At 37.8% G+C, this 57,585-nt stretch overlaps 8 protein-coding genes and 1 long non-coding RNA gene across 9 annotated transcripts; 5 read left to right on the plus strand and 4 right to left on the minus strand.

The window, feature by feature from the left end:
- The first annotated feature begins 2,998 nt into the window (after positions 1 to 2,998).
- Positions 2,999 to 6,717, plus strand: LOC133742368 (aldehyde dehydrogenase family 2 member B4, mitochondrial). The gene is made up of 11 exons (XM_062170031.1): positions 2,999 to 3,285; positions 3,641 to 3,757; positions 3,839 to 3,981; positions 4,082 to 4,235; positions 4,339 to 4,568; positions 5,188 to 5,277; positions 5,365 to 5,538; positions 5,619 to 5,756; positions 5,845 to 5,982; positions 6,074 to 6,135; positions 6,215 to 6,717. The coding sequence occupies exons 1-11, from the start codon at positions 3,210 to 3,212 to the stop codon at positions 6,486 to 6,488; spliced, it is 1,596 nt and encodes a 531-aa protein (XP_062026015.1). The 5' UTR covers positions 2,999 to 3,209; the 3' UTR covers positions 6,489 to 6,717.
- Positions 6,718 to 12,486: 5,769 nt separating this feature from the next.
- Positions 12,487 to 14,835, plus strand: LOC133745861 (U-box domain-containing protein 19-like). The gene has a single exon (XM_062174025.1). It carries the CDS (start codon positions 12,559 to 12,561, stop codon positions 14,617 to 14,619), a length of 2,061 nt encoding a protein of 686 aa, XP_062030009.1. The 5' UTR covers positions 12,487 to 12,558; the 3' UTR covers positions 14,620 to 14,835.
- A 290-nt stretch (positions 14,836 to 15,125) lies between these two features.
- Positions 15,126 to 16,487, minus strand: LOC133745862 (uncharacterized). Its single transcript, XR_009863841.1, has 2 exons — positions 16,279 to 16,487; positions 15,126 to 15,522 (listed from the first exon to the last, which is right to left on the minus strand). It is a non-coding gene; the product is annotated as an uncharacterized LOC133745862 (long non-coding RNA).
- Positions 16,488 to 17,991: 1,504 nt separating this feature from the next.
- Positions 17,992 to 19,802, plus strand: LOC133743970 (protein DELETION OF SUV3 SUPPRESSOR 1(I)-like). Its single transcript, XM_062172058.1, has 3 exons — positions 17,992 to 18,143; positions 18,366 to 18,465; positions 19,401 to 19,802. Exons 2-3 carry the CDS (start codon positions 18,372 to 18,374, stop codon positions 19,532 to 19,534), a joined length of 228 nt encoding a protein of 75 aa, XP_062028042.1. The 5' UTR covers positions 17,992 to 18,143; positions 18,366 to 18,371; the 3' UTR covers positions 19,535 to 19,802.
- Positions 19,803 to 20,313: 511 nt separating this feature from the next.
- On the minus strand, positions 20,314 to 21,004 carry LOC133744929 (RING-H2 finger protein ATL74-like). The gene is made up of 2 exons (XM_062172953.1): positions 20,584 to 21,004; positions 20,314 to 20,486 (listed from the first exon to the last, which is right to left on the minus strand). The coding sequence occupies exons 1-2, from the start codon at positions 21,002 to 21,004 to the stop codon at positions 20,314 to 20,316; spliced, it is 594 nt and encodes a 197-aa protein (XP_062028937.1).
- A 2,953-nt stretch (positions 21,005 to 23,957) lies between these two features.
- Positions 23,958 to 25,831, plus strand: LOC133706540 (bidirectional sugar transporter SWEET5-like). The gene is made up of 6 exons (XM_062132081.1): positions 23,958 to 24,073; positions 24,420 to 24,456; positions 24,584 to 24,800; positions 24,910 to 25,071; positions 25,178 to 25,297; positions 25,418 to 25,831. The coding sequence occupies exons 1-6, from the start codon at positions 24,031 to 24,033 to the stop codon at positions 25,550 to 25,552; spliced, it is 714 nt and encodes a 237-aa protein (XP_061988065.1). The 5' UTR covers positions 23,958 to 24,030; the 3' UTR covers positions 25,553 to 25,831.
- Positions 25,832 to 26,930: 1,099 nt separating this feature from the next.
- Positions 26,931 to 31,136, minus strand: LOC133743616 (serine/threonine-protein kinase STY13-like). Its single transcript, XM_062171604.1, has 6 exons — positions 30,441 to 31,136; positions 29,278 to 29,399; positions 28,380 to 28,576; positions 28,080 to 28,254; positions 27,601 to 27,735; positions 26,931 to 27,470 (listed from the first exon to the last, which is right to left on the minus strand). The coding sequence occupies exons 1-6, from the start codon at positions 30,805 to 30,807 to the stop codon at positions 27,264 to 27,266; spliced, it is 1,203 nt and encodes a 400-aa protein (XP_062027588.1). The 5' UTR covers positions 30,808 to 31,136; the 3' UTR covers positions 26,931 to 27,263.
- A 5,365-nt stretch (positions 31,137 to 36,501) lies between these two features.
- LOC133744930 (bidirectional sugar transporter SWEET5-like) lies at positions 36,502 to 38,099 on the plus strand. Its single transcript, XM_062172954.1, has 6 exons — positions 36,502 to 36,541; positions 36,695 to 36,731; positions 36,857 to 37,109; positions 37,194 to 37,355; positions 37,488 to 37,610; positions 37,962 to 38,099. Exons 1-6 carry the CDS (start codon positions 36,502 to 36,504, stop codon positions 38,097 to 38,099), a joined length of 753 nt encoding a protein of 250 aa, XP_062028938.1.
- Positions 38,100 to 46,966: 8,867 nt separating this feature from the next.
- LOC133745259 (transcription factor bHLH162-like) lies at positions 46,967 to 48,418 on the minus strand. Its single transcript, XM_062173319.1, has 3 exons — positions 48,148 to 48,418; positions 47,399 to 47,761; positions 46,967 to 47,301 (listed from the first exon to the last, which is right to left on the minus strand). The coding sequence occupies exons 1-3, from the start codon at positions 48,286 to 48,288 to the stop codon at positions 47,233 to 47,235; spliced, it is 573 nt and encodes a 190-aa protein (XP_062029303.1). The 5' UTR covers positions 48,289 to 48,418; the 3' UTR covers positions 46,967 to 47,232.
- Between the last annotated feature and the right edge of the window lie 9,167 nt (positions 48,419 to 57,585).

Consider the following 57,585-nt stretch of genomic DNA (forward strand, 5'->3'; position numbering starts at 1 on the left):
ATCCGAATTTCGAAACGGTGATCCGATGGAACCACATCTTCTTTGTAATCTGCATCATGGGCCTCTTCCTCGACCAACTTTTCTTCTTCTTTCCCATCGTCGGCTGAAAAGGCTGCATGGAGGTCGACCTCGGCCTCGACATCTACATCACCTTCTACTGCACAATCGCCGACTTCTTCTACATTTTCCACATCGTCTTCAAGTTTCGTATTGCGCGCCCTTATTGCCCTTGGCTCTAGGGTTTTGGGCCATGGCCAACTCGTTAAGGACCCCTGGGCCATTGCCATGTGCTACCTCCGAAAGGACTTCTCCATTGACTTATTACCGCCTGTCTACCACTCCCTAAGGTTAATTTCATGATCCCAGCCCGTCCTATCTTTAAAGAGATTCATTTTTTTTTGGAATGTATGACAACGTACTTCTTCGCACATATGGATGATTAGCTCTTGGACACCATATGCGAACGCCTCAAGCCCTCAAGTCATCCTGTCGAGGCATTTGCACTCCAAGCTGGAGACCTCAAGTATGTTGCGAGTCAATTTAAGAGCCTTCACAGCAAAAAACTGCTGCACGCATTTAGGTATTACTCCCACCAGTGGAGGACTTCAGCGTGTTTTATACAAGTTGCGTGGAGACGGTACAAAAAGAGAAAGCTGGCATTGGATTTGATAACTGATAAGGAGTACTATTAAACACATGTTTTGGACCAAGACCTGACTCTTAACAATGAATCAACTAGTGGTGCAGATGACGACGACGACGATGACGAGGATGATGGTGGAGAGTACTTAGTAAGAGTTCATCGCTGCGAAGTATGGCAGAGTAGCTGCACATTCCACTCGGGCCTGCAATTTCGGCTTTGAATTTTGCTGCAACCACCAGAAGAGGGCTTCGGAAGGTGGCAACACGGCTTGACCGTGAAGCAACTAGAGGTGCCAAAATTCCTAAAAAAGTTGTTTTAAGGCGAATGAGCCAGATTTTTCAATGGATAATTGAATGTCGTGGATCTAAATCATTTGTAAGTATCACGGTAAATCCTATAGAGTGATTACCAATGAGTTTAGCTTAATTATGATGATTGTGACATGTAATTAATCGATTATTATGCTACATTTTCTCATGTCTGATGTGAATCTACGGTATTGTATCTTGATCGATATCAAACTTTTCTAATATGCAGCACTGTAACCCATGCAGCCTACCACTTCACAATAACTTTTACTGCTTCTACAATGCAATTACAACAAATTAACAAACTACTACTTTCGCAGTTGCAATAGTAAAGTTGTATTGGATACAACTATATGTAGGTTAGATTTCTGCCCGACCTTTTTGAAGTCTGAAACAATCCATCTATATCTTGTACTCTCTTCCAACGAGGTAGGGAGGTAGGGGCGAGGAGGCCGGGTCACTTGACCCCTGTAAGAGTTATACTGTTATAGGTCAAGAGAGTGACATGACACTTGTTTCATGGCTTCATTAATTGTGGCCGTTGCACAGCTCACCAACTAATGGAGACATAATTCACAATAAAACATGGAATATTGGAATATGTACTGAACTCTCAACATGTACATGTAAATTTTTTTTTTCACACGAACGAGACATTAACTATATAATCATAGATATCAAATAGCTACGGTTAGCTATCTCGGAAAGAGGCATTAACTTAAACTTGAAAAATGAAAGACAATCATGTTCTATGACCCTTTTGTCTTTAACTCCTTGTCCTTTTTTTTTTTTTTTTGCTGTCCACTATTTTCTTCATCCAATGATTTAATCATTTTATGCTGCTCTTTTTTACTTTTCTCTCATCCAATCGTGTTTTTTCTCTCCGACCCACCAAATAAAAAAATTTAAATTTGCTCACCACCTAAATATTGGTGGTGGTATCACCACTCAATAAACACATGCCACATGTATCGTAAATTAACTATGATTAGTAATAATAAATTTTTAATTAAAAATTAAAATTACTCTCTCTCCCCTCTTTCTCTCCGTTGCACCCCACAAAAAACTGAAGTATGCAATTGTAGCCACCTCATCTCACCGAAACCCAATTTGCTTGAATCCTGTTGGTGTCGAAAAATTCCGTAGAGGAGTTTGACTCACTAATGAATGCGGATTGGAGCGGGAGCTGATTCCGATGAGCTTGACTATGTTTCGTTGATACAACACCGTAAGCTGTCACACGGACGTCAGCTCCTCAATCTCCAAATTGCTTTCCCTTTCTTTGTTTGAAATGTTTCAATGCAATTTTGGTTTGGGTTTTCGTTGGAAGAGGCTGGGTAATCAGTATAGTATTAAGACTTTTGAAATAATTTGCATTACTCAAAATCAAATCCCAAAAGGCCAAAACTGAGATCTCTGCATCTCTGATATGTTTCTGGGTTTGAATGGAGAAGGAAGAAAGACATTATGGCTTCTTTTTATTTCTCTCTCTCTCCATTAACCACATTAATATTATTAATTTATTAACACTAATTCTAAAGACTTAACCATGATTAAATTATGCAACACGTGTCAACTGTGTATGGAGTAGTACTAAAGGTGGTGAGCAAATTTAAATCCCAAATAAAAAAAATTGACTCACGAACAAACAATGCGAGGAAGCAGGTGACAAATGGAACCTGTTTAGAAGTTAGAGCACACAATTAACCTGATCTCAGAGCTGGTAATAAACAAAACAAACAAAAGTTGGTGCTTCCAAGATGACGAAGAAACCGAGAACATGATATCAATCATATTATTGAATTATTGATCTGTATATATATTAACTAAATCTTGTACCGAAATTCTATGTGGAAAAAAATAATAAATTATTGGATTATTAACAGTAGAGTGCAAGTTTCTGACTTTCTGTCAATTTTCAAAATGCCATTTTCCAAGGTCTTAGTTGGCTGGCCATTTTCTTGGGAGTGGGGAGGGGGCACTTTTATTCAATTAGAATGAAAACCCGTCTAATAATTGTGATATCCCTTATCCCTTCTTTTACACTCATTGTTTATCAGCTGTGGAAAAGCATATAAATTTTGGTAGTATTGTAACGTCACGCAAGACTAGTGTCACTCGCTGGTTTAGAGAGAGAGAGAGAGAGAGAGAACTGTTTGAATTCCTGGGATAACTTCTGCGCAGAGACAGAGGACTTTGTAATATAACAGAGGAGGAACTGGATAAGGCTCTCTGAAGAGTTATTATTCTCTGTGGACATGGCAGCTCGGAGACTCTCCTCCTTACTCTCTCGCTCTCTCTCTGCTGGGTCTGCTTCTAAGCTTCTCTCTCAAGGTGACACCACCTTTGACTTTGTTTCCTTACTTTTTGCAGTCCTCTGTTTAGCTCTTGTGGGTTTTCTCTATTCTCTGTTATGCTGATGGTGTCATGCATTCTTTTCGCCTATGTGTCTGATTTTCATGTATGCTAGATTTCCATATTTCTTTTGATCTCATATTTTCTTTTTTTTGGTTTAAGTCATATTGGGAAGTGATTATCACTTTATCATATTCCAAGATTTAGTCTTTTCTTGATTTTGTAAGACCCCAGAAATGAAAAATTAGTGATGTGAAATACTTCTGATGCATCAAGTCTGTAATATTTTTTTCTTCAGTTTATGTAATGAAATTGTTTCTGATGTGATCTTCAGGGACAAGTGTCAGCAGGTTTAGCACTGCTGCAGCAAGTGAAGAGTTGATCACCCCACCTGTTCATATTGAATACACTAAGCATCTAATCAATGGCCAATTTGTTGATTCTGCATCAGGTAATGATCCTCGAAAGCAGAAAGAATTAACATTCAATCCATTTTTTAAAAAGATGTAATGTTGGAGATTTTGTTGATCAGGAAAAACATTTCCAACCTACGATCCTCGCACCGCAGAAGTGATTGCTCATGTGGCGGAGGGTGATGCAGAAGATATCAATCGTGCAGTGGCTGCTGCTCGAAAGGCTTTTGATGAGGGACCATGGCCAAAAATGTCCGCTTATGTAAGACCTATTCCACTAGATTGGCATAAATTTAGTAGTACATTGTGCTGCTTTGTTTTTGTTTACAAATGGATGTTGATTTACTCTTGCACTGGATCAGGAAAGGTCACGGATACTATTACGATTTGCTGATTTGGTTGAGAAACACAGTGAAGAGCTTGCAGCTCTTGAGACATGGAACAATGGCAAGCCTTTTGAGCAGGCTGCCCATGGCGAATTGCCGATGTTTGTTCGTTTGTTTCACTACTATGCTGGTGAGAGTTCTAAAACATTTTGATTCTTTTCTCTTTTTTTTTTTTTTCATTCTTTTATTGCATTGTTGGTTTTATTAATGATTTTCTTCCTTAATTCGTCCAGGATGGGCAGACAAAATCCATGGGCTAACTGTTCCAGCTGATGGACCTTATCATGTGCAAACGCTGCATGAACCAATCGGTGTTGCAGGACAGATTATTCCATGGAACTTTCCTCTGCTCATGTTTGCATGGAAAGTTGGGCCTGCACTGGCTTGTGGTAATACTATTGTCCTAAAAAGTGCAGAGCAGACGCCTCTCACTGCCCTCTATGTGGCAAAGCTATTCCAAGAGGTAGGCCTAGCTACTCGTTAATTTGTTGTGTAAGCTCAAGTCACTTTATTCAGTTTGAGACTTATCGAGTCATTCCAAGTTACCATCCCTGGTAAACTTTGTTATCTTAATGTATTATACTTCAACTACATGTGCTTTGAAGGAGAAACTGAATACAGTTCATACCATTGACAGGTTATAGATGTATTGTGTGTGCGTGCCTAGTTGGCCTTAAATTTGATTTAATGTTTATAGTTGGACAAAAATTTCAGATCAATGCCTTTCTTATTATGTTGATTGATGCCTTCCAAAATGGATCGAGTACTCTTAAATGTAATGGTATAGTGTTAAAGAGGTTATTTGAGAGTCTCTATATGTACTTCTGCTCGAGAGCAGGATTTCACCAACATATAGAAACATCAAATGTTAACACTGGGAAGAGCTAGGACCAAATATAATATGATTGTGTTAGACTGTTCAGACTTCGAGTGCATTTTCATATATGATGTCAAGTATTTCAAAGCACTACTCGTTGACCTCCCATGAGTCTGTTTTTCGGTTTTTTAACATGAAGTTTATTTGTGCTTCATTTTTTTTGTCTCCCTTCCTCTTGTAATCTATTCAATCTTCTCTATGGCAGGCTGGTCTTCCTCCTGGTGTTCTAAATATAGTTTCAGGTGATGGGCCGACTGCTGGTGCTGCTCTTGCCAGTCATATGGATGTGGACAAGGTATTCTTGAAGTATATATGTGAATTCAACCATAAATATCAATTTCAAGATGCCAATCTCTTAAAACCATTGCAATTTTCTTTACAGGTAGCTTTCACCGGATCAACCGACACTGGTAAAATTATTCTTGAACTGGCTGCAAAAAGCAATCTTAAGCCCGTAACATTAGAGCTCGGAGGGAAATCACCTTTCATAATATGCGAGGATGCTGACATTGATCAGGCCGTAGAGCTTGCACACTTTGCTCTCTTCTTTAATCAGGTTCTTTTCAGTTACCTTCCTCATAGCTGGATTTGTAAGATACGAACACATTCTAATAAATAAATGTGTGTTACACACAGGGGCAATGCTGCTGTGCTGGGTCTCGTACTTTTGTACATGAGCGTGTATATGACGAGTTTTTGGAAAAAGCGAAGGCTCGTGCTTTGAAACGTATCGTTGGTGATCCCTTCAAGAAGGGTGTCGAACAAGGTCCCCAGGTACTGTCTCTCACTGATGATATCTTGTGTGACAAAAAAAAGGCTAGTTTTTAAGTGATGCTTCCTCTTATCCTTGTGGCAAATGCAGATTGACTCGGAGCAGTTTCAGAAGGTTCTTAGATACATAAAATCTGGCATTGAAAGCACTGCTACCCTTGAATGTGGAGGTGAAAGATTTGGCTCCAAGGGCTACTTCATCCAGCCTACTGTATTCTCAAATGTCCAGGTACTTATTTGTTCATCTAAAATGTACGGCTTCAGATGAGATGTATGAGGAAGTATCATTTCGTGACACGATTATTATTGATTTTGATCAGGATGACATGTTGATAGCACAAGATGAGATCTTTGGCCCAGTGCAATCAATTTTGAAATTCAAGTGAGTTAAAAGTCTTCCATTAGTGTCATCTTATGTTGTGTTCCTGAGTCCTGACATGACTTACCGCATTCTGTACCAGGGAGCTTGATGAAGTTGTACGAAGAGCTAATACAACGCGCTATGGTCTTGCTGCTGGGGTTTTCACCAGGAACATCGACACTGCCAATACATTGACACGAGCGTTGAGGGCTGGGACAGTGTGGGTGAATTGCTTCGATGTGTTTGATGCTGCGATTCCTTTTGGTGGCTACAAGATGAGTGGGATAGGTAGAGAAAAGGGAATCTACAGTCTTCATAACTATTTGCAGGTCAAGGCTGTTGTTACTCCTTTGAAGAATCCGGCATGGTTGTAAACCTCTCCACTGCACCATGCTCCCTCCCATCTGTGATCTATCTGCTTTGGATAAATAAAGTACTCGGGCCTGTCTGTAAAAAGCGATGATAGAAGTTGATGAGTTTATGGTAAAAGGAATTGCTTCAGAGGTTTTTGTCATTTTAAACTTTTTCTAATACTGATGCACTGTCTTGTAATAATCTGGCATCTTTGAGCATGTAGAAGTGATTGAACCACTCTTAGTCTTATCGATGTGAAGATTAAACAGAAGACTTCAGACACGGTTAATCCTAATAAAGGTAACAACTTTGGTGCCAAAAAATATGCGAGTTTAGGAAATTTGCAACTTTTTTTTTTGTCTTAGCAGTTGTACAAAAACTCTGAGAAAATTTAAAATGTGTTTTAGGGAATACTTTCATTGATGATCTCTGTATATAGAGGATTAGAAGGGGCAATAGTTGCACCCTTCTTTTAATGCTTTGAAAAAGAAACAATGAAAAATTAAAATTGCCGTTAGGGTTTGCGCCGCCTCCACCGTTAGTCAGTGTCCAACGCTAACTGTGAAGCAATGCTTTCCGGTAGCATTCTAGTATGGAATTGCAGAGGAATTGTCTGCAACGAAACACAAAGAGCTCTTGTGGATTTGGTGCCACTTAAAAAACCAAACCTAATTTTCTTATCCGAAACCCTAGCACAACCGAAGCACATAGCTGCTCTCACCAATAAGCTTGGTTTTGCTGGACATATTTGTTTTGCTCATGAGGAAGGCTCGCAGGGAGTTGCTTTATTATGGAATAGGGAGATCCATGCCGACTTGCGATCAAAATCCGCTCATCACATTGACGTGGAGATTAAGAAACCTGGGAACCCTGCTACTTACCGTTTCACAGGTATTTATGGTTTTGCTGCAAGGGGTGATCGAAATCGTACGTGGCAGCTGATTCGTACCCTTGCTGTAGAATCTTGTGCCCTACCATGGCTCATGGAGGGGAATTTCAATGAGATCTTTAGTCAAGCAGATAAATCAGGAGGAGTACCCAGAGCTCTTGCACCGATGCCTGCCTTCAAGCAAACGATGAATGATTGTGGTTTGCATGATATGGGATTTATTGGAGGTAGATACACTTGGTCCAATAAGTTCACAAAGGAACGCCTTGATAGGAGCACAGAGTGTGACGTTTTTAATATGTATTTTCCCTCATTTGGCTAAGTTATTCTCTTAAAATTACTAATTCTAACATAGTTTCTGTTTTTTGGTACTTCAAGGACAGAAATGGAGAAAAAAGGCAAAAAAGAGCATAAATAAGCGTAAATGAAGGATAAGTCATTTTAGAAACTTTCCTCTTTCATTTTAGGAAATATTTTCTATTTTGTTTTAGGGAACTTTCTTCCTTTGAACTTTCCTATTTCTGATTTTCCTCTTTTAAAGAGAGAATTTAGGAGTCCATCCCATTGAGGACTCTTGAGTGATGAAATCAAGGAAACTTGAAGGAGAAGATGAAGCACAAAAATAAGGAGGAACTCAAGGAGTTTTATTCACATAAACTAGCTAATATTGTTGAGTGATGTAACATTGTTGCTCATAGACTAGCTAATATTGGCTTTGAGTCGAGTCATCGTGAAACCTGGAGTAGTCAGGTTCCAGAGTGCATTACTGATGTACTCCAACATGATTGTACTTTCCTACATGCTTAATAAACTATCACTTGCTTGGTTAAAAAAAATATAGAGGATTAGAAGCACAAAATATGAATCATACAATGATTATTAGGATATTTACGAAGATATCTGTAAGACAACTTGAACAAGTAACTAGAGGTTGGGTCAGATACACAAACTAGGTGTCCTTAAACAAAATGAGTTTTTTTTTTTATGTGCATATTCACAATACATGCAGAAAACCATACTGAAATTCGAAAAGGGTCTTTCTAAATGTACCCAGCAAATATCTATGTACACCCAGCAAATTTTTTACACCCAGCAAATTTATAAAATCTCTAACTACACCCAGCAAGTTTTCCTATAATACCCTTTTTTTAATTAAACCCAGCAAAACCCATAGACCCAGATGAAGAATACTACTCCCTTGTTCTTCTGAGATGAAGAAAAGGAGTTCTAGGTCTTTGGTCCTAAACAGACGGTACAAGCCATAAAACCAGTATATGATTACTTGGTTAGTGATACTGAGTAGTTGCTCCATTGATTTCCTAGCCCAACAAGAAAATACTGTAGTCGTGGTTATCATTACCTAGCTAATGAGATCAAAAAGCTACATCTTCCCCAAACTTCCAAATTCCAGAAGCCCAGATGTATGTATTAATTTATGCATGCACATGTTTGTGTCCATGTGTGCGCATGGGTTTGATAAATAGAAAGAACAAACCAAAATTGAAAGGGAATTGAAGAAAATATATACAATTGGGGTACGACCCTTCCATCAACTGGATCCCTCTCTAGTGCAATTAAATCAGAATCTGATCAACTCTCCGCATTCTCATCTTTTATCTCCACATCATTTGTCTCTGGTCTACCATTTTGGGGTGCATATGTCATGTTTTCATCATTTATCTCAAGCAGACTTAGAAAGTCTTGATAGCTCTCATCTGTTTGAATAGATTTAGTCCCCTTCACATTCTTATTCACCAGAGAACTCTTTTTCTTTTTCTTCATCTTAGAAGAATGAGGGAGTCTGCTAGGTATTTGATAAACGAAAAGGGTATGGGCATATGAGGTTTGCTGGGTTTAATTAAAGAAAAGGGTATTATAGAAAAATTTCTGGATGTAATTTGTTATTTTAGAAATTTGCTGGGTATAAAAAATTTACTGGGTATACTTAAATATTTATTGGGTACATTTAGAAAGACCCTTCGAAAATTTGCCAAAAAGGATAACAACTTTGGTGCCAAAAAATATGCGAGTTTCAGAAATTTGCAACTTTTTTTTTTTATAAGCAGTTGTACAAAAACTCCGAGAAAATTTAAAATGTGTTTTATATTCCCTATGAGGGAGAATGATATGTACTTTCATTGATAATAGGGGCCTCTTTATATAGAGAATTACAAACAAAGAATCTGTGTCTTACAAGGAAACTGAATATTTGTAAGACTAACCGTATTACAACTTGAATAAGTAACTAGAGTTGGGTTAGACATACAAACTAGGTGTCCTTAAACAAAATGTGATTTTTTTTTTTTTAAGTGCATACTCACAATATATGCAGAAAACCATACCGAAATTTATATTTGTTCATTTTTCTTCTGGCATTAAGGAACATGCATTTCATCCTAGAAATTTTGAAAACGCCCTAACCATTCTTATTTTAACAAGATTCCAAAGATTAACTTTCCGAGTAAACTGTTATGAGATGTCAAGTTTCATTTATGCAGATGCAAACTACCAAGTATGTCATACTCCATCACAATTCTTTACAAAGCAGTGAGTGGCAAGCTGGCATCAGTCCATTAACATAAACATAATCTTTCATAATATGAAAATAATCAAGATTCTTGAGTTAGCGAGTATAATCCCATGCAATCCCCCCATCACAATATGAACGCGTTTTGTTCATCTCCAAGATTATTGTGGAAATGTGGATCGATGTAGAGAAAACAGGCGCGTTGGATTTGTCATAAACTTGTTGGTTCACTCGTCAAATCCATTGCCTTCCCTCATTGATTTTGTAAAGTAATGAAGAGAAACAGAAGCAATTAATTAGAAGGCATTAGTGGCCACAAACACAAACCATAATGATTATAGTGAGACTTTCTTGTACGACATGACTCAGACGAGTATGATCCATCTATCAGATATATATAGATATATGCATCCGAAAATGACTCGTATACTCATGTACGTCTTCACACTCGAGGAACTGTATTAGAATATACCCATTTTGGGTTTTTGATATTAGATAATATTATCTATATATGGACTCGCAACAGTTGAACAAATAATAAAATAAAAAATGAGAATGATTTTGTCACTCTAATTTACCAATTACACTTCACTTTATTATTTTTTAAGTATATAGACTTGAGTAATTACTATTTGCACTTCACTATTGTAAATCAAGTAGTATAACGTGGAGTGTTAAAATCATCGCCCAAAAAAATTATAAATTCACTCATTTTTAGTCTGACAAAATAAGTAAATCACTCTTATTTGCCAATTATAACTTCGATAAATTTAAGGTAAAATTGCTTTAATTAATCAAACATTCAAGAATTTTGCAATGATATTCACTCATTTTGGTAGGAAGTAGTCCCCAATCGTCTCCTACTGCGTATTCTTATTCCCCTTAGAGCAACTCCGAGGGGATATGTTAAAATTCACTTAGAGAGCCCAAACGGTTAGTTTTGACATGCGATGCAACTCTAGTGCATGTGTTAAAAGCTGATATGGAGAAAACAATATGAACTTTATTTGTTATATTTGACAGTTTTCTCCAATCTGCTATTCAATCTTTTTAACGGATTCTCATTGCTCCTCCAATTAAATCGCAACACAAGGAGAAAGAAAGGGATAAAAAAAAATCAACAATATATTTCACTACTAAATTTGACAATTTCCTTGGAATGAAGGTCCAAATTTGTGAAAGGCAATTGGCCAAATAAGCCTTCAAATATTTGACAGACTTTATTTGACATCTCCAATAATTTTCACTGGAGATGCCCTTAGACCGGCTCTTACCCTAATTACGAAGCAACAATCGTTTCTAGATAACTTTAGATCATAATATTGAGCACGGTTGACGGGTTGAGTCATCTCTAGGGCTGGATCCCAAAGGCCTCGAGGGTGGACAAACCAAGTATTTTTAAACCTTTGGGTCATCGTCTCTCTTCTTGAGGCTTTGGCTCGTGATGCCACACTACCGCTCAAATGGCAACCCACTAACTTTTAAATGACCACCAAGCGACATTCTTTAGCTAACAATGTAGTTGGAACACTAAAGAGATCGAATGAGGAGTAAGATCCTAGTACGGATAGAGAATCCAAGTTCAATTGTCACTAAACTCTAGCCTTAATAAGAGGACTACTTCTTTGGACGCACTGAATGAGACTGCCACTAACAACTCTATTATGTTGAGGGGAGTTTTAAGTTTGAAATTCAACTTCATTTTTTCTTTTAATTTTCATGGGTTTGGAACTCAATCTAGCCGGGAGACTCAGCCCACGCCCGATATTTCATTTATTATATTAACAGTAGAGTTTTGCATTCGATGAACATAAAACTTGAACCCCAAACTACAGAAAAATAATAACAATAATCCTTGTAGAGAATATCCTGAATAATAGTAGGAGTCTCATCTAACCATACATCATCAACAATAAACAAACAAACAAGGTGAGCAAATCTATCTGCTGCACCATTTTTTTTAGAATAAATATGTCGAATTCTAATTGATTGAAAAATATTTAAATAATCTTTACAATCATCTAATACTCAACTTACTTTCGAGAAATTTTTCTCCAAGCTATTGAGAGCAGAGATCATAATGGCAGAATCGCTTTCAATGTCAGACCAACCTCAGTGAATACTGAGAAGTAAACCAGCTCGCTCTATATTAAGCACCGAGTGTGCATATCGATTTCATATATTATCTTAGATAACGAAAAGTTAGTTTTTTTCTAATTAAGTCCATTTATGTACCAAAAAACAATTAAAAGTCCTCTTCACAAATAAACACGGTTTTATGACTTTTATCTACCACAACACGTCGGTGATCCATTCATCCACGTGTCCCCAGTCGGCTCGTGGGGCCCACAAATATCAACGACAAACTGTCTGCAGACACGAAACGAAACGAAACTGTACTGTACTGAAATCGGAACAATCATTTGACCAGGATCCAAGAACTTGCACATGTCCAACCACATCTCTCCACGTGTCCACCAACCTGCACTCTACTGCAGTGAATCTATCCAGTTAAAGCGTCACTCCCAAGTCGTGGTATCACAAAACCTCGCCACGTGTCCACAAGATTTCCCTAGCAACTAGCTATAAATAACTCTTCCTTCTCTTACCTGGATTCAGAAGTACCCCAAAAAAACAGAGCAGCTCTGCTCTCCTTCAAACTCTATACCCTCAAATGATCAAACAATTCGATCGTAGTGACCGTCGGATTCTGAAATTCCCGGCGGTTAACCCTTGCCAAGGAGTCTCTCCGGCGACCCTTCTTGTCTCTTTGACAATTCTCTCCCGCAACATACTCAATTTCCAATCCACATGCTTCGCAACCCAAAAGCGAAACTGCAGAGAAACAATCCGCCAGATTAGTATTCTTCACATTTTCTTTGAGGAGATTTGTGCCGGCGAGCTGGTTCTTTCCGACTCGGTGGCTCTCAGCTTCTCTGAGCTCCACCTCACCTTGCAAAAAATCAGGTTTTTGTTGGAGGATTGCACTAGGGAAGGTGCAAGGCTGTGGATGCTCACAAAATGTGAGTTTCTCGCAACTCAGTTTCGGATTCTAATACGAGCAGTCTCCACCGCGCTTGATGTTCTTCCTTTGAGCTTGATCGGTGTAGAAGATGAAGTGAAGGAGATGGTTGAATTAGTTAGGAGGCAATCGAGGAAGGGCAAATTTGAGCTTCATCCAGATGATGTAAGTGCCAAGAAGTTGGTGCTTTCGATATTGGATCAGTTCGAGAAGAGAATCGAGCCCGATTCGGGTGATGTGAAGCGGGTTCTTGATTACCTTGGAATCAGAAGCTGGAGGGAGTGTAACATGGAGATTAAGTTCTTGGAGGAAGAAATTGCTTTCGAGTGTTCGGCTTGCCAAGGAAGAGAGGTTCCATTTCTGAGCAGCTTGGTTGGGTTTTTGAGCTACTGCAGGGGAGTGATTTTCGAAACGATGGATAATCGAAACCTCGATGAAAGTCAAGCCGATTTCAGGTCCAACATGGAGGTCTTCAGTTGCTTAAACACTGAGGAGTTTAGGTGCCCAATTTCGCTTGAGCTAATGCTTGATCCAGTGATTGTATCTACAGGGCAGACTTATGATCGTTCTTCAATTCAAAAATGGCTCAAAGGTGGAAACTTGCTCTGTCCCAATACAGGGGAGAAGCTCATAAACACTGACTTGGTGCCCAATTTGATTCTCCGAAAGCTGATCAGAAACTTCTGTGCCTACAACGGTGTTTCCCTTGGAAGGTTGGGAAAACAAAGCAGTGACATAACACGAACAATTGTGCCCAAGAGCCCGGTTGCTTCGGAATCCATGAAGTTTCTCTCAATGTTTCTCACCACTAGGCTTGCATTTGGTACTAGTGAACAGAGAAACAAGGCTGCGTATGAGATTCGTTTGCTTGCAAAATCGAACATTTTCAACAGGTCTTGTTTGATCAATGCAGGAGCAGTACCTCCTCTATTGAACCTATTGTGTTCCACAGGTTCATGTACACAAGAGAATGCAATGGCGGCCTTGTTGAAGCTCTCGAAATATGGAAGTGGCAAGAGATTGATAGTTGAATGCAGGGGACTAACTTCAATTCTTGCTGTGCTTAAACATGGACTGACATGGGAAGCGAGGCAAAGTGCAGCTGCAACAATTTTCTATCTCACTTCGGTGAAGGAGTATCGGAAATTGATCGGAGAAACACCTGAGGCTATCCGGGGTCTTGTGGATTTGATGAAGGAAGGAACACCTTGTGGGAAGAAAAATGCTGTGGTAGCGATTTTCGGGCTTCTTCTCTTGCCCAAAAACCACCATAGAGTGCTTGAAGCAGGCGCTGTTCCATTGCTAATTGATATACTAGCCTCATCAGAAAAAGTCGAGCTTCTAAGTGACACACTAGCAGTTGTCTCATTCTTAGCTGAGAACGTTGAAGGAGCATTTGCAATTCTAAACTCGAAATCCTTGCATCTGATCACCGGCATTCTTCAATCGTCAACATCCCAAACTGTGAAAGAGTACTGTGTTTCGACATTGCTGGCTTTGTGCATTAATGGTGGTGTGGAAGTTGTTGCTCTTTTAGCCAAGGACCAATCGTTAATGGCTTCACTATTTTCGCTTTTGACAGAGGGAACCTCCAATGCGGGCAAGAAATCGAGTGCCCTCATCAAAGTTCTGCATAGCTTCCATGAAACCAGCTCCTCCAGATGGATCATAAGCTCTTCAGTTCCATGTGACCTTGCCATTCATGATCGGTGACGCATTGTCTCAAAATCTTCCTTGAAATTCCATGTAAATAGGATTACATACATTGGATTATAGCTCAGTTTTTGCAGGAGCTATTTGCTATGTGAGTTAGATATGTTAGATACCATTATGGGGTTGTATCTGAAATTTTTTTCATGTAGTGGAAAATAAGACGGTGTGAAATATATGAATGAGTGTATTACTCATGGTTTTGTAGCATTATGTTGATTGTGAGATTTGTGTCCGATTTCCTTTTTTAATGGTTGTTCAATAGCTCCCTGTGATCTCTAATAGAAACAACGATTACTCATTAAGGACAAATATAAGGGGTTGGATTCTGCTAACAAGCCAAACTCCCTCCTTGTCATTTAGGTTGGAAGAGTTCATACGATTCTAGAACAATAATGAAGCTTCAATTTGTCACTTCAAAATAGAATTTCCCATGTGTACTATAGTTTTACTTTAGGTGATATCCACTTGATAGAAATTTAGCTTTACTTCCCATTGCCATTAGTCGATGATTTTTACCTTTCTTAAAAGAATTTACTATTACCATTCGTTACAAACAAAAAACGAGCTTATAGACTAACAAGAACACTTTACTCTTGAAAAAAAAAATTGACCTAACCCACAAAGGCACCAAGCACACATTTATGGTACACAACAATAACACATCTATAAAGAACATAGAGCCATATAAGAGTTTTTTGCAAGAAAACAGATCTAGGGAGAATATACAACCAGTACCGTACAACCTAAGCTTGAAATCTTTTGTAGAACCTTGACATCAAACAAAAACAAAAATAGTGACAGCATGTGATACGCCTAAAAGTAAGCGCGCAATTTAACCCTACAAAATGTAGTTGTCAGTATAGAATAAGTAGGGATCGTTCTAGCCGGGGATTGAGGGCACACCTGTAATTGCAAAAATAAATTAATAAAAGTAAAGAGTATTATTTACAAAAAGAATATATACAAATAACGAAATAAAAGGGGGGGGGGGGGTTTAAGAATTAAAAATTAAAAATTAAATAAATTAAATAAAGAAAATGTAAAAACATATAAGGGTGGAACGTAAGGAATAAAGATCAAAACCACAATCATATGAATGAAATCCAATTACAATTCCTATAGTTGATTATCTATGTCATGAGAAAGAAGTTGACCATGTGAAACGTTAGAAAGCAAACGATTTCTCATTTTTTACTTTCCTTGAGTATTTAATCTAAGTGAAAGCACCTAAATTAAACCTATTGAACATGTAATCATAGTCTAGAAAGCTAGCTAATCAATAACACATTCAACGCATGAAGAACAAAGAAAGGATGTCAACCAAAGTGCACAACCTAGTATGAAAAAGTTAATCTATTTGCAATCCTCCTTAATTGATTTCGACTTTTGTCCAAAGCCTTTACTACTTAAATCTAGCTCCAATTACATGCATATATCCTAAGTTGGCCACCAAAGAACACATACATATAAAAGTTTTCTGTAAAGCAAAATCAATTAAGCAATCTCACATAAGCAACATAGAAATCAACATATAAAAATCACAATTTTATTATCAAAACATATAAACGAGCTTTAAACTTTGCCCTTAACGTCATGTTAACTAGAATTCATAACTCTACGAATCAAACAAAGGAAAATAAAAGAAAGTATGAAATACACCGTGAAAGATGGATGACAAAGCCTTGAGATGAAGAACTTGAAGATCATTGAAAGCAAGCAATCTTCTAGAGACGACACAAGGGTGGATGACGGATAGGATCTTGATGTATTGCATGACTTATTCTCCTCCTTGGTTGAGACGCAGAGCTTCTGAAGACTAGAGAATGGAAAGAATTTTTCTGATGTTTATTTTCTGAGGGAGAGAGGTGTTGTTTTGAATTGTGTGAGAAGTGGTGTAGAGAATGCTCCTATTTATAGGAGGATGGCAACTTAGTCTCCTCCAAGTCTTCAAGATTGATCCACACAGCATTAACCAATCAGATAATGCCACGTCAGCTCTGCTATGTCATCCAACCAATGAGAAACCTCCAATTTAACACCTTGATTTAGGGAGATTATTTTTCAATTAATTGCATGATCATTTTCTGATTTATCTCCTCAATTTCAGCCAAGAATGAATGTGGACATCAAGAAATGTATCTGGACCTGTTTTCAACCTTTCTGCTTGTTGCAATCCCTTGAAATTCTCCTTCCTTATCTGTCGAAATCTCCCTTTGGCCATAATCATGCATTTAGGATTTAATTGAGATGTCATTATCCATATATATTCTTGAAATTCGGCCAAAATCAGTTTGTGTCTAATAATGACCCAAAATCTGATTTTTAAACATCTTTTCTTGCCAAAAATGACTCCCAATCCATATCACCTTTGTAGATGACATTTTGAGCTTGTTCTTGGGCTCTCCTAGTCCACCCAGGTATCATATTGTCATCAAGACTCCTCATTTTTTGCCATTTCTCTTCATTTTTCCGACCATGCTTCCTGGTTGACTCAGGAATCTTGCTTTGACAAAGTTTCCTATTTTGAACAGGATTTCCTGGTTGGACCAGGAAAACTTCATTTTTGCAACTCTCGTGTCTTTTCTCTATCATTTTCAACGTTCCCTTGCTTCTCATGTGCTTATTTCAGCTCTATTCCCTCCATGAGACCTAAAAATAGAAACATTTATTAAAATTCCTAAAAATAGAAACTTTCTAAAGATAGATATTTTCCTAAAAAAGAAGGATTTATTTAAGGAAATAACTAAGTAAATATGAGGAAATAACATTTAAAATGTCGCATTAAAATGCTCCTATCAGCATGGCAGCCAAGTGGTGTCTCTGTCACTACTGTCGTTGTCCCTTCAACAATTCACAACCACTAGATGAAGTGCCAAACAACACCAAGCAATCATCGATTTGGAGAACAGAATGTGCGTCACCGCAACTCAATCCCTAGTTGCGACAAATTACACCAATGTCCTTTTGTTGTAGAATAAAATGGTCGCATCGACGCCTCACCTTCAACGCCACCCTACCTCGCTTACCCAGAGAAGTCAACTTCATTTGCTACTAATCAATGATTTATCTACTGTTTGTCACCAGCTTCGATTAAGTTCTAGTCCTTTCTATAAACAAGCGAAATAAATTAAATTCGAACTTTAAACACATCATTCTGGTCGAAACGTGCTTAATGATCTATATGTTTGACAACCGAATCTTTTTTGAACTTAAGTTTGAGACCAAGCTTAATGATCTTGATCCCTACTAATCGTTAGTACGTACCCCTTAATTTTTTATTTTTCGGGTCCAAAAAGAAAAAGTTAAAAAAAAAAAAAAAAACACAGTGATACGTGTTCTCTATCACTGACCAAAAAGGTCATTCCCAACTAAACGGCAGGAACGGTGTCGTTTAGAATGATCGGAAAAGGCTGAAATCAACAATCCTATAAATACGACACCGCTTTGATCACAGCTTCAACTCGTGGAGCGTCTTTCCGTCTGAACCAAAAGTCTAGAGGATCACCATCGCCCCCTGAAATCCGGTAATCCCAGTTTTATGCTTCTCTATTCTCCGATAAGCAAAGCTAGGGTTTTTTTCTATTTGGGCTGAACTGCTCCAAGTTAAATTTTCACTCTTTCTTAATATGAATTTTGGTATGAAAAATTAAGCTAAGAACAACAAGAATCGGTGGTGACTTTCGATTATTATTATTTTTTTCTTTCTTTCTTGATTTTGAAATCTGAAACGGTTTTTGTTGCGACAGTTTGAGATGGCGGCGACGGAGCCCAAGGCAGTGACTGAGGTGGCCAAGATGGACCTGTTCGAAGACGATGACGAGTTCGAAGAGTTTGAAATCAATGAAGGTGTGTAATTGCACCTCTCAATGAGCTGGAATTTTAATTTCAATCTCAATTATTGTGCTTGTTAGGGTTTCGAGGAGTTGAATAAATTGTCAAATTGGGAATGTTGAATACTTGGAATTGAATGTTATCGATCTCTTGGTGATTCATTTGGCTTGTCTGCATCAGCACTGTGATATAAGTTTCTGGGTGTCTTAGTTATAGCCTCTAGTGTGCTCAGACTGTTGAAATTCGTTAATTAGACGATGCATTCAAATCGGCAACTCCCAGCTGACCCTTAGTTTTCGGATTCTCAACTCTTGCTATCCAAGCTGTGGCTTGTGGTTGTTGTACGTGCTACTTTTCTGCATATTTTACTTTGTTTAATCTCGATGCTGCTTTGCATAACTGGGTTAGATTCCTTTGATTGTTTTCTGGTTTTTAGCGATTTATGGGTGTTAGACTGTTGTCTCTGCTTGTTATCTTGATCAAATAGGAGTTGTGCCGGTTCTAACTTATTTGATTTGTGTAAGCACGATGCTGCTTGTAGAGAGTGCTCGTGTTGGTTTTTCTTGTTCATACTTAATAGCACATGATAGTCAGTATGTTATGTTGATGGAGTAGGAATTCTGCTGCATTCCTACTACTTATTTGCTTTGTGTAAGCGCGATGCTGCTCTGCATTGCTCGTTAGAGTAGTTGCTTCCTTTATACTTCATAGCAAATGATAGTCCGTAATGTTGATCGAGTAGGAATTCATTCTGCTGCATTCCTACTACTAACTTGTTTTGTGTAAGCGCAATGCTGCTCTTCATTGCTTGTTAGAGTGCTTACATTTTTTCTTCTTCTTCTCTTTTTCTTCTTATTAATACTGAATAGCAAATAAAAGTTTGCTATGTTGTTGGAGTAGGAATTCTGCTGCATTCTTACTTCTCTGATCTTTGTTTTGAATGATATTAGAATGGGAGGACAAAGAGGAAGGCAAGGAAGTGACACAACAGTGGGAGGATGACTGGGATGATGATGACGTTAATGATGACTTCTCTCTCCAGCTGAGGAGGGAATTGGAAAACAACACTGAGAAGAAAGATTAGTCTGCAGGCTCAGTCATTTGCTCATCCCTTTCTGTTCTCTCCACTATATGAGTTGGTTGAAGTTGAGATGGGTTTGCTTGTTTTTCTTTTTCAAACCATCAGATGCCTGTTAGAGACATACGATGTTGTTGACATTTCTAATGAAGTTCTGTATTAAAGATTCTGTAGTTTGAGTTCTTAAGTCTTTTCGACTTCCCCTAAACGTTGTTAACTAGTAGTTGATCATTTGGTTAATTTCGTATAGAGCAGTTTGCAAGTGCTTGCATTCTATGGCTTGGTCTTAATAGGGAGGAAGTGAGATAATTCCTTTCTATAATAATATTATCATGAATATGCTTGTTTGCCTCGGATCTTTTGTATATATAGAGGTCGTACTTGGCTTAGCAGCACTGTAACCCTTTTTGATCGAAAACACTGTAACCCTTGGTGCGCGAAATTCCCGAAGCCTGCCTGCTAGTTTCTACATAGGTGAGGCCGTTCTATGTTAGCAGTACTCAAAAGTCAAAACTATCAAAAAATTCCTTTGTCGTCATTATATGCACTATGCACTAAACTCGATCGATGGTTTGAAATAATTCTTTCAAATGAGGTAAATTGCTTCAAATTTAGCGTCTTGCAGGGTGAGTGGCAAAATAGAGAGGACTTTGAAACCCAATAACAAAAGTACAGAGCATACAAATTTTCCAAAAGCACAAAAGCAAGAACGCTTGCGAGTTTTTTTTTTTTTTAAATTTTTTTTTTTTAGAAATGGTGAAAAATGTAATGGATATTTAATACGATTAGTCAACAACACAAACATAATGAACCACCTCAACCACAAACACAACATGCCTATTGGCAAAGAACCAGCATCGAGTTCTTTTCGGCAAAACATAGAAAAGAGGCAAAGCGAGAAAGCCTTTGCCTCGAATGTTGTCTGAATTCAGGTGGTGAAAAGCTAATATCAAGATCACTGTTAACAAGAAGATCAATATCAACAAACAAAGCACAAAGCACAATAAAGGTGAACTTGGTTCTACCGTTCTACGTCATTTCGACACTAAACTCACCTGCAACACTAGCTTCCTCACCGACACTCACATCAATCTTTGGACGATTGACACAACTCCGGCATACTGGACAAACCGGCGTCTTCAACAACCACGAGTCTATGCATTGAGCATGGAAGCTGTGCCCGCAATTTGGCAACAACCTGCACTTTTCGCCCTCCTTGATATTTTCCAAACAAACTGCACATTCCACAGGGCTAGCAGTACTCCCTTTCTCTCCTGCCATGTAGTCAAAGCAAGGAAGCATATTCAACTCCTCAATGGACATCCTTTTCATCCCAAGGCTTCTTCTTTGAACCACCATACCAACACCTTGAATGTTACTGCCTCCATTGAATGTTCTCCCAACTATACAAATATGAATGACCACCAAAACAGCAATCCCCACAAACAGTAGAATCACAGAGATAACAATCTCCATGACCATCACACAGAATTCTCGTTTCGACTCCAGAAGATTGTTAGCAGCCTTCGAAACTTAATCATGTACTAATAAACAAAAAGGGGCAAGCTAAAAGCTTGTGAAGATGGCCTTCATGCATCAAAATCATCGATCTTATCCTCGTAGAGAATCTTCAGAATGCTTTAGTGAAACCTGAAGAAACTGACGGAACAGAAAGTCGGGGGAAAAAGTAGGGTTGTTCTTACATGTGTTCCTCCCTTGGGGTTTGAGTTTGTTTGGTTGAATATGGCAAATTTGTCACAAGTGGTGAGTGGACTGCTGCTTCTGTCTTCTTTGTGTTAATAAATTACACAGGAGCATCCTGACCTTACCAATAATGATCAATTTGTTTATAAATGAAAAGAAAACGACATATTGCACCTTACAGAACATTCAACCAGAAACATTTCATTCAAAGTTTAAGACTAGTCTATAACTTATAAGTTATAGGTTAGAAACAAAGAAAGTAGAAAGTTCGATTAGTCTCAAAGTCATAAACTTTCGGTTGATTTAGAACACTTATTAAACATTTGAGTGAACTACAAGGTTTCTTGAGTTAAGATTGGCTTGGAATATAGTATATCTAGTGATCAATGAAGTATTTTCAAATAATTATTCACAATTTCTGTTATGATATCATCATGCATAATTGAACTAGACTAATCTCTCACTGTAATGAGTCTAATCATAATTATTTAGGTCTTTTTCTTTAATTGGTCTGCATCATAATTAGGCTGTCAACACCAGAATCTATTCTCAGCATTAATTTCCATGATACAGCACATCAAATGATTTGTCATGGTGTGTGAGTGTAGATATTATGTATGTATAGTTGTTCATCTCGATATGACAGGTTGAGTCATACCAGTTATAGCCCAACTTCCTTCACAGAAATAATAGTATACAATGGTGGCAGTTGGAGACTCATAAATTAATCTCATATATTGTCAAAATTTTGATAATTATACATGATAAGTCAAAAGCACATGGATTGATGAATCAATAGCTTGCCAAATTTCGATGATTACACTTCAGGAATAGGATATATGACTTGAGATTTTAACATTGGTCGCTACACTATGATCTTTCACAAAAGTTAATCCCGACACGAAACTCATATTTGAAGCTATTTACAAAATTACTAGCCAGCTGTCGAATGTAGTCCGCGACGGAGCTACCTATCATTACTAGACGGCGACGAATTATCGACGGAAGTCAGGGTCTTCTCCGTGGTCATCGGAGTATATTGATTGGGTTCTTTTTCTTTTTTTTTGAAAGAAAATTGATTGGGTTCTGTTTTGGGCCTAATGATTTTTTTTTTTTTTTTTTTTTTTTTTCAAAAAACCCCACCCCATTCCTACCCTTGATGGGGCTCGAACTCCTGACCTCTTATATATGAGACCAAAGCCTTACCACCCCACCAAACACACACACCCATGTACTCTTTATGTGCTTGTTATGTACTATTTTTGAGATTATTGGGGAATAGAACAAAATTACATTAGACGCCCAATTGTCAGCTGTTTCTATTCCCTAGCTAACACCACGTGAAAGATGGTCTTTGTTCGATATGTGTATCGGGTCAAAACGATTGCAATGTTATAGTTCAAGGAAACTAACCTCGTTTGATCACCCGAAGTAATGAAATGAAAATGGAATAAAGCCAAAGAAAAAAAATGAGGGATAACTCTTGCCGTCAACTAAGGCATAGGAAAAGATCATTAAACTAATTTTAGTTTTTTTTGTTTGTTGGAGTTCAATGGATGAAGAATTAATCAGAGATGGATGTTCAGGGTGAGTTATACTATTATATGGTCTTAATCCTGTTTTGTGCAGTGGAAAGTGAATTGATAGAGGAAGCCAGGACCTTAGTTTTGCTTCTTTTTCACAATTATACATACATATTACCTCTCGAAAATGTATTTAGGCAGCGCATATTTTAGTTAGGATATCACGTTTTTGTGTCCTACATTTCAAGTTAATATAGAGAAAGAACCACAATGATTTTTCCCATCTACTTATATCTATTGTAACTATATCAATTGTGTAATGTAATTTTGTTCTATTCCCTGAAAAAAAAAAAAAAAAAAAAAAAAAAACTAATTTTAATTGTTTAGAAATTTAAGAGAAAAATATGCTCGCGGTTTCAACAGCCAAAATATCTCAAATTGATAAACACGATATTTTTTTTTTGAGTGAAAGAAATCATGTTCCAATAAATAACGACGTCACTGCGTCAAGCCAGAGGATTATGAAAACCACTCATAGTACAAGTCCAAGCGCAATACAGACCCCAAAAAGCAGCCAAAAAAGTTCTAACCAAAAGATTACAAACCTAAAGGAACTGCAAGGAAAAAAATAAACTTCCCTAACCCTACGTACCATCCAAGAATGAAACCACTATCTTGAGTACCTTGATGCCTAAGACCCATATGGTGTACATCACAATAACTCAACACAGCCACAGTAACACTCAAGAACAGATAGGTTTAGGGAACAAAACAAAAGACAAAAGAAAAATCACAGACCTACACAACTCTAACCAAAGCTTCATTAAGGTACGTGGATAAACACGATATTGTTTGACCATCACCTGGAGAAATTTATTGTGGTTTTCGAACATTGGTCTTTTAACATGGAAAGCAAATGAAAAGGAGGTGAGAACACGAGTAAAGAAAAGAAAATGCACCCACGTGTACGATAATCAACCGTTCGCTAGAATTCTCACAGCCAATCCAGCGGTGGGTAATCAGTCCACCAGCTGCTTCATGTTTGTCCACAACCGTGAATTCTTAGTAGGAAATTAAGCACGAGTCAATAGGAAAAGAAGAATTATATGTGGAATCCTTGAATTATGTGGACAAAAAGTTTTCATGTTTCTCGGTGATTTGTGTATATATATACATTTTCGAAAGGTCGTCTTGTTAAGTACATCACAACAACTTTCAACTTTCTCATCACCTTACGTACGTACTGTTTTTCATTTTGTCATCCAAAACGCAAAAATGGCGAACACCGCTATGATCAGAACCGTCGTCGGCATTATCGGTCAGTATGCTTCAATTTTCTTTTTACCTGCAGTTTGATTTCTACTTCTCCTTCTTTTCGAAGTTAAAACCGTAGAAGAAATGAATGGAGAGAAATTTATCAATTTTACAAACGCAATTAATCTCACACATTTTGCAGTAGAATCAGAATTGCAATGTATGCATGCATGGGATACTTATAAATGATAAACGTGAAAGAAGTATGAGTTCTTCAATATCTATAATCCATTTTCTCGATCATTTCTGGATAAATTCAGTCTAACGTTTCTCCTTAAGAAATAATAATAATAATAACAATTGCTGCAAATATTGTACCTTTGTTTTCATAATTGTTCTTCTCCTCGCAGGTAATATCATCTCGTTGGGTTTGTTTCTTTCTCCAATGTAAGCCAGCCACCCCCCTCTTGTTCTGTCGGTATATATGGTGCATTAGCAATGGTTAATCCGATGTACTAAATCTGTTATAATTATTCAAATTGCTTAATATTATGAAAATATTGCATGCATGCAGTCCAACTTTTGTGAAGATTGTCAAGCAAAAATCAGTAGCAGATTTCAAGCCAGATCCTTATCTAGCAACTCTGCTCAATTGTGCCGTCTGGGTTTTTTATGGAATGCCATTTGTTCATCCTGATAGCACCCTTGTCTGGACAATCAATGGTGCTGGTTTCATTATCGAATCCGCCTATATTGTCATCTTCATATTATACTCCCCTGGATCAAAACGTGTAAGTGAGAATATTTCACTTCTGGAGTAAATCCATTATGAAGTCTATGATTTGTACGAGTTATGAAATGGCTCGATACTTAACCTTGGTTTTTTTTTTTTTTTGTCAGAGAAGGATCTTCATCGTTCTTGTGGTTGAAGCTGCCTTCTTTGCTGTTGTGGTTTTAGTCAACATGCTCGCTTTTCATACCACAAAAACCCGAACTCTGATAGTTGGAATCATCTGTATCGTCTTCAATATCCTTATGTATGCTTCACCATTGACGGTCATGGTATGTACAAAGTTAACTTTCCTATTGTGCTAAATTAATTTGAATATGTTAAAGTAGTATGCATGTTTCAATGAGAACAATGATACATTTATTTCTTGGGTGGCAGAAAATGGTGATCAAGACAAAGAGTGTCAAATACATGCCATTTTATCTTTCATTAGCCAACTTCTGTAATGGAATTGTTTGGCTTATTTACGCGCTTCTCAAATTTGATATCAATATTCTGGTGAGTAATCTATTTTGCAAAACAAAGTTGAAGTTTATATGAGGAGCTTTGACACTCCGAACATTCTATAAAGCATGTCAATTTATATACATTGACCCTATATTTACCTGATTTTCTTAGCTTCCCAATGGGTTGGGAGCTCTATCTGGCTTGGTGCAACTCATTCTATACGCTACATTCTACAAGACCACCCGATGGGAAGATGACGACGACGATCAGAAGTCACGATCAGAAGTCCAGCTCTCGAATGTTTAGAGATATCAATCGATGGATTGACATGACAAAGATTGATCGAGCTAGTTAATTACTTAATTTCTTAAGTGGACCAATAATGCTTGATTAAAATTCTGTTCTTTTGGCCGATCAGCTTTCGTGTTCTTGTGTTGAGCCAACTATAGGAGAGCAGATTGACGGTTTTATGTTAATCATAAGAAAGAATTCATTTCTTGGTTAATAATGTCAGTTGTTGTTGTCGATTATTTTGCCTAATGAAAGAATGAATGGTTCTATTTTGAACCCTCAACTTTGCACCAACTCATGGCACATATTGGAATTCACGTTTCCTTTGTTTGATCATGAAAAAGTTATTTCACTCTATAATACGTATGCATGGTATAATTCTTGAAGGAGAATCAAAATGAAGAAACTGCATGAATCACAGTAAACCATCTTCTCAATTACCTCTCAAGTCTGATTGATCAGGAGCACCTCAATAAAGAAAGCTCCGATCAATGTAAGTTAGCTGCTAAAAGCTCTTCATGGATCTGTGTCACTATTCTAAAAGAAGACGCCAACATATCGATTGAGATGCCTCGTTTCCTTGCCCTAGATGTATTAATTAGCTGGTGAGAATCTCAGAATGCCTAGGCATGCAACAAGTCTCCGAGGGTCGGTTTGACTTCTACGGGTATCTTCGCCAAAAGGGCCTGGACTTGAGATTTTAAGGCTTGAGGCAAAAAATAAAAATGGACCTACATTTTTTATAAAAAAAAAAAAAAAAAAAACCAAAAAAATATTTACAAAAAAAAAAATTGAAAAGAAAAATAAATACACAACAGAAAGAGGATTAGAACTTAGGCTAGTAGTAACATAAAAGAAAAGAATCCAACTTTGGTTTAGTTATTGGTCCACTTAAGAAATTAAGTAATTAACTAGCTCGATCAATCTTTGTTTAGTAGAAACCATGTGTTTAGGGGATCGCTATATAGCTAGCTAACCCACACTGCCACACACTTCCCCAAAATATGTGCAACAACTGCGGGCGTGAGGAGTCATACACCGTCCAAATTTTCCCCTTAAATTTCTGGTATATTTTGACTTGTTTGAATAATTTTAGTAGGTTTCGAATGGTTTGGGAGCAATTTCTGGCTTGGTACAACTCATTCCATACAAAACTTAAACCACCAACTGAGATGAGGAAGAAGCAAAACCTAAATCAGAGGCTCAACTCTCCAACGCATAAGGCAACACGATGAAGAGTTGCTTGATCACAGTTTTTGGCCCCTCATGGCTTCATTTATGGCCAACACATGAGCCAATGTATCTCTACCTTAATTGTAATTTGCAAACAGTGGTCTTGATAAAATGTCCAAACTTAGCAAAGGGCAAACACCAAATGAATAGAGATATCATATATTCAACTCAATCATAACAATATAACTAGTATATAATGGATCTTACAAGGGGCTGCTAGTGCCAGTCAAACACGGACCAGCAAGTCAAATAAATACAACTTGGGTTTTAAGAAAAATAAACAATAATTAATAAAAGCTTTACATCCTCCAACAAAATGAGAAATAGCTAAGCATTGCTCATCATCAATGTATACCCACCACCAATCTGTTCAACTTCTTCTGATAACCCAAATTCGTTTTTCTTTTTTTCTCCTTTCCTATCATAAATACAAACGGGGAGTCTTTGATCTTAAAAATAATCATGTCCCATTTGTTCTTCTAATATAAATATTTTACGGTCCTCTATACTTGCGGAAGCAGAGACAACCCTGAGACTGATCTTGAGGGATCATACCTCCACCTTTAGTTGTGTCAATGGCCTCGATCATTGAGACTACCTCATCCATCTCTGGCCGTTTGTCTGGGTTAGCATCCCAACATCGCTTCATTACATTTGCTAGAGCACTTGGACAACATCTTGGTATGTCTGGTCTCAAATTCTGTCAATGAAAAGAGGCATATTATTGCCCAACAAAGGAATTTTTATCTCTAAGTAAATAACAAATTTTTAATAAGCACCAGAAAAGATGTGCCAATGGTTGAAAAACTTGAAATTGGAGAATGGCTTACCTGGCGAACCACAGCTGAAGTCACTTCCGAGAAGCTAAGGTCAGGATATGGCATGTCACAGCAGTATATCTCCCATAGACAGATGCCAAAACTGTACACATCACATTTCCGATTATATGGGTTTCCATTGAGAACCTGTAACCAACCAGTCTACAAGTTATGCTATATCCAATAAGCATTTTTTTTTCCTTCCCGGTGAGCTATTTATGTATTTATTAATTTTGAGAAATTTGTCCTGGTAAGGTACTCAGCAGAAACATTAGCAAAACCATCCTCTTCACATCAAGTAAACCAGGGTTTAAAAGGGCAATAAATGCCATTTTCACATAATATGAGTCTGGTGCCTAACGAGTGGTAAATGCCCATTACAACACAAGTTTAAAAGCAATCTTCAAAAGATACTAAAACAGTTTCTCGCATGCATGCTTGTGAAGTCCTAAACAGAATCTCTAAGCAAATACATTAGGTAGGCAAAGTACCTCAGGAGCCATGTAACCAAGTGTGCCAGTCTCCCCAGTCATGTCATTAGGATTTGAAGCTTCGACACGAGCAACACCAAAATCAGCAATCTTGACAGTACGTGTCTTGTCAAGCAGCATGTTCTCTGTCTTTACATCTCGGTGAACAATCTTTTGTGAGTGCAGGTAACTTAACCTGCAATATCGAACAAATACCATCTAATTCTTAGCGGGACAAACACAAGTCCTTCATTCTTTATCTAACAATCTAGAATTCTCTGAAGAAAGAAAAAGGAAACTACAAGTAGCAGAAACTGATACCCTCTAGCAAGATCTAGTGCCAACTGGACCACGACCTTAAAAGCCAACTTCCTTCTCCTATTCTTTATAAGGTATGATTTTAGAGCACCCCCAGGAAGATATTCCACGACGACACAACAGATATTACTTGGCATGCCAATTTGACCATTTTCAGTCTGAATTTGTAGTTCTGAAGAACCCATTGTCGCCCCTATAAACTGATGGACCAGAAGTTTTCAGTGAGAATGATAGAAGCAAAACTACCCAAAAGTGAAGGCATACATACATTCATTATCGATCACTTTTTTCTGCAAGTCTATATATTCATTATGACTCCCAAAAAAAAAAAATACATACATACAAAAGATGTTCACGTAAGCATTTAATGTTTTGTATAGCCTTTCAAATGAGCAAAGAGAATGATTCTATGTGTGCTGTCCAGAGAAAAGAAAAGGTAACAAACAATTCTATTAGAAGTTTTGGTTTGACTTTATATCAACATACCTAAAATTACTTGGCCAGTTCTGAAAAGTAAAAAATACAAAATCTCTTGCCTCTACCTTAATACAGTAGTGAAGGATACAGCTGAATATCAAAAATTAGGGGGAAAAAATCCCTTGGTCTTCGGTATAAGTACAACATTAAGTTGTGATACTACATGGGGGATATTGATACGAGATCAGATCAAATGTACCTCAAAAAAAAAAAAAAAATTTATATTGACCTAATATGGATGAGGATGGATCCGGGAGATAACCCCCTAGTTGAGGTAGGATATCAATTTTAATGATGCACATTATCGTTTAATCAGACAATTAACTTTTGGTTTCACCACACTAGTTAGAAAACACCAACTAAATCCAATTGGCCTTACACATATCTAAGGCAATGAGAATAATTTGCAGAGGTAGAAAGTTACCTTAGTAACATTAGGATGGTCTAGTTTATGCCAGACAGCAACTTCTTGGGTAAAAGCTGCCCTTAGAGAAGCAATTTCAGCGTCCGTCCTGTGACCCTCTTCACCCCAGTCGAGTAATTTCACTGAAGTCAAGAAAATGGCCAAAGAAAGAGAGGGAAGAAATGCCATAAGTGAATTGTAACAATTGCAACCACTTTGTATTATCAAAAGTTCAATAAAGAAAAGGAAGACAAAAACACAGAGACCCTAAGAGGACGGTTTAAAGAGAAATGGCTTAGAAAGCGACAAAATGCTTTGCCGAGCTAAATTAGGTAGGCCGCCAGTATACTTCCATATCCATAAAATTATATTATTTTGTCCCGCTGCACAAACACAGAAGTAGGGCTGACTGATGTAGCCCTATCAGGAAGGTACGCTTAACGGATCCTTTTAAGGGACTTCCCGCGAAGCAAGACATTTAAATTTCAGAGGATGGTGGTGGTGGTGATAGTAATCACAATGATATATCAATAAACAACGATCTTAGTTAAGCAAATACAATACCTTTCTTATTTAGTTGTTCAATAGATTTCAACTAACAGGTGGGATCACATGAAAGTTGAGTAATGCAACAACATTATCCAAGTTGTTGCTCTCACCAGAACACTCAACTTATACCCGTGAAAGAGTCACGGCTTCCATAAGAGTACAATTACAGTGGACAAACAAGAATCCTTCATTAGAGTCCATTGGATATGAGTTTGGAATTTTGCCACACATATAAGTATGCATAAAGTAATTGACCTGCTAGATCAACCATAGAAGCGCCTTAAAACAATAAAGATGAATTGACATTTATAGTTCACCTAATCCACCATTGAACCGCACAAATTAAAGTAACAGCATCAAAATCAACCTTACTTTTACACAGCAACTACATTTTACACTGCCAAAACCAAGTGGAAATGAACTAAGATCTCTAATTATCCGTGAAATGAAGTAAAATCAAAGTCCAAATGAAATGGGTATTGCTCAAGGCATGAAATTGAAGTAATTAAATCGAGAAAAGATGGGAACTTGGAGAAGAAAGGTGGGGAGTAAAAGCCACAAATTTGAGAAATTTGACAACTTGAAATGACCCAACAGAAGAAAGCAGGTAAAAATGAAAGGAGGGTGAGACGTACCGGCGACATCTTGGCCGTCGTAGATGCCACGGTGGACGGTGCCGAACGTGCCACGTGCAATGACGGTCTTGATGATGAGCTTGGAAGGGTCGATCTCCCACTCCTGCCTGTGGCGCTTGGGGATGGAGAGAGTCATGCCGGAAGTGGAGGTGGCGGCGGCGGAGGCGGCGGAGGTGGTGCTGAGGTTGAGACTGTTGAGGTTGTTGTTGTTGTTGGTGGTGGTGGTGGTGGAATTGGTGTCTTGGTCTCCTCTCATCTTGGTCTTCTCCAAAGTCAAAACCCTGTTGAGATGTCTCTCCAGCTGCTCATCCAAGCTCTTGAGATCAATCTGATCGGCCCTAACAAACCCATCACTGCCCTCCTTCATTTTTCCGAACTCGAATTCCGATTCAGAAGGGTCTGGTCGGAGACAGCAGAGAGCCTGAGACTGGTGGTTGTTGGTGTTCGGCCTTGTTCAATCTGACGTCGCTTTGTGTTTGTGTTTTGGTGTTTGGGGCTTATGGGGGAGTTGGCTTCTTCTTCTTCTTCTTCTTCTTCCTCTTCCTCTTGCTGCTGCTCTAGCTATCTATTCATGTTCCATGTGACATGTGAGCACATGGTGTTGCCTTCGCACAACGTGTTCTTATGACCCACTTTGGTCTCCTCTACTCTCCCCAAGTCTCTACCTCCCTCCCGCTCTCTCGTCCTTCTTTCCTCTCTTTTTATCTGCACCTTTCCCTTATTTTCTTGGCTTAAAAAGAAATATTCCATACTATATACAACATATTACTGTTCCTTCTCAGATACCCCTTTTTAGACATAATCTTTATTGATTAGAGATTAATCGATGGTCATTATTTTTCTTTTATGGTAAGATAAACATTGGTCCCAATTCAAAGAGAATTAAATTCATGATCCTGAATCTGTTGTGAGATTCGTAATTAAATTCCAATAGATGTTATCAGTCAATTGACAAATTAGACGATTCGATTAGAATTCTAAACTTATAAAAGCAACAATAAAGTAAAACTTTAATCATCAATGGAGATCCGTATTACGGATTTGATTTATGGATCATGCTACCATTTACTTTAGCTAGATTGTGTAAATCTTTGTTTGTGTCGAGAGAAACCGCACTTTAGCATAGGTTTGCTTGCTTGTAGAAATTGGCTGATCAACTCTTGTTTTTTTGCATTTGACTTGACACGATTAACACAAGATGATACCTATAATCATGAGACCTCTAACCCCGAAAAACAAAACAAAAAATTTGATCTACAACATCAATAAATGATAATGATTTTGGTAGTCCACTTTACCGTTTGTAAATGTAATTAATAAAATAAAGTGTCAAAATCACTTTCTAATGGTTTTAATTTCGAACATAATATTTTTTAAACAATAAGCAAATTATTATTTTTTGGGGTCAGAGCATGAAGCAAATTACATAAAAATATTTAATTTCTTATAAACATTTATAATCTACTCAAAATACTTTCACTCTCTATTTCCCAATTAATGGGTCACTATGTATCCCATGAAAATGAGAGTCAGTTTTGATGTTGCCTTCAAACTTGCCACACCATTAACCCTCTAGATTTTCTCTTCTTAATTTCCTACTAGCTAAATAGACTTTATGCTCGTTTAAAAAAAAAAAAAAAAAGACTTTATGCTAGCTAAGTAGATTAGGGATTAGTTGGGGGCTAGAAATAACCAATGTAGCTTGTGTGATGTGATTAGTTTACTCTAAAGAGTTCTCTAGCTAAAAGGGCCAATGTTCGACGTTTGAGGTTGATTACTGTCGATACATCAATACAAACACATTACACACCCAAAAGAATTAGACAAATGAAAACAAAACGTACTCTAATATAATCTCTAAATAATGGATTAGATTAGTCAACAAAACCCATTAATTTTATTAAGTGTTGAGATTGAATTGTCCAATTATATCTGCGCCGTTTACTTCTTGTTTGACACAAACTTCTCGACTTAGAAGTCAGAAATGCTCACAAGGCAAAAAAAACAAAAACGTATACAAGTTGAAGTGTGTTTGCTAGCTAGCTTTTGAACCCAACGAACGACCAATATTGGACCACTAAATAAAATCACTCTCTCAATACTAATTAACATGAATTTAATATATATCATGTTCAACGTTGTGTTAGGCTAAGTAGCATGGATATGTAGTACTACTATTAGATTAGAAGACTAAGTAATCATGTTTTATAAATTACAAAATCATTATTGGGTTACTTTGTTTTTGTGATTTCTTTTGTGTAGGGCGATTGAGGAAGACGTCTATACAAATTTTTTGTCTTGTTTGTCATTTTCTTAACCTGAATCAAGTTGTTTTAATGAATTATTATTCATTAAAACAACTTGATTTAGTCTCGATCTATATACGTTCGTCATCCCTCGACACCCTTTGTCTATTGTCTCTTACGGATACTTTAATTTGTAAACATCTGAGTGAAGAAGTAGATGAAGGTAAGCTACTAATTTAGCATTTGTGTGGCTCAATATTCAGAAGTTGAAGGGGAAAATAGTAAATATATAATGGATGATGATCTCCGAGGGGACCATATAAGATCTTTGAATTCTTTTCAACATATATTGTTCTTGGTTTTTTGTTTTCGGTGATACTGATGCATGTATGCATGCATATTTCCACCGACCAAGAATTGCTGCCAAAGACTTAGACTAAGCCACCCCTACTTGAAATTGACGTACACGGGGGCGGCCCTGAGGGTGTTCAAATGGAGCAGCCGCACAAGGCCTCCGGTTTTCGAAGGCCTCTGAATTCAATTTTGTAATGGCTTTAGATAAATATATAGGTCAAGAATGTTGAGAGTTATTGAATTATTGTTCAGTTCAGTTGGCCACTTTACCTTAAGTTGTTAGGCTTGATTGGTCTTGGGTTCAAAACCCATAATTGAGATCGTGATTAATAAGGCATCATTTAAATTTTCGCACTAGGCCTCTTAATTTTCAGGACCGGCCCTGCGTATACCCTCCGAGAACTAGGTCTCCTACACACTTCATTTAACTAATCTAGAATGAGGAGTTGGGTCACGCATACAGTTAGTATATCATCCCCATGAAACAAAAATGTTGCATGAGCAACCGTAAACTCAAAACTCCTTCCAAATCTTACATGTAAGATTACGTTGAGATAGAAGGAATTGAACATTATCTATGATAATTTAGTTTAATTTATTGTCTCTCTTTTGTAAACAAAAATTCTTGGACTTCAATTCTCGTAGGTACATGTTGAGAATATATTTTAGCCATGTCTTAACAAATTACCCGTAAATCCCATTTTATTTTATTCTTAACAAAAACGTTCACTTTCAAAACAGATGGAGTTTATTACTCGTTGTGCAAGACTAAACTTCAAGTTACACTTTTTTTGCTTTTTGAAATTGGAGTATATAACTCAATTAAGTTGAGAGCTCGGCCTCATATTATTATGGAATATGGGCAAATGTTATAAATGGTGCCTGTGATTTGGGGTCATGGCTACGTTTGCTCCGTTGGTTTAAAAATATCTAATTTTGGTCTCTCGGGTTTGATAAATCAACTAATCTTAGTAATACTATAACATTTTGTCTAACACCATTATTGAGACCCTCACGTGCGTGTCACATGCTGGGGTAATTTTGTCTTTTGTATTTAAACCATAGTTACCCATTTCCTAGTTTACAATTCCACATTTCATCTCTCTATCTTCTTAAACTGCTTTTAGGAATACCAAAAGAATCAACTTCGATTGCGTATCTTCCATGGTCAGATGATTCATAGAGGATATAAACTTGACAAAGGGCCTCTGACCCAGGTTAGAATATCCTAAATCCTAATCTTTCTTTGTGTTATTATGATCATGAATCCTTAATTCGTTCAAACCTCTGCTTACAACTCAATGCAATTCCTCTATGGCGGAAGAATATTCTAAGAAGAGACCAAAACAACTTATACTAGTTTAGTATTCGGAGTTTATTCCATAAACAAAACTCAATTAATTGAATCTTTACGTCCTATTCACATCCTTTTTGGCTAGCTTAATTAGCAGCCAAGTATTAAGTTCTGGATGTCTGTCTATTGATAACTCAGACTCGTAACTTCTGCAAGACCAAAGTCGCAAATACATAACACAAGCAGCTTTCATGCAGTTCAATGAAAATCCTATTAACAATCCGATTTATCCATTTTCAGGGTATATCAATATAGACAAGAAACACAAATTTCATTTCTGGGATTCTCTTATTGAAACTCATACATACCATCTAATATGATTTGACCCCTTCGTAGGCATGAACCTAATTGTTACAAATGAAGGGAGAGATATATTTTTACCTGCACCATGATTGACGAATAAAGTAGTTGATGCATATTCCAATTCATGAGGAGCCATATTCAATTCTAGTTGGTGCTCTTGAGAGCAGCGCGAAACAGATGCAGATGAGTTAAAACTGCTTTAAATGCGAAAGACAAAATTATCCCCTCATGTGACATGCACATGAGTGCTTCACTAACGTTATTAGACGAAATGTTATAAACTTATAATTGGACTAAGATTGGTTGATCTATCAAACTCAAGGACTAAAATTAGATATTTTTAAACATAAGGGCAAAAGTAGCCATGACCCCAAACTATTGACGTTTGCCCTATTATTATATATTTAAGTAAAACAAAAAAACATGTGTTGTAAAGACGTAGTACCAAATTACCAATATTTGAAAATTGAAGATTTGGTCATGTTTCTGGTGGCTTTCTCCGGGTACCTCACACAGAATGCTATACCACTCGGGGTACCGATTCAACTCCTATTTCCTGTACCAGGAACACGGCGTTAGAGGTGTAAACCGTACTGGACGGTTTACGCCTCTCTGATGCCTGAGTAAGATACTAGTATATAAATGAATCAAGTAATAGTAGATCAAAGAGTTATTACCCTCAAAAGGTAGTTGTGCTGATGCTTTAATACTCGAGCGTGGGAAAGAGGTTTCCCATCTTCTCGATGTGGGACGCAAGTTGTTCTTCTGCAGTTCTGTAAGCTTTCTGATGTACAATCAGATGGGCTGAGGTGATCAGGCCCGAGGCCCTTGGTGCTGGAAACGTTGCCTCTGACGAGCACCAGCATGGTGGGTCGTGAACCCGGCCCATAGTATGGTGCCTAGGTGTTCCTACGGGCCCCAACTGATAGTGCCAAAACGTAGTGACATATCAACTAGTATGTACAGGTCACAGTCGTGGAAGTAGGTGTGGCTGGGTTGTGCTGCAGCCCACTCCAGCTTTTTGAAAAGAAAACATGTATTAGAAATTTAAAATAGCTAGCAAAAAAAAAAAAAAAGCAAGGAAGATTTGGCAACCTATCGTAAATTTAAACCCCCTCAATTTAATTTTCTAATTCTGTCCCGGTTTGGTCCTTACTTTGTTATCTTCTCGCGTTTCGTTGTTCACAACGGTTTCAATTTTTTCCATATTGTACGTCGGAGATGTATATCCCACTTATCCTATATTTCTAATTTTCCAGCGCCCACGTTCAAAGAGTAGAGCATATGGGTTCGATAAAAGGCAAACAATGTCGTTTTCTTGGTAGTAAAGTCTTGGTAGTAAAGTCAGAATATGGAAGTTATAATTTGGTTCCTTTCTGGTTTAGGTTCATCTAGACTCAAAACATCTAATGAATATATATGCTTATTACGTCATTTGTTGATGAAGTAAACCTCAGGCACCGGTTTTACTTTTCTAGAAGAAGGAACTCCAACGACTCAACAAAATATTACTCGTATGTCATCAAAAAACAAAATATTACTCGTCATGAGTCATGGCACTATGTATGATCATTTTCAGGTCAACATAAACAAAACAAAAAAATAACTGTAATAGAGAATATTACCTAGTACCCGTTTCTAATTTAAGCTGTAAATTTACAGAGATCAAGCCTCAAGAAGTTGAATCCTCGTTTAGGTTTCTGTCTCCTTAAAAGTGAAGGACACAGAGGGATCGATCCCGTTTGGGTTCATGGCCTCGAAACTCTTGTTCAAGTAAGGTCATAGTTCGAATATCGTTGAGGCCATGGCCATAGCTACGCTCCAACCTCTTGTAGGGCTCCTAGGTGAGTACATTTATATACATAGTAAATATACATAGCAGCGCTGTATTTATCATATTCATGAGTTAAGAATAGATCGGGAATTAACCCACGTTCAGACGCTCTTTACATGCATTAAACCCTTTACCTAATCTTAACTTGTTTCTTCCTTCACAGGCAATCTCATCATTTTATGGTTGTTTGTCTCCCCAATGTAAGCTCTCTCTCTCTCTCTCTCTCTCTCTCTCTCTCTCTCTCTCTGCATTTTGTGACTATGGGATCGAACGTCTTGTTTGATTACATTAATCCTTGATTGTTGATAAAGATTAATTGTTGCAGCCCAACATTTGTGAAAATAATCAATAAAAAAACAGTAGGAGAATTCAAGCCAGATCCTTATTTAGCAACTTTGCTTAATTGCGCATTGTGGTTCTTTTATGGTCTACCGCGCGTCTGTCCGAACTTCAATAGCCTTTACTACTGTTATTTTCATGGACCGATTCCGATCGATCCTGCAATCATCGGTACCGGAATCTTTCTTGAACTCGTCTACATTGCCATCTTCTTTGCATATTCTTCGCCATCGAAACGCGTTAGTACTAATACTAAACCCTAAAACTATATATAACAAATTACTTTTACGTATCTCTTTCTTATTACTTTTTTTTCTCTTCAGATAAATGTCATCATTGCTCTTGTGATTGAAGTTTTCTGCCTTCTTGTTGTTGCTCTCGCAATTACCATTCCCTCGTATCGTCCTTCAGTCCGCTGCAGGATTCTCGACTACTTATGTGTTCTCTCCAATGTCATTATGTATGGGTCACCCTTAACAGTCATGGTATGTTTTTATAAAAATTCTATGTGTGTGTGGGCGTGCATGTATGTTAGACCTAAGTGCACTTCAGGATTGTGTTTGTGTTTATCCATTCGAATATTGCAAGAGCACTAAGTTTTTTTCTTCTTTGGACAGAAAATAGTCATCGAGACGAAGAGTGTCAAATACATGCCACATTATCTCTCAGTTGCTTACTTTTGCAGTGGAGTTGTTTGGCTGATCCATACATTTATTACTCGAGCTTATTTCTCTATCCTGGTAATTATCCAAACACAATATATACCTCCTTGAATTTGTTTCGTGATTACAAGGATTCGATTTCTTTATTTAACTCCATACATTTACTGCTCGAGCTTATTTCTCTATCCTGGTAATTATCCAACACAATATATACCACCTTGAATTTTGTTTCGTGATTACAAGGATTCGATTTCTTTTATTTAACAGAAAATAACTTATTCTTTGAACAATTGGAAATTATTCTATGCACCAACGGTGCAAATGACCCAACACTTATAAGATGATCTCAACCCTTGATATTTATAATTAATATTTTTATTAATAACATAAGAGTATATTTAATATAATCTAACTATCCATTTATATCAGTGCACTGAATCCTCCCCCTTGAACAATTGGCTGCAGGTGATGACATATAGTTTGGGATCAGCTTTAGGGTTGGTGCAGCTCATTCTTTACGCCCACTACTACAAAAGAGCGCAATGGGATGATGAAAATGGCTTTTAACAGAGCCCGAGCGTCAACTTTCTGGCGTTTAGACTTTGGGATATGGTTGCTAAGATTAGACAAATTACCATGTATATAACACACGTCCAAACTATAAAATTAAGGGTCAATTGCATATAAAGCCATTTTTTAATATTTTTTTAGCCATGGGGCCACCAACTATTTTTTTTATCTCATAAGGCTACTAGATTAAAAATTGTGTTGAATTTTGGATATAAAAACCAACATATTTACATAAATGTCACTAGAGTAAAAAGTCAATAATCATTCTCTCTCTCCTCTCCGGCAAGGTCTCTGGCAAGAATCTTCGGTAACTTTCGGCGAACTCCGGCAACCACAAAAGCCACTGTCACTAACACCAAAAGCTATTGTCACTAGCAACAAAAGCTACTCTGGTGAGATTTCCAGCGACCTCCGACGAGGTCACAAAAGCTACGCTCCCCAAAATCAAAAGCTATTATTCCCATCAACAAAAGCTACTGTAACCAACACCAAAAGCTGCTCTCACAAGCAACAAACACTACTGTCACAACACCTGAAAGCTATTCTCACCATTAACAAAAGTTACTATTACCATCACCAAAAGCTATTATCACTAGCAACAAAAACTACTCTGGTGAGATTTCCAGCGACCTCCGACGAGGTCACAAAAGCTACTGTCACCAACAAAAGCTATGCTCCCCAAAACTAAAAGCTATTATCCCCATAAACAGAAACTATTGTCACGAACACCAAAAACTACTATCACAATCAACAAACGCTACTGTCACCAACACTTGAAAGCTACTCTGACCAGTAACAAAAGGCTACTATTACCATCACCAAAAGTTACTCTTATCAACGTCAAAAGCTATTACCAAGCAGAACAAAAATTACTACCAAGCAGAACAAAAGGTACTCCCAGAGACTGAGAAAACTATTCTCAAATACTAACAAAGCAATGGAAATGTAAATGATACAACCAATATAAAAATGCTATTGCAAAAAGAGAACATATTCACTGATACAAAAAGTATGCAGGGTTCAACAATGATATAACTGTGGGAAAAAACTACTTTCATAGTTGTAAAAAGCCACTACTATAGTTGTGAAAATCTATTACAATAGTTGTATAAAACTACAGTCAATGTTGTAATGCTACTGTCATTTTTCAGATGGCCACCGTTGATGTTTCCTGTTGTCAAGCTCTACCACACTACACTAACCATAGGCATTATTTTGCCACATTCGATTAGCACCAGACTTCATTTCAATATTTCTTGGTTGGCCGGATGATCTCTTGTCAATGGAGGCTTCACTACTCAAATTCACATGATTTTCAGAATCTACCACGTACTACAAATGCAAAGGGAAAGAATTTTGCAAGAAGATACAACGAAATATTAGTATTTGAAACTGAAAATAGCAACATGTCGTGCACCCCAAAAGTGGCACTCTTTATCAACCATATAATCAAAAACAAGTAATCTAAAAATCTACTGACATATATACAGAAAGTTATACCAATAATAAAAAGCTACTGACATAGATATTGATCGCAACATACCAGTTGATTATCCATGTTGATAGTATAGCACAAATTTCAAACAAGAAATGCGATACCAAAAAAAAAAAAACTGAAGTTCCTATAGAATCCTGATTTTCCAATTTGATTAGCTATTGACAGAAAACAACTTTAAATCAATCAAAATGAAAACAAAAAAGTTACTGAAATCAGCTTAAAAAAATACTACATAGGCATGATAGCTACTATCATTGTGTTGAAAAACCACTATAATAGTTATAGAGAGCTACTGACTTAAAATCAATCAAAATGAAAACAAAAAAACTACTGACATCAGCTTGAAAAGATACTAATTTAAGCATAGAAAGATACTATCACAATGTTGAAAAGCCACTACAACAGTTATAGAGAGCAGTAGACAATTAAATGAAAGAATTTTTGGAAGAACAAAGATATAACTAAGATCAATAGACAGGCGTGAATGAAAACACATGAATCTAAAACTCTATCAACTAGATTATTAGTTTCTAGTTTTGACATGAACACATAAAGTAACCAACAAAAATGCACAGTAGGTTTGTTTGGCAGTGAGAGTAGTTTTTCAAAAGTATGCTAGTAGCAGTTTCAAGTTTCAACTATTAGTAGCTTTTTTGTTAGTTTGTGAGATCCCGAATTATGAAGTTGGTCAAATTTTAGTTTTGAGCTTGGAAATGGAAAGTAGAGATCACCAAGAGTTCGCAGCATTTTTCGGATTCCTGAGCTATTTTTAAGGAATTTTTGAAATTTGGATTAAAGTGAATTCTTTGGTGACGTGGCGCCTTATCATTGGTCAAGGGGTTTGCTTAGTGACCAAGAGTAGTAGCCAAACGTGTCAGTTGCAATTCCATGAGTCATTTGGATATTTGTTAAGTGGAAGGAAGAAAAGTGATGAAAGCTTGACAAGTGTCACAAGCTTCTTAGTGGTTTATTAAGAGTTAGACACTTGGCCCATTTACATTGGTTCTCTTTTCCTATTTACCAGCCCCGATCTCCAGTGCATACCCATTTTGCCTAGAGAAAGTCTCTCTCTCTCTCTAGCTTATCTTTCTCTCTCTAAACTTTGACGGATCATAACTTTTTATCCGTAACTCTGATTCAAGATCCGTGAAAAGCTACGGATTTGTCTCAATGAGTTCTTTCTATCCTTAGAGGTTTGAGTGAGATCCAATGATAATTTATAGAAGGCTTATTTTAGGAGGGTCGGTTTACGATCGGTATTCTAGGAGGTGATTCGTATTGTCGAGGTGAGTGGGTTGTGTAATATATTTCAAATATTCTTATTTTCTACAAAAATGGTGGAAAAACACGATTTTATTTATTTACAAAATATCTCTCTATTTTCAAGTGAAGCGTGTCTATTTACGAAATATGCAGAGTTTATATATATTATGTGTTGGATCCATTGTTTGACCAGTCATGGAACATGAAAACTTCTTGATTGATTATGCCGAGGTAAGGATGTGTCACACGGTAGTATAGAGCTAGAGAAGGCCATTAGGGTTCCCGTAGGGTACACTAAATTGAAGGATAATCAATAAGAAGGGATGATGCGATGTGACGAATTGTTGTGAATTGTTGTGTATACGATATACTACTTTCAGCGTGTGTAAAATGACATGGCTTTACTGGTATATTACATGATCTACTCACTGAGCGCGTGGTTTTGCTTACCCACCCATCTCTAATATCTTTTTCAGAGAAGTACACAGATTTTGAAGAGCCGAAGTGGGTTGGACGAGCCTAGAAGGAAATGTTTATTTACATTTTGCTTTGTAGCACTCACACCTCGAATTCGGCGTTAGGTGCTTAAAACCCACTGACACTAGGTCTGGGGCGTGATGTAGTTCAAGCTCGGGCATCGTCATCGGATCTGATGGTTCCGTCTGTAGCCGTAGTCTCTTTGCCGTAGGTCAGTTCAATCTCAGGCATCGTCACTAGATCTAATGGTCCATCCATAGCCGTAGTCGTCTTGGCCACTGTCGCCTGAAGTTAGAGAAACAAAAGCAATAAGTGGTTCGTCGTAGGGCTGGGCTCGGGTCGGGCCGGGCCCGAAAATCAGTGAGACCGATACCGAACCCGAAACTTTCGGTTCAGGCTTTTTGTAAACTGAAAACCGACAAAACCCAAACCCATTCGGGCCGGTTCGGTTTTCGGGCTTTTTCGGGCCCAAAATGTCAATTCTGCCTATTTTGCCCGTTTTGTCAGTTTTGGTACCTAGAAGACTGGAATGCATATCAAATTATAATGCTGTGAAATAAACTCATTAACATAACTGTAATCAATTTGCAATAATCAAGTTTAGCCATAGTTTATAGTTTACAACACAAACTCAAGAGTCCAGAATACATTGTCCAACAGAAAACAATCCAAATTGTCCAACAGAAACATAAACGATCTGTTAATGCTACACGATCCCCATATTTCTCAGCTGAAGTTCTCCAAATATCAGGAACTGCCTGCCACTCATCGGCTACCAAGGTACCATTACCATCTAATAATGCACTTTCTAGAACTGGTGAATACCTTCTTATCTGCACTTCATCTGTCTGTAACAGAATAATTTTGATATAAGATACAAATGCATTTCAGAACCTTCTAGCTGTTTATCAATCTGTATATCAGAATATGTTTACAAATCCAAATTCTTTAGCTTTGCCAAGCTAAGAGAAACAAACAAAATTTCGAAGAGCTAATCCAGATCCTGCAATCCCACGTGGCTCAACAAGGCACCTCAATGTTCTACATAAGTTACTTAACTCTACATCAGCTCAATCAAAATAAAATATTGTTCTTCAATCCTTAACAAATTCAGTTTATCATAGCCCAAACTCTGATATTACTTTGGTTCTCAACAGATTCACAATAAAATATTGTCCTTCAACTCTCAACAAATTCAGTTCGTCCAAGCCTAAACTCTGATATTACTTTGGTTCCCATTGACTTATAGAGTCTTACATCAGTAAATAGCTACAGATCTGACATGTCATAATAGTTCAGAACTCTCAGAGACAATAAATCAAACATCTTCTGTGCATTATATGCTTACCTGATCGGAAGAGTCGATCCGATTATTGAAGACGAAGCAAAGGCCTATCGGATCTCGGAGCGGCTCGGACTTGCGCCAAGTCGGCGACGGCGAAATCGGGAGCTGTAACAGCGCACGGATCGTGTTCTTGTTTCGATTTAAGCAGAAATTGAAGGGTGAGGGAGGAGAGAGAGAGAGAGAGAGAGAGAGAGAGAGAGAGAGAGAGAGAGAGAGATAGACAACCTTGAAGGCGCAGGTTAAACCCCAAAGGCGAGGATCCGACTTCGAACCTGGTCGAGGTGGTGGAGGGCTCGGAGAACCCCAAGGGGGTCGGCGCCGGAGCTGGAGAATTCAGCGAAGAAGGCTCAGAGTTCGGCTTCGCGGATGTTGAAAGCGGAGTGGAGATCGGAGGATTAGGAAGAAGTACCAGATATAGAATTCGTCCCAGAGAGCCCCTTGAAGCAACGCATTTGATTAATCATCCTAAGTTCAGAAGGTGGTGGAGGGCTCGGAGATAGGAAATAAATTTGGGGCTTAGACTGAGATAGTGAGATGGTATCGATAGTTCGATATTATCGAGTATCGACAAGCAAAGAGAGGGCGGCTGAGGTCGAGTTAGTCGACTGGAGGAGTGTAGCCTTTACTCCTTTAGGGTTGTTTAATTTTTTTTTAATATTTAACTTATTATTATAACACCCAATCATGGACTGACATGTGGCATATGCTACAGTATTCGGGTCGGTTCGGGCTTTCGGGCCCTAAAAATATGAAACTCGAGACCGAACCGATTACATGAATTCAGGTCGGGCTTTAGACCGAACCGAAAATTTCACTTCTAAAACCGAACCGAATCGGGCTTTTTTCCTCGGTTCGGGTCGGGTTCTCGGTTTTTCGGGTCCCGACGCCCACCCCTAGTTCGTCGGAGGATGAAGAGGAAGAGAGAGGGCTTCTGGGGGAGAATCAGAGAGAGAGAGAGTGATTAATCTAATATGAGCAATTGATTAGTGGAGGGGCAAAATCGTCATGAATGAAGTAATTTGAATATTTGATAATGCAAGTGGCTTTATGTGTACAAGAAATTTTGGATGGCCTTATGGCTAATTATAGTTTCAAAGTAACATTTATCAGTATTTTTTTTTATAAAATTAAGGCTTTCTAATTCATATATACTTGTTCCTTTCAAAAAAAAATTCATATATACTTGTTTAATATGTGTGTATGGTAGATTGGAGGGTTAAGAATGGTTTGTGCCCGGCATCATCATATAATGTATCAAAGATATAGCAAATTTTCTAATTTTGTCATTTTTTTTTTCCATAAAAATTTGCCCCTTTCATCAACATAAATTTCTTTATGTAGGGTAATATAGGACATTTTTGCTTTTTAGGTTACTTGGGTAGAAAATCATCAAGGGATCAGACAATGGATATATCAACTTTTTACATGTCAGTGATGGCACATAATTTTCAGATTCACGAATTTTTCAAGCCAATAATAACATTACCTGTACTCAAAACCAAATTAAACTCATTGCTCTATGTATGTTTCTGTTATGGTGTTGTGTGTGTGTGTGTGTTTTTTTTTTAAGGGGGCTGGTGCAGTTGCTCTCAAGCCTTGATTAATGAAACTGTAGAATACACCGGGGGGGGGGGGGGGGGGGGACATAGAGGCTAAACCCCATATTATAATGAGCATCAAGAAAACATTCTGAAATAATACCAAGAGTCTTTACAAAATCTATGTATTCTAACATGCACCAATTAGCAAAGAATGCACGATTGGGTACTCTATTTGCTCTGACATAGCAGTGACATACCGGAAAGATAACTCTATCACAAAGAAACATTATTACAAATAACACAGTTTTCCCACTATGTTGTCGCACAGAAAGAAATTTGGCAACACTTCATTTCATCCTGCTACTAGGAGGTTGCGTCCATTTGATCAAGCAAAGAGCTCACCGCCTCGCTAGGCCAGACAAGACACACTGAGAGTGCATATCGGGATAAGCCCACATCGCCCTACCCAAAGATAGTAGGGTTTTATTGCCAGCATAGACCCACATTGTACTAAAAGTAAATAACAATATAATAAAACATAAAAGTAACACGGGTCAAGGGCTTGATGCATGTTGGGCCTGGGTGTAATGTGTGTTTTTATGCTTTTGACATGAGTCATACCAAGTACTTGAGCATTTCAGAAAAGTTTGCGGAAAACCCATAATTTGTTAATATTAATTACAGTGCTAAGTGAGAATTCTAGTGAGTTTGGACGTTTGGTGCACAAGCAATAGTAGATGAGATTCTAGATGGATGATGGGTACCTTTTGAATGAGATCAAGCTTTAATTCATCGATTTTCTCTGTTCCTAGATAATGCAATAAAGTGTCACAGGCGGTAGCCGGATTTGCAGCAAAGGTATCAGATGACTTTTTTTTCTTCTTTTTTTCTTGAGAAGAAACATATAGCAGATGGCTTGAACGTACTTCGTGTGAAAACTTTCTTATATATGTGGTTAATCGAATGTAATATCAGGGCAAGCCTAGACTTGCTGTTTAAGGATCGATGGTCTCGACTCTCGACTAATTGCTATAGAAAGGAGCAACAAAGGAAAAACACAACAAAATGATTCGGGTCTAAACCGTAGACCATGCCAGCAAGGAAAAGTCTATGTGAACCTGCGAGTGTGAGCAGCTGGGAAACTACGTACATGTTCGTCGTGTGAATATTCACCGTGTGAATATCACCGGGAAATTTCAGTTCAACTTGTTATATGATAACTTATCGGCAATAGCTAGAGCTAAGCCAATTGACCTTCTTTCTTATGTGGCAGTCCATTTCAAGATATTCACGTGCAAAAGAGCGCAAACTATATATATTTTACACTACATGGTTGACAACTTATTTAAGTCACAGTCTACATGTGTCCTATTCTTCTTCTTCTACTTCTTCTTCTTCTTCTTCCTCCATTGCCGAGTAGGGTTAATTAAGCATGACGCCTAATTAAGCTAAGCGTGTGCTTTGACTCTAAATAAGTAATTTTTCTACTTAGGATTTGACCCTTTATTTCTTACTTTAAATATTCCATACAATGCATGGTGCCGTACTAGTGGTCCTGGACAGTCCACACCCTAGTTATGTGTATTAGAGGAAGGTTCGAAGAGATAGGGCACGTCCAAAAACAAGGTTTCGATTGAGCAATTCTACCTACGCCTTATGCTTTTCAGATTTGAAGTGATCGAAACTGAAACTGAGAGTTTGAGTCTGAGACCAACTTTTAGTGAAGTGATCCAAAATAAAAACATGGATGCAATTTATAAATTTGAGGGTGTTTGGTATTAAACTGTGAACGTAAAATGGAGAGTAAACTTCTTAATAGTCACTTTAATTAAGTTACATTATGATCTCAGTCTTGCCGTCGTCGTCTAAAGTTCAAATCCATCTTTATACTCTTTGATATCAAAATTAGACTTCATTATATAATTAATTATATATACACACTAAAGTAAAATGAAGGGTGACACTATTGAACGAATAGTGATAGGACCATTTTGTTCTTGAATTTATGCTAACTATAACATTCAATCTGCTCTTTCAATTCCATAGATTCAGCAACCAACATGTCATCTCTAGCCCTCTAGAGCCATTTTCCTGCTACCTTGGTTAGAGTGGTTTAAGCCACAAATTTTTTTGCCACCAACCCTACCAAGGAACTCTTGAAGAAGTGATGAGTTTTAGGTTTCATGGAATGATTGTTCTCTATGTTTTTTGCTAAAATGAGAGATGATTGTTTAAAACATCGGTCGTATATAGCACTGCCCTCTATTGTGTTGTTTCCTAATTTTGACTTATGATATTTATGAAATGTGATGCCGGATTTGTTGAAGTTGAAGTTGAAGTTGAGATGGCCAATGAGCTCTTGCTTGATCTGTAGTTTTTTCTTTTTTCTTTTTTATTAAGAAAAACTGTTAATGTATAATAGTTACCCCAGCAACCATCTGTGCAATGGTGTCTGTCTGATTCTATGCATATAATTATGATTTATGAATAACTTCAAATATATATGAGGAATTAAAATTCAGAAAAAAATTAAAACCGCAACATCGCACAGCCTGATTTGCTAGTGAAGTATGTGAAGTATAATTTGAAAATATTTCACTGTATGTTGAGGCTTTAGCTGGCAAAATCCGCAAACTATTTCCATTAATACTTGAGATCCTAGCTAGCTAAAATAATGTTGGAATCTTGCTGGCTCTATCTCTGAGTCTTTGGGTCATGGCATGGCAAATTCAAGATCCGGTTTCAACAACTATCTTATTATCAAGAGATCAACTAACTAAGTTTAATTCAATTATTATGAATTTATACAGACCGAATTCCCAAACCCTAGCTATTGCACTACATAATAAGTTAAGGACATGGACAGATTAAGCTTAAACCCTAGCTACATTTTTACTCCTCAGCTTCGCCTTGTGGAGTTTTGCTTCATTCTAATTGCAGCCGCTAATAAAACATCTTCATTAGTCCATGGACGATCCAGCTACGTACGTTCGATCGATAGTGATTTCAATAAATCAAATCCTGCAGTCTCTGCCATACCGTCGTAGTCTCTACACCAACCCTAGAAATTTTAACCTGCAAATATTGATCATGAAAATGACACCAAGTCACTGTAATCCACGAACAATTATTTGTTGAAAAACTTACAAAATTGCAAAAAAGAAATAATTACCTGAGCATGGATCGTATGGAAGACCTTATCACCCACAGTGGAAAAGTTAGCGCTGACAACTTCGGCTCCTTCTTCCTCAAGTACACTGATAACTTCATAAAACATGAAGTTCTTATTCAGCCCACTGATCAGCATTACTTCTATGCTAGATCCCGATTCAGTTAGTTTAATAACAGGCAACCTTGATCCGACCACCACAGCTTTATTAGGACGATCGACATTATTAATGCTCGACTTATTACTAGTCCCTAATTTTGATTTCAGTTCTTTCTCCTTCCTCTCCTTCAGATTCTCTATTCTTTCTGTCAATTGCTTTATGTAGGAGGCTGCAAGATCGAGCTGACTTTGCTGTGTCATCATTTCCTGAATATATAGAAGAAAAAACAAATTAGTAAAGGAAAAGTATTTTTTCAGTAGTATACTCAAGCAAACACTGGTAGTTGGCAAAAAACACCTAAAGGGGTACGTGCCGATCATCAACCTTTCATTTAATTCCTTCCAAATAAGGAAGAAGAGAGGCGGAGAGAAGAAAGTTGATGGTCCCGGATACCCATGACAATAGGGTTTCATTATAATCAAAATATGAGTGTTTGAGACATATGTGACAAGACTCAAGAGGGCCGATTCATTATAAACCCAATTCCTATAGCAATTAATTAGTGTCTGATTTTAATACACGTCCGACTGTGATTTGCCGATACTGAAGGAGGAAAGGATGCTTGCGTGTAATGATGAAGTAGAGCACGTACCTTGGATTTGGAGGATTTGTAGTATTGGGGAGGAACCATGGAAGCAAGCTTAAGGCAGAGACCTTTCATGTGAATTCTCCGGTTCCTCTCCACCGTCTTTCTGTCCAGTTTGGACGACGTCTCACTGGTACACTTTTTCATCCCTAATTGCGTCGCTATCTCTCTCTCTCTCTCTGACAAGAAACAGAAACCAGAACACCCAAGATCAATGGAAGTAGGAACACACCTAGAGAGAGATGGAGAGATCAAAGTGGGGGAGGTTCGGAAGAGATAAGAGTTGGACGCCTATATATATAGTAGAAGGATCAAGATTGGAAGTCAAGTCCAGGCAACATAAGCAAATAAGCGAGTAAGAGGAACCACAGTGTGAAGCTTCGAGGCCCCCATCCGTCAGGCCCACCAGCATACGTGGTGACACGTGTCAATATCAGAGAAGGGGTACTGTCTGATGAACGGTGGGGAAATCACGGATCATTGTGGCGGGCTCTTGACTTTTGACTGTTTTGATGATAATGAGAAACGGGACCCATGAGAAATCCGCGCTTTCTTCACCGACCATTGTTTTTGAGTAAATATGCTATTTAAAAACCCCTTCCCCTCTGTCGCAGAATTAATTGCTTTATTTTCCCACGAGGAAACAAATTTCACTTTTTTTAAGAGCTGACTTGGAATGATAAGATCACTGTTGATCATCTCTCTACTCCTGGCTCCAGAAATTTCGGCATTTCTCTTCTCTGATCAACAAACAAATTTCATTTTCAGCTTCTTCTTCTTCTTTTTTCGTAATTTGTTCGTCATAAAATATTGAGTTTGTGTCTAATATTATATCGTCTAATATTAGTCTCTCTCTCTCATTTACCAACAGGTAGTGTATTATTAGTGGGTTATGTAATAAAAAAAAAAATTGTAGACCTTAATAATTTCTTAACATTTTATATTATTTAATTTTCAACGTTTATTACGAATATTTATTTTCAGTCTAAGGAATATTATAACCATAATTTGGTGAAGTTAGATAGATAGATAGATAGGGGTACCAATTATGACACAGGCTGATAATACGATTCAAACCTTGCAAAAAATAAAGTGGGTTGAATTGACATGATTAAAAAGTAGGTCATTACCGGGTAAAGTTGTGGTACGTTAACATTTCTCATACATATCCTATTTTATGCAAAATTTATTACTTTGAAGACTCATGTGGTTACTAGAAATTTTTTTTTATTAAGGTAAATAAGGTCCTCATTAGAATAAAGTAGGTAACTAGAACTAGGAATTTACTTTAACTCTCTAGGGTTTGAGAGAACGCCGCCCTTATGGGTGGTCGTTTCTGCAACTTTCTCCATCTCTGATGGAGAATTATGTCGGCACATCCCTTGGTGCCGTATACCTTGAGTGCGGTGCAAACTGTCTCTTCTTTTCTTCCAATTTGCTTTTCAAAAGCATGGTCTAAGACTCCTCTTGCGGCGGTAGATTGCGATGTTTTCCCTCTCTCTCAGGTCATCACAACTTGGGATTCCAGGCTGAGTTCGAGCTGGGTAAGTGGGCGGCGACCTTCCGATGGGATATCGGAGGTTTTGGGTCGGATCCGGATCTGGGATCCAGGGACTATGCGGACTTCGAATTTTGGCCGTGACTTCTTGGAATATCTGAGAGTAGGGATGTGGGAGGGGCTCGAGATGGGCAGGTTTTCGACCCAGATCGGAGTGCAGTTGCCGGAACGGCCGCGGGTGTCGGAATTGCTTTCTGGTTTCTGGTTCCCAGATCGGACCAGAGACTTCATGCCAGAGACCGACGGCGGTGCAGAAGTCCGTGGGTGGTGGAGCTTGGAGTCGTGTGGACGAAACCGGGACGGGAGATTTTCGGCGCTGCGGATCTGGAAGGGTGGTCGGACGTCGGGTTGAAGCCAGGGTGCCCAAATCAGATTATGTTGGGCCTTGGCTTTTGTCCAGTTTGACCGGTCAACCTTGATCTTGGATTCAGGCCGTATTTGGATCCGCATTTGGGACCCAGGTCGTAATCAAATCCAGATCTTGGATCCGAGACAGCTGCTCATTTTGATCTGGTATTTGTTCTAGTTCTTGGGAGTTCGATTGCTAATTTACGAGTTTCTGACACCCTCGGTTACTTTCAAACTCTCGGTGAGCAAATCACCTCTCCTAGGTGATCATATCACCGGTTACGGCTACGGCTACGGTTACTATTACATTTACACTGCTCTCGTGACATATGTAGTGCAGCGATGTCGTTCGGCATCAAGTCACATGGTTACCTTTCATTCTAGATGCATATGTGCATCTTGTTATCTTTTATTGTTTTCCTACATTATAGATGCGTTTGTGCATCTTGTTATGTTTTTTATTTTTCTTTCGATGTTTTTTGCATCGCTCCATGTACTTCTCAGTTTTCACTTAATATAGTTTGTCGTCTTTCCCTTCAAAAAAAAAAAAGTAGGTAACTAGAAAAAAAAAATCCTCATTAAGGTAAATAAGGTCCTCGTTAGAGCAAAGTAGGTTCTTATCTGAGTAATTAAGTCTTGAGAGTGGTAATTGTCAAATCATTTAAAAAAAAATTGGTCTATCAAATCATTAACTACACTTTACTAGATGAGCAACTAATTAAAAGAGACATATTGAAAAAAAATAGTTAAATTAGAGAAGAAAGACATACAAAGCATCGATATACACTTACACTAACATGAATAAACAGCTGGATAATATCAATTTTAATTTTTGGGTCACTTGCACTGCTCATATATAGAAAAAATTTCAGTCTTTTCTCTTTTCTTTTTATTGTGCAGGTAGTCGCTGAAAAATATTGTTCCGGCGCATACCTGCAACGCCCGCATACATCGTCAATAACAGTGGGTCATGCACGTGTCCTGTTCATCAAGTATTTGTCGTACAATAATTAAGCTCCCCGATCCCTATGTAAGTTTCCAATATGTAATCGGCTGTGCAGTAATATGTACAGAACGTGATTCATATTCGTTGACTGGTACTGGAAAGCAAAGCCTGCAAGGAAAGTTGAAGATGGAGCTGCCGAAATTTGCTCGATCGATTGGTACGTCAAGCAATTTACAGGAAGCCAGGAAAAGAGAGCAACACAGTGAAGCACTTACATTATTGGTGATAACACTTATTGATGATCCTGTCTACCTCTTACCCGCTGGCCGCCGTTTCTAAAAGTCAAGTGATGCCATGTTTTTTAAATGACAAGAAGTACCGTACGTTGGCGGCGGGCGAGACCAATTTGGTCATTTATGATTAGCCTTTAAAAAAAAAAAAATTACAGTGATAAATTTGCAATTTACAGTCCTGTATCCCTTTTTCGATTGAAATTTTTATAAAAATATAAACTTTAATTATTAAAGACAAAGTTAGTTAAAAAAAAAAATATAAAGTGTGGATTGTAAAATGAAGAGTGTGAATTTCACTCTCATTTTTTAAAAAAAATATTATGAGCTCTTCATGGAAGAGTTTCGTAGAGCACGATTGGAATACAAAAACCCTGACCAATCAATTTATATTTGTATAACGTCACTATTTACAAAAGATATGATTAATATGATACGGCTGAAGGTACGTCTGTTCTATAAGATTGATCTACCTTTAAGATCTTTGACCGAACAAAGAAACAGATCTATAACACGATAGAGGTACATATGTTTTACATGTGAAAAAAGGAATTATTGTTGGGAGAAATTAGGATAACATGTGGATCAAAAGAATTGTTATTTTTTTGAACGTACATTTATCTAATTGTGAAGGGGGGCTGATCTAAATGAATGTCTTAATTAGCCGTTTCAAATTACCAATGGTCCAGCCAAATTGGATTTCGTATAACGTTGGCAACTTTTACAAAACTCACTACCTTTGTAAAACTCATCATTTTCTTTGAATCGATGTATTATGATTCATGGGCATGGAACTAACATTGCAGGCAGTCCAAATTAAGTTATGGTAATCAATTACAGTTTCAATTACTTTTTGCTCAAACCACCAAAATGTCCAGAACAGTAGCATTTTATCCATTTCATTAGCAAGCTAGAAGCCTTGTTGAGCGTGAAAGCATTTAATTAATTAAAAGAGGACATGAAACCTAAACTGTTGAGAAACATCAATTCAATATGACGCAACCATAGCTATAAAAATACACTACACATTTAAGTTCCGCATTAAACATGATTAAAAATGAAAAAAAATGTCTCGACCTAGCAGAGCTCTGCTAGGGTTGGGAGAGAGCCGCCTTCGGGTTTGGCCTCTCTGTACCTCTCTCCGTCATGTATGGCGTACAACTACGGCGTCTCTTTTGGGATCGCCCAAATCAAGGCAGGGTTTTGCCGTGTCTTCTCTTTCGCCGGTTTCTCCTGCGCCATCGTGGCTCATAGGACTGGGGACCTGGTCTTTTCTGGAGCGATTGCCTTGTGCGGTGCAGGACTGTGCAATCTCAGGGGTGCCATCAAGTTTTGGTGGCTCGTCTAGGCCACGGCGTGCGCGGCTCAAAGGATCTGAGATGCAGGCAGATCTGGTTCAAGCATGGCAGCTGCGATTCCCGGGTTGGGTTTTGCACGGGTCGGGTCAGATTCTGTTCAAGGCCCTTCATGGTTGTTTTCCGATTGACCGGCGTCTACTGGTATGGGGGCAAAGTCAACTTGCGATTCCAATTCCGTTTTGCTCGTCTGTTTTCCAGGTTGACGACGTTGGGCTCAATCTTTTGGTCCCTCGTCATCGGTTGGATGGAGGCACGGTGGGGCGGCGCTTTGGAATTACAGTCAGCTTCTCTCGGGATTTTGGCAGTTTCCGACGTCGGCGTAGCTTGGGTGCAGGTGTCAGGGGCGGTAAAGTCAACGGTTCTGTTCTCTTGGTTGCCAGGGCTAACCCTAAGTGCTGTTGGGCCTTGCTTTGGTTTTCTGATTTGGGCTTGGGACTTAATGGAATGCCTAGGGCTGCAGCATGTGGTCCATGTGGGCCTCTTCAGTTTTGGATCTGGATTTGGGATCCCGGTGGTTTTTGTATAAAAATTTGGGATCCAGGACGGTTTTTGTCTAGATACCTAATTTTTTATTGGGATCAGTACCCGCGAGGAACTGACGGGATTATTGGTCTGAGGTTGTCAGCGAGTCTACTGATGGATTCTGTAGAAAATTTTTATTATCAGTTTCTTATTAGTTTACTCACCCCTGAGCTTCACTCAATAGGTTGTGTGATATTGCGTTTAGCGGTGTCTCTTTCTGACGGCCCCACAGGGGCGGGTCACTGTGTAATATTGCTTCTTCCATATTGAATAAAAATGTCTGACCTCCTTCAACTCAAAAAAAAGCTATAAAAATACAGCCAACGATAGAGACTGTTATCCTAAAATACTGAATGGGTCCAATTGTCCAAAAATCAAATAAAGCTGGCAAATTTGTTAACGATATGCATATCTAGATTGAGACATACCATATCTAGTTTGAATTTGGTTTGGACAGGAAAATGAACTGTCAAATACCCAACACCTACAAAGCGTCCTTATTAGATTTGAATTATTTGAATTTACAAGCTGTGCGTTTCCTTTCATTCACATCTACCAAATATGCGGAACATATGATTATGTCCTTGCAGATCAAGTCCAAATCTTCTAGTTAATTCTAAGCTTGGAGGCAAAGTCTACTGGCTGCCTACGTTTAGTTCTTTGTAAATCTTTATGTTTAATACTTACCTTATAGCTTGTGTATGATGTAATATAAATACGGCAATACAATGGATCCTCGGTGTGTGAGTTTTTCCCAGACTTCTCTCTGTTATTCATCTATCTTTCAATATATTATATAAGGGTTAAATACTGCTTACTCCCTATACTTATAGGGTTTCATCGTTTCAGTCCCTGACTTTCGAATTTCACCTAAAAAGTCCCTGAACTCCCAATTTCCTCCCAATTGGTCCCTGCCGTCAAGCATCCGTCAAAAACTCCGTTATCTTCCCTTACAAAGTCTATTATACCCTCATTTACTTAAAAAAATATATATAGTTTTCTTCCTCCCTTTTTTTTTATTTTTTTATTTTTTTTCTTTTTACCTTTTCTTCTTCCGGCTCTCTCGCCTCCTTCTGTTCATCTCCTCATCAAGATAGTTCCAATCCACAGACCTTCAAGAGGTAAAATGAAAAAAAGAAATAAAAGAGAGAGAAAAAATAAATTTAAAAAAAAAAAGTAAGTGAGGGCATAATAGACATTTTCGGCAACTTTAACAGAAATTTTTTACGGCAATGACCAATTGGGAGGAAATTGAGAGTTCAGGGACTTTTTAGGTGAAATTCGAAGGTCAGGGACTGAAACGATGAAACCATATAAGTATAGGGAGTAAACAGTATTTAATCCATTATATAATTATCAAACAGATGATGTCCACAATTTTTTTTTTCTTATTGAAGCTAATTCAAATCATTTCATTATAGAGTGCTAACGTCACTATATGCATTGTGCCTATGAATTATTACATGAGGCAATAAGAACTAAGAAGTCTTGGATTGGTTATAGGATGGACTCTGAAATGAAAGAACGAGAAATGTCAAAATGTCAATCCGTGTAAAATCTTGGTCTCCTGGACTGTATATGGAACACTAGTGGTACGGCAGTAAGCTACAGCGAGTCTGTCAAACCCTTGACCTGCAGATTATTGGTAGTCCAGATTCCTCTCCATAATCAATTCCATAATCCTTGTTCTCATCATTATGAATATTGAATGCAAACTATTTCCTCAATTCACATCTATCCGGTGGAATTTAGACAACAAGGGTATCCTAAGTTCCTAATTAACACCCAAGACAGTTCTCACTCTTTCTCATTTCTGTCGCAAATCAAGCTGATCTTTTCCTCGTAGTTTTTTTTTTTTTTTTTTTTTTTAAAGTAGAAGTTGAATGCATTAGATCTACAGTTATAAAAGGAATAGAGACTACAAACACTTAAAAATAGAGAAATTGACCGGAAAACAAACTAATCTCTATCCAAGTATTGCAGCTCATTATAGTCCAAGAAAAAAAAAAGGGTTTTTGTCCATTTACCCTATTTTTAGAGATTTTTTTCCCACTTACCCAATTAAGTTTTTTTAATTCTCTCTTACCCAAAACACTCTAAGGAGGTCTTCCCTAATACCCCATTAAGATTTTTTTTTTGTTTTTTATTTTTTTTTAATACCATTTTACCCTCACCCCTTTGTTACTTAGAGAAAGAGAGAGAAAATGGAAGAGAGAGAAACCATAGGAGACTTCGCCTGACAAGACCCGCCCCGAATTTCACCCTGAAATCCGAAGTGGCCTTGCGGGGCCCACCTTAGAAGAAATTCTACCAAAAATTTGGCGGAACTTCCCCTAAAATGGACAACCCAAAACCTGTAGAAAGAGAATTCACACTTCTAAATCACCCATCCTTATGCTCCTGGAGCCACCCTGCTCCCCAAATCAACATTCCCCAACTCGCAAAACACAAAACTCAACTTAACAATACAAATCCCAAAGGTTATCAGAGCAATACTAATTCACAAGGAAATAAAAAAGTAGAGTAAATGATCAAGGGATCCTACAATGCGGAAGTGGTGACAATTATGCCTCAAATGTCATGTACGCCCGACCTCCACTAATTCGCCTGCAAACTGGGCATTTGAAACCGAAGGGCCCAGGGGAAAGTACATAAAAACGTTAGCGTGAGTGGACAAAAATAAACAATTTAATATGAATAAAACAAAATAAAACTTCATACTTTCCCACATTTTTCGATATATAAAATCCGGATGCATGCAACATTTATAGAACACTTAAGAAAATAACCCGAAAAACGTTGAACTCCAGAAAACCGACTAGCCCCGCTAGTCAAAACAACAAAGTAAAAGATTGAAATTTCAATACTCGAAAATATAAGTCCAGCCCCGCTGGTTAAGAAAACTCAGACTAGTCCCCGCTAGTCAAAAATAGTATAAGTAGGGGAAGATGATAGCCATACGAATAAGCCACGCAGGCTTGGTTGGGTGATAGCCTCCCAGGCTAAAGAACTCCCATAACTCCCGTAATATACCCTTACGCCACTAAGTGTAGCGATAGGATACTGGGCTACAGAATTACTGTCACAGAGACAGTAACCTGCGCCACAAAGGCGGAAGGGCTACGGTGATCCCATCACCGCGCCACAAAGGCGGAAAATCAATGCTAGCATGATAAAATCACCCCTCAGTATGGCACAGGGTAACATAACCGAAAATCCAGTAAATCCAAAATACATAAGGCTTCCCCCATCTCTCGTAAAAGAATTTCCAACGACGTGTCCCACACGCCAAGAATATCTCAAATCAATAGCAAAAATGCGAGAAATAATAATAAATCATAATCTCCATAATTCGAAACAAAACCAATTCCAAAATCATCATCAAGGCATTCCCAATGCCAAAATCCGAAATTCGATAAATAAATAAGAAAGATCAATAAATTAACGGCGTGTCCCACACCAAAAATAAACTCATATTTAAAAAAAATAAATAAGAAATAATTCCATCGAAATCCCATTTCGAAAATCTTTCAGAAATCTCAAATCGATGAATGAAATTAAATATGAAACTCCGGAAATCAACATAAATCACAAACTCGAATCCGAGCATAACGAATTAATATCCGAAATTCATGACCGAGGTAAATCATAATCCATCTCAGAAAATCATTATTGAAAGCCAATCCAGGAGATAAACCAATAATCAAATTCCGGAAACAAATAATATGCTTGAAAAGTAATATGATAATTAAATAAAGAATTAATTCAAGAAATAAACGCATGCATCATTATTTAAAACAAAAGTCCACTCACAGTACTATTCCGACGATCACGTATACGAGTTCCTTCATCGAGCCAGGGCTCGGTACGACATTCTGTACACGATTATATTCCGTGAATAATTATTCAACAATTTAATATAATTCCTAAACTCAATTCCTCATAATTTACATCTCCCATTCTCCTCGGATTCAGCCCAAATTATACCACTAATACCAATTCGTTAATTTAAAGGTTCCAAAGCAGAACCGAGAGATATCCGACGGTCGGATTCTCGTAATTCGATAATCGAAACCCTAAACTTCAAAAATTCATAATTAATTCCAAGCTTCTCCAAAAATTACCAAACTTCACATACAAGCTCTACAACATTTATAGAATTTAATGGGCTAAAAATTGGAATTAAAACACTGCCCTACACGCCTCCACGCGCCACCAACAGTGGCGGCGCGTGGGCCCCACGCGCCGGCGGCCACCACCTCCGATGGCCACCAAATTTGGACAGTAGCATCTACTCAACACACCCAACCATTCATTCAACTACAACAAGTTCCAATTTTACCTGAAAGAGCTCCAATTCGGCCGATGAACACAAGCCCAGAAATTTCTCAAGAACCCTAAAATTTCAATTCATCAATTCGA

This window comes from Rosa rugosa, chromosome 4 (assembly GCF_958449725.1).
Source record: "Rosa rugosa chromosome 4, drRosRugo1.1, whole genome shotgun sequence".
Classification (NCBI taxonomy): Eukaryota; Viridiplantae; Streptophyta; class Magnoliopsida; order Rosales; family Rosaceae; genus Rosa; species Rosa rugosa.

Coding starts and splice junctions, on each gene's coding strand:
- LOC133742368 (XM_062170031.1), top strand. CDS start 3,210: ATGGCAGCTCGGAGACTCTCCTCCTTACTCTCTCGCTCTCTCTCTGCT. Junction 5,278..5,364: donor GTCATATGGATGTGGACAAG/GTATTCTTGAAG, acceptor TTTTCTTTACAG/GTAGCTTTCACCGGATCAAC. Junction 6,136..6,214: donor CAATCAATTTTGAAATTCAA/GTGAGTTAAAAG, acceptor ATTCTGTACCAG/GGAGCTTGATGAAGTTGTAC.
- LOC133745861 (XM_062174025.1), top strand. CDS start 12,559: ATGATCAAACAATTCGATCGTAGTGACCGTCGGATTCTGAAATTCCCG.
- LOC133743970 (XM_062172058.1), top strand. CDS start 18,372: ATGGCGGCGACGGAGCCCAAGGCAGTGACTGAGGTGGCCAAGATGGAC. Junction 18,466..19,400: donor AGAGTTTGAAATCAATGAAG/GTGTGTAATTGC, acceptor GAATGATATTAG/AATGGGAGGACAAAGAGGAA.
- LOC133744929 (XM_062172953.1), bottom strand. CDS start 21,004: ATGGAGATTGTTATCTCTGTGATTCTACTGTTTGTGGGGATTGCTGTT. Junction 20,487..20,583: donor TGAGGAAGCTAGTGTTGCAG/GTGAGTTTAGTG, acceptor TCTTGTTAACAG/TGATCTTGATATTAGCTTTT.
- LOC133706540 (XM_062132081.1), top strand. CDS start 24,031: ATGGCGAACACCGCTATGATCAGAACCGTCGTCGGCATTATCG. Junction 24,074..24,419: donor AACCGTCGTCGGCATTATCG/GTCAGTATGCTT, acceptor TTCTCCTCGCAG/GTAATATCATCTCGTTGGGT. Junction 24,801..24,909: donor ACTCCCCTGGATCAAAACGT/GTAAGTGAGAAT, acceptor TTTTTTTGTCAG/AGAAGGATCTTCATCGTTCT.
- LOC133743616 (XM_062171604.1), bottom strand. CDS start 30,807: ATGAAGGAGGGCAGTGATGGGTTTGTTAGGGCCGATCAGATTGATCTC. Junction 28,577..29,277: donor ACCATCCTAATGTTACTAAG/GTAACTTTCTAC, acceptor CTGGTCCATCAG/TTTATAGGGGCGACAATGGG. Junction 27,471..27,600: donor CTTCAGCTGTGGTTCGCCAG/GTAAGCCATTCT, acceptor TTTCATTGACAG/AATTTGAGACCAGACATACC.
- LOC133744930 (XM_062172954.1), top strand. CDS start 36,502: ATGGCCATAGCTACGCTCCAACCTCTTGTAGGGCTCCTAG. Junction 36,732..36,856: donor TGGTTGTTTGTCTCCCCAAT/GTAAGCTCTCTC, acceptor TAATTGTTGCAG/CCCAACATTTGTGAAAATAA. Junction 37,356..37,487: donor GGTCACCCTTAACAGTCATG/GTATGTTTTTAT, acceptor TTCTTTGGACAG/AAAATAGTCATCGAGACGAA.
- LOC133745259 (XM_062173319.1), bottom strand. CDS start 48,288: ATGAAAAAGTGTACCAGTGAGACGTCGTCCAAACTGGACAGAAAGACG. Junction 47,762..48,147: donor ACAAATCCTCCAAATCCAAG/GTACGTGCTCTA, acceptor CTATATATTCAG/GAAATGATGACACAGCAAAG. Junction 47,302..47,398: donor TCCATACGATCCATGCTCAG/GTAATTATTTCT, acceptor CAATATTTGCAG/GTTAAAATTTCTAGGGTTGG.